Genomic DNA, 72089 nt, shown 5'->3' with positions numbered 1-72089 from the left:
TTTATGAAATCTAGCACGCAAAAAACTGTAATAACACCAGTCACCGCGCTTAAAAATAATTAATTGGATGTCAACCCATGAGACACATAAGCAGATCTTTTTTCTTAGTAAGTGAGTAAACATCCTCTTTAAACAATTGTTCACTTTGACAAGATTCCATTAACAGGCTGCGCTATACCTGTATGTGCAATTTGCAGTCAGGTTTAATCAGTCACATAAAGGAAATGAGTTCTGTTGATTGGCAGGTGAGTCAAAATAGTCCTGGCACCTTTAAGCTGCAGCACATACAAAACTCTAAGGAGCAATCGATAATAATAATTAATGGAAGACTGCCTCTCTCTCTTCACACTAACTTTCTTGCTGTCACTAAGAAGATTGGATATTTTTAGAGATCTCAATATTTGGTGCTTATATTTAACACTTTCCGGTACTTATTTTAGCTAGACTTTTGATTGTATTAAATCCAAGTTTTATCAGTGCTTTCCACATTTCACTAAAATGTAAATTTGGAGTAAAATAGAGTGCCGAAACAATGCAGAGCATTGGTGCTTCATCCCTGATTGGGTAGTTTTAGGGTCCTTTCATCCCCTGATTGGGTAGTTTTAGTGTCCTTTCATCCCTGATTGGGTAGTTTTAGTGTCCTTTCATCCCTGATTGGGTACTTTTAGTGTCCTTTCATCCCAGATTGGGTAGTTTTAGTGTCCTTTCATCCCAGATTGGGTAGTTTTAGTGTCCTTTCATCCCTGATTGGGTACTTTTAGTGTCCTTTCATCCCAGATTGGGTAGTTTTAGTGTCCTTTCATCCCTGATTGGGTAGTTTTAATGTTCTTTCATTCCAGATTGGGTAGTTTTAGTATTATTTTACAAAGAATGAACAAGTCCTCTATATCGCTATTTTGGTAAGTAAAATAACAGGGCCAGAATTGCTCAGCGCTTCTGGCAAACTCCCACTGCAACTCCAGTTGAAGTGGCCCCCTTTGTGAAGGAGCATCACTGGCACCCAGGACATTTTTCCGCAAGGGGGGACCTGGCACGTACCCCCTGAGCCAACCAGCTACCATCAGTGTCTCCAGGGTCTTTGATGGAGGGGCACCACAAATGCAGCTCCACACATCTGAAGGCCCTTCCCTGCAAAACCGCTCCTGACCCCATGAACTGCAATGGGGTCAGTGGCAGAGTTCCACAATGAGAGTGATCCCGACATCATTGCTGGGATTGTGCCCCCCTCCCCAACCCCCAGATTTTCCAGGACAACCTATTTATTTTAGAGAAAGCATCATTATCACAGATTTAACAAGAAAAATGTTGATTTAGCCAGAAAACAAATAGCCATGATTTTATTTTTCCTTATTTTGTGTATTTTGTTGGCATTATCAAAATATTCATCAACTTCAAAATGTTCCATTTAGGAGATTTATTGGTTTAAATATATAAAAACACTAAACATGTCTCAGTGTGGCACACACACCATTTCCCTGGGCTGGTTATGTAGTAATGTAATCACTGATTATAAATTTTTTTATTGAATTGCAACCACCGGAGGCAAGATTTGACAACTTCCAATCACTCAAATGGCACTGCTGACACTGCAGATTGATCACCAATCTTCTCCCTATTAAAGTCAGAGTGGGGAAGTACTCTCATGTGTTCCAGAATGAAATGAGAGGATATCATTCTACACTACAATAATCAAGTGGTCAGTCAGATGTTTTGTCAGTTTATACTTTATAAAGTCTTTGATAGTAATTGAAAGTTGTTTAATTCATGTAGATTTGAGCTACATCTTACATTTTGACCCTTATATGAATGCCTCAGTCGAGTCAACGTATTCAGACATGCACATCAAAATCGTGTGTTTACTAATGGATCACCCTTACTGTTGCACATAGATTTATATGGATTGGGCTCTGCCCTTCCCTTTTCATCCCCTCCATTCCCTTCTGCTTTTCGTGGTTGGTGCGCAGCGCAACATCATCAGAAGTGGAGATGAGGTTTGCTCCCAATAACACACATTGTGAAATAATATAGTTGATCGCCCGTAGCGTCACACAAAGACAAAAACATTTTCAAATTTGCCTCTCATGTAACTGTCTTTCAGCTTGTTTCCTGTTCTCGAATTTTTTCTGTTTCTGTGTTTGTCTTCAGCTCTTTCTGTTTTTGTTTATTTTTCTCTCTATTTCAATCATATTTGTCATATTGTGCTAGTTCAATATAATGGTACAATTTGATTGTTACATGAATGAATAAAATAAATCACTAACATAGGATGTTAACACACAATATGTAAATCACACATGTAACACTTAAGTTACTTTGACCTCACAATGGACTTTGGTAATCACTTCAAAAATCCTACATGAGGAAGGTTTGAACTTATTTTGAATTTTATACCCTCCTTAAACAGAATACAACGGGGCTTCACTGGGCTGGAAGATAGAGAGGCATGAAACTGAGGCTGAAACTATTGGGAGAGAGAGTTTAGGCCAAGCTTGTCCAGAATGGGAGAGAGTGGACAGAGGCTTTGGGGATCAGTTAATTGCTGGAACGGATGTACTTGTAAATATGTTAAACCACAGACAGGTGTGTATTGTTAACTACAGCTTGCCCTGGTGGTCTACAGCACAGCATGTGTCTTGGAAGCAAACTAAACAAATGACTTACTTTTCCTGTGTTTCACTAAACTTCCTGGGCCCTGGATTTCTGCAGGAGTTGTCCCAATTTCCTGCCATAACCTCAGCAGGAGATCACCAGTACTACAGGAGAAACTGCATAAATGATTATTTTCACCCAAGTTCTCTTGGGGTTCCTCCAATCTCTGACCAAAGTCACGGCAGGAGATCAGGAGGACCACTACGGAAATTCAGGGCCTCTTTGTCGATATTAACTTTCACGTGCAACACACCATCCAAGCACGGTAAAGAAGGGCTGTGTCAACAACAAAGGAAGGCCATGCAATCAAAGCCTGCTATGGACTAGAGACTAAAGGAATCCACTTTACAAGCCAACAGTAATGCACATACAGCTATCTGAGAAGCTCGAAAAATGAATATTGGCTCCTTTGTCACTTATGCAGCTTTGCCTGCTCTCAAATCTTGATTTATTTGTGGGCAACCAGTCGAATTTTCTCCTAGTCTTTCAATGCCCATGGTAACCACCAAAGTAAAATTCTTGAGAAATTTGTTCCAGTTGCTTCCAGCTGCACTCTGTTGTCCTGCCAGCGAATATACCAATGACCAGTGGTGATTATGTAGCTTCTTCAGTTTACGGTACATGTATTCATTAAGACATGCAAATGCCCTGTGATTCCATAAGTAAGTGACCCCTTCCCATTTACCCGATGTGTACATGTAAAGATATACCTAAGACATTGAGTACCAGATGTAAGTAAACTGTCAGTTATTCACTTGTGTGTACTGTAAAAGTATTCAGTGCTTTAAGAAATTCTAAACTATGTCATAATATTTGTGGAAATTGGTGAAAAATTATGCAAAGTCTGTGAACGTTCCAACTTGTTGACTCTTCTCTGCAGGTAAGTATCACTATTGAGCATAAACGCAGTGGGGTTAACATTCCATAGAGACTTGATTCACACCAGCATAGGAAAAAGGCTCTGATTCAGTTTCAGATGATCTCATTTCTAAATATTCATTTTCTGTACTTCCTATCCATGCATTAAATCCATTTCAGAGGCAATTTGTTGGCCAAATAACCAGGATTTCATTGAATCATGCACAGATGGTTAATCTTGTTTATTTAAAGGAGTATTGCCATCAGCTTTAAAGAAAAATCAAACAGCTCCAAAGAATTCTGATGAACTTTTAATATTCTTTTTCTGTATTTTTTTCTCTATTTCCGTCAAATGTATTAAATCTGTGTATTTTAATTAGTGAATGCTAATTGCATCATTAGAGGAAGTGGCTAGTAATCATTACTGTGACAGCAAGTATGAAGGAGCTGAATTAACATACGCACTAAGAAATTACAGGATCACTAAAGCTCTGAACTGATTTCAATGTAACTTTCTCAAATAATCACACCTCCCCCATAAACTTCCTAATGAGGTCATCACCACCCACTTTTCAAAGAAAAGTTTTTTTAAATCTACAGTTTCAAAGGGAAAAAATCACAGGACATTAAAGCTGATAAAAGTTGTGGTTTATAGTTTGTTGGAGCATCAATTTGTGGCACTGTGTAATGTAAATTTGTACCAAGGAACCTTCCATACCACTGAGTTCCTGATCTCAATTGTACCACCGTGTAGAGACCCTCAAGTAGATGCCAGGCAATTCCACTGTTCCTGTCTATTCCTAGTGGCTGCTTCAATCTGTTCCTAGTGGCTGGTTCAGTCTATTCCAGAAAACAGAAAGTAGGAAAAAAACGGGTCATTTTCAGCTTGGCAGGTTGTAACAAATGGGGTGCTGCAAGGACCAGTGCTTGGGCCTCAGCTGTTTACAATATATATCGATGACTTAGATGAGGGGACCGAGTGTAATGTACCAAGTTTGCTGACGATACAAAGTTAGATGGGAAAGAAAGCTGTGAGGAGGAAGCAAAGAGTCTGCAAAGGGATACAGACAGGTTAAGTGAGTGGGCGAGAAGGTGGCAGATGGAGTAGAATGTGGGGAAATGTGAAATAATCGACTTTGGTAGGAAGAATAGAAAAGCAGAATGTTTTTTAAAAGGTGAGAGAGTAAGAAATGTTGGTAGTCAGAAGGATTTGGGTGTCGTTGTACATGAATCACAAAGTTAACATGCAGGTACAGCAAGCAATTAGGAAGGCAAATGGTACATTTGCCTTTATTGCAGTGGGTTGGAGTATAAGAGTAAGAAGATCTTGATGCAATTATATAGTAGGCTCTGGTGAGACCACACCTGGAGTATTGTTTACAGTTTTGATCTACTTACCTAAGGAAGAATATACTTGCCTTAGAGGGGTGCAACGAAGGTTCACAGGATTGATTCCTGGGGTGAGAGAGTTGTCTTATGAGGAGAGATTGAGTAGAATGGGCCTATATTCTCTGGAGTTTAGAAGAATGAGAAGTGATCTCATTGAAAGGTATAAAATTCTTAGAGGGCTTGAAAGGGTAGATGCTGAGAGGCTGTTTCCCCTTGCTGGAGCATCTAGAACTAGAGGTCATAATCTCAAGATAAGGGGTCAGCCATTTAGGACCGAGATGAGAACAAATTTCTTCACTCAGAGAGTTGTGAATTCTCTATCCCAGAGGGCTGTGGATACTCAGTCGTTGAGTATATTCAAGGCTGAGATTGATGGATATTTGGACACTAAGGGAATCAAGGGATATGGGGATATAGCGGGAAAATGGAGTTGAGTTTGAAGATCAGCCATGATCTGATTAAATGGCGAAGCAGGTTAGTGGGGCCGTATGGCCTACTCCTGCTCCAAGTCTTATGTTTTTATGTTCTTATGTTCATAGTGGCTGGTTCACTCTATCCCTAGTGGCTGGTTCACTCTATCCCTAGTGGCTGGTTCAGAGAGACCACAGTGGTGCAATGCACTGGGGCTGCCAATGTGCTCTGTCACAAAATGGTGGAATGCAGTTCACAAATGTGATCGTCGCACTGGATGCTAGCCATGCACACACAGGATAAGCAGGAGAGTGAGGCTATTCTCATGCACCTCTTACAAGTGACTATGTTTGTTCACATTTTGGACTTTTTTTTAATCACCATGATTATATTTTCCTCAGTGGAGATAGTGCCTCGTATCAGCCTGACTCAGTTGATAGCTTCTCACCTCTGAGCCAGAAAATTTTAGTTCAAGCCAGACTCTAAGACTTAAGCACATAATCAAGGCTGACGCTCCAATTTGGTACTGAGGACGGCTAATTTTAGGATGAGATGCCAAACTGAGGTGCCATCTGCATTGGTGGTTTAGGTAGAATTAAAGATCCCATGGATCCCAAAAGTAGTAGTTATCCCAGTGTCCCAGCCAACATTCCTTCCTCAACCAAAGCCACCAAAACAAATTAACTGGACATTCATCTCATTCCTGTTTGTGGCATCTTGTTGTGTGCAAAATGGCCACCATATTTGCCTACATGACAGTCAATACATTTCAAAATAATTAAGGAAGGCAAGTTAATGCTAAAGCAAGAACTTTCATTTATATGGTGCCTATTACATCTTTTAGAAAAATCTCTAAGCAAATGCAATCGCTTTTGTTATGTTGGTGAATGTGGCAGCCGTTTTCCACAAATAGCAATGAGATAAATGACCAGTTAATCTGTTTTTGGTGGTGTTACTTGAGGGATAGATGTTGGCCAGGTCCCTTGGATAACTCCCAGCTCTTCTTTGATAGGCCTAAGGAACATTTAAAGTCCACCTGAACCACTGGTACAAGTAAGCGGGATATTGATTATTAGTTTAATGTATCATCTATGAAAGACAGCACTTCCAACAATGCAGCACTCCCTCAGAGCTGCACTGAAGTATTAAACAAGACTACTCGCAGGTGATAATTAACTTGCCCTCTTCCATTATTCCAAGAAAATCTGTGGACATAAGTGGGAATAACTGACCATGGAGATATGACAGCTGTTAGATTAGGACCTGATTAAATGAAATGTCCTCTCTGGAAATTCTGTTTACTAACTGGGAAGAGGGGGAAGGGGGAAGAAATAGGAATATATCCTTAGCCTTCTATCTCTGCAACAGCGTTTGGCATGGGCTGAATATAATAGAGCCCAGCCTGAGGCTTTAGCTTTAGCCCTGAAGATATCTGTCGATACACAAGCTGCACATAAATTAACATGGTAAGAAATAATCCATATGTAAAGTAGCTAACTCTGTATGAATTGGAAAGCACTGAACCAGAACTGTCAAAATCAGCAAAATGATAGCAGTGAAATTCATAACCAGCAAGACTGATGTAGATTAGATATCCTTTTAAACATATGGAATTGTGTTTAATGATTTGAGACATACATCAAAATAGTCTATATTTTTAAACTAAAAGCAGTGGCTTTCTCATGGAGTTGATCACAGTGAGTCAGAGGATACACTATATTATAATGTCAGATGCCAGAAGTTAAGGAAATGAGAGACAGAACTAGCATAGAACAGAGACCAAAATGTTGGAAGAGGAGACAGAGAAACAGAAATGGATAAAGAGGCAGAAATGGATAGAGGTGAAGGAAAGAAACAAAAATGGAGGAAGAATGGGGAGAGAAACACATACAGAAGTTGAAGAGGAAAGGAAGTGAATCAAGTAAAGGAGAGGAAATAATGAGAGAGAGAGAAAAGGGGAGAGATAAATTTACATGTATCCATATCCTTAGCTAAAGTGGCACAAGAATGAAAGATTTTTTCATGGGGCTTGGCTCAACAAAGTTTGAAAGCCACAGAATTAGATAGTTATTGTTGATATTTACTGGGTAATTTTCACCCCCAAGAACAGGTGAGTTGGGCGGTGGGTGGGTGGTAAAAATAGTTAGTTTTTAGGGCGGGACTGCATCCCAACTCCAACGTGCCCACTTCCGGGTTTAACCCAGGCGCGTTTGGATGAGCGCGCAAAGCGGAAACCCAGAAGTCCCATCGCCACCTAAAGCTGGCGGGTCGATATTTAAAGGGCCAATTCAGGTAGTTGAAACACTTTAGGTAATTTACTTTTTGTGGATTCTGCAACAGAAACGGATTTCAATACTCCTGAACGTGTCTCCCATGACTTCTGATACCGGCAATGAAAGAGGCGAGCTGCAGCCGAAGCTCATTTGGCCCTTTAAACCAGTGATCGACGCATCTCAATAAAAGGTGAGGTATTGTAGCTGGGCACTCAGTTCTCTCAGACAAACGTTTGACTGAGAGTTCTTTGTGTTTAGATTGAGATTTCTTTGTTGAGACTGAGAATTCTTATATTCAGACAAATTTACCTACATTTTGAAGCCCCTCAATAAAACAAGGCACAGTACATCTGAGGAGGAGGCACATCACCATTTGCGGCAGGCATGTCATGCAGTTCTGGGATCTGCAGGTGCACAAGACAGAGGTGCGCAATAAGAACCTGGAGAAGAGCAGAGAGGGGACCAACAGAGCGGGCGAGGTCCCAGGAGGCACTACCCACGTGAGAGGGTGTATAGGCAGACGCTGAGCTTCCTGGACCTCTCTGAGGAGCAGTGCCTAAGCAGACTCAGATTGAGTCGGCAGGTAGTCGCTGACATCTGCAGGCTCCTTCAGGAAGAGCTGCTCCCAGCTGGACCTGGTGGCAACGCATTGCCTGTCGCAGTTAAAGTCACCACTGCCCTCAATTTCTTCACCTCTGGATCCTTCCAGGACGCCACCGGTGACAGCTCCAGGGTCTCAGTCGTCTGCATAAAGTGTATAAGGCAGGTGACGGATGGCTTGTTTGCCAGGGCATCTGACTACGTCAACTTCTGTGTGTGAAAGATGTTAAAGTTCTCTCACAGCCATCTGCGGGTTGCCAGCCTCTCCATCTCCGACGGATAGGCTTGCAATGGTGTGACTGATCTCCATGGCCTCCTCCTCTGCAACTGTGAGCTGGACTATTTGTCATGGTCCACCTCAAGTTCTGCTCCTCTCCCTTGCATTTTGCGCTCTCTTCTCCAAGGGTAGAAAGAACAGACCTGTGAGTGATTGAAGGTGACGTATCCACCCTATGAATGCATTGCTTTGGGTGAAATTGATAATGCAAGAGATGCATCAGAGGGTGACTATCAGACAGATGCATCACATTGCATCAGGATTTGGGTTAGTAGCAGTGGTGGGTGCACAAATGGAGAGGTGAGGAAATGCATAGAAAGTGCAGGTTAGTAGAAGCTGAAACTTAAGTGGGTGCGAGGAGTGATGTGATGGTGTAGGCTTGCCAAGACAGAGTGAGAGGGGAGTGTTGCATTGCACAGGATGAGGGTGAATCAGCAAATGTGCTCAATTTTGCTGACCTGGTTAGAAACATAGAAACATAGAAACATAGAAAATAGAAGCAAGACTAGGCCATTCGGCCCTTCGGGCCCTGCTCCGCCATTCAAAATGATCATGGCTGATCGTCTAACTCAGTACCCTGTTCCCGCTTTTTCCCCATATCCCTTGATCCCTTTAGCATTAAGAAATATATCTATCTCCTTCTTGAATACATCTAATGACTTGGCCTCCACTGCCTTCTGTGGTGGAGAATTCCACAGGTTCACCACCCTCAGTGAAGAAATTTCTCCTCATCTCGGTTCTAAATGGCATCCCCGTATCCTGAGACTGTGACCCCTGGTTCTGGACTCCACAGCCATCGGGAACATCCTCCCTGCATCTAGTCAGTCTAGTCTTGTTAGAATTTTATATGTTTTGATGAGATCACCTCTCATTCTTCTAAACTCTGGTGAATATAGACCTATTTGACCCAATCTCTCCTCATACATCAGTCCTGCCATCCCAGGAATCAGTCTGGTAAACCTTCGTTGCATTCCCTCCATGGCAAGGACATCCTTCCTCAGATAAGGAGACCAAAACTGCACACAATTCTCCAGATGTGGTCTCACCAAGGCCCTGTACAACTGCAGTAAGATATCCTTGTTCCTGTACTCAAATCCTCATGCAATGAACACCAACATACCATTCGCCTTCCTAACTCCTTGCTGCACCTGAATGCTCGCTTTCAGTGACTGGTGCACAAGGACGCCCAGGTCTCGTTGTACCTCCCCTTTTCCCAATCTATCACCGTTCAGATAATAATCTGTCTTTCTGTTTTTACAACCAAAGTGGATAACCTCACATTTATCCACATTATACTGCATCTGCCATGTTCTTGCCCACTCACCCAACTTGTCTAAATCACATTGAAGCCTCTTTGCATCCTCTTCACAGCTCACATTCCACCCCAGCATTGTGTCGTCTGCAAACTTGGAAATGTTACATTTAGTTCCCTCATCCAAATCATTGATATATATTGTGAATAGTTGGGGCCCAAGCACTGATCCCTGCGGTACCCCACTAGTCACTGCCTGCCACCCGGAAAAAGACCCGTTTATTCCTACCCTCTGTTTCCTGTCTGTCAACAAATTCTCAATCCATGCCAGTATATTCCCCCCAATCCCATGTGCTTTAATTTTGCACACTAACCTCTTGTGTGGGACCTTATCAAAAGCCTTCTGAAAATCCAAATACACCACATCCACTGGTTGTCCCCTATCTAATCTACTAGTTACCTCCTAAAACATTCCATTAGATTTGTTAAGCATGATTTCCCTTTCATGAACCCATGCTGACTTTGTCCAATCCCGTTAATGCCTTCCAAATGTTTTGTTATCACATCTTTTATAATAGACTCCAGCATTTTCCCCACTACTAATGTTAGGCTAACTGATCTGTAATTCCCTGTTTTTTTCTCTCCCTCCTTTTTTAAATAGTGGGGTTACATTTGCCACCCTCCAATCTATAGAAACTGTTCCAGAGTCCATAGAATTTTGGAAGATGGCCACCAATGCATCCACTATTTCCAGGGCCACTTCCTTTAGTACTCTGGGATGTAGATTATCAGGCCCTGGGGATTTGTCAGCCGTTAGCCCCATTAATTTCCCTAGCACTATTTTTTGACTAATACTGATTTCCTTCAGTTCCTCCCTCTCACTAGACCCTTGGTTCCCTAACATTTCCAGGAGGTTATTTGTGTCCTCCTTTGTGAAGACAGAACCAAAGTATGTGTTTAATTGTTCTGCCATTTCTTTGTTCCCCATTATAATTTCCACCATTTCTGACTGTAAGGGACCTACATTTGTCTTCACTAATCTTTTTCTCTTGACATATTTATAGAAGCTTATACAGTCAGTTTCTATGTTCCCTGCTAGTTTACTCTCATACTCTATTTTTCCCCTCTTATTCAATCTCTTTGTTCTCCTTTGCTGAATTCTAAATTGCTCCCAATCCTCAGGCTTGCCGTTTTTTCTGACAATTTTATATGTCTCCTCTTTGGATCTAATTCTATCCATAATTTTTTTTGTAAGCCATGGTTGAGCCACCTTTCCTGTTTTATTTTTGCGCCAGACAGGAATGAATAATTGTTGTAATTCCTGCACACGTTCTTTAAATATTAGCCATTGCCTATCCCTTTTAGTAAAGTTCCCCAATCTATCCTAGCCAACTCACACCTCATACTTTCGTAATTTATTTTATTTAGATTCAGGACCCTATTTTCTGATTCGATTAGTTCACTCTCCATCTTAATGAGGAAGTCTATCATGTTATAGTCGCTCTTCCCTAAGGGACCCCGCACAACAAGATTGTTAATTAATCCTTTCTCTTTGCACAATACCCAGTCTAGGATCGCCTGTTCTCTAGTTGGTTCCTCAACATATTGGTCTAGAAAACCATCACGTACACACTCCAGGAATTCCTCTCCCAAAGTATTATTTCTAATTTGGTTTGACCAATCTATATGTCAACTAAAGTCACCCATGATTATAGTTGTACCCTTCTTGCATGTGTCTCTAATTTCCTGTTTAATGCCCTCCCATACATCTCCACTACTGTTCGGGGGCCTATAGACAACCCCCACCAATGTTTTCTGCCCCTTGGTGTTTCTTAGCTCCACCCATACAGATTCCACATCGTAATAATCCGAGCCAATATCCTTCCTCACTATTGCATTGATTTCCTCCTTTATTAACAACGCTACCCCACCTCCTTTCCCTTTTTGCCTGTCCTTCCTAAATATTGAATACCCCTGGATGTTCAGTTCCCATCCTTGGTCACCCTGCAGCCATGTCTCCGTAATCGCAACTATATGATACCCATTAATATCTATCTGCGCTGTTAATTCATCTACCTTGTTGCGAATGCTCCGCACATTAAGACACAATGCCTTTAGACTTTTTAAGATTGCTAGTCATCTTAGTTTTATTTTGCACTATGGCCCTATTTGTTTCTCGCCCTTGTTTTTTCTGCCTTCCACTATTGCTTCTGTCCTTTCTGCCTTTTGTTTCTATCCTTGTTTCCCCCTCCTCTTTCTTCCTGCTTAGGTTCCCATCCCCCTGCCATTCTAGTTTAAACCTTCCCCAACAGCACTAGCAAACACCCCCGTGAGGACATCGGTCCCAGTCCTGCTCGGGTGTAACCCGTCCCGCTTGTACAGGTCCCACCTTCCCCAGAACCGGGCCCAATGTCCCAAGAATCTAAATCCCTCCCTCCTACACCATCCCTGCAGCCACGCATTCATCTGGTCTATTCTCCTGATCCTTTGCTCACTAGCATGTGGCACTGGTAGCAATCCTGAGATCACTACCTTTGAGGTCCTGCTTTTTAATTTATCTCCTGACTCCTTAAATTCACCTTGCAGGACCTCATCCCTTTTTTTAACCTATGTCGTTGGTACCGATATGGACCACGAATACTGGCTGTTCACCCACCCTCTCCAGAATGCCCCGCAGCCGCTCCGTGACATCATTGACCCTAGCACCAGGGAGGCAACATACCATCCTGGAGTCACGTTTGCGGCCGCAGAAATGCCTATCTGTTTCCATTACAATTGAATCCCCTATCACTATAACCCTGCCACTCTTATTCCTCCCCTCCTGTGCAGCAGAGCCACCCGTGGTGCTTTCCCCTGATAAGCCATCTCCCCCAACAGTATCCAAAGCGGTATATCTGTTTGAGAGGGAGATGGCCCCAGAGAACTCCTGCTGTACCTGCCTAGTCCTTTTACTCTGCCTGGCGGTCACCCATTTCCTTTCTGCCTAGGTTAGGTCATTAAACTGCTTCCTGCACTGCAGCCAAGACCTGGGCACTGTGCTCCTGCTGCTCACCATTACTGCCACCTCCAGCCACGCCTTCTTGTTGACAGAACCGGGCTTATTCCTCCCATCGCTTAGGTAAATTACCTCCCTCCTGCTTCTCACTGCAGCCAGTAGTACATCTAGGGAGTCATCAGTAAATCTGGCCACTGCCTTTGCTCTCCTGGACTCCATTTCTCCTTTCTCCTTCAAAATCCATTCTTGGACTGGTCCTTTCAATGGTGGGCCTTAATTCGTGTCATTCGGGTGCGAATAGGCCCACGGTGCAGCTTGGAGACGCAAAACTCAGGAGAGAAGGTAATTGACAACAATCGAAATACGATTGCAGATTTAAACACGCTCACTTTGCTTCCAGGTTCCCCATGCGAAAATCTACCCACCCACTGACTTCCTGCCGCCATGCTGATGATACAAAAATTGGCCGTGCGGTTGATAGTGAGGAGGAAAGCTGTAGACTGCAGGAAGGTATCAATGGACTGGTCGGGTGGGCAGAAAAGTGGCAAATGGAATTCAGTCCGGAGAAGTTGTGAGGTAATGCATTTGGGGAGGGCAAACAAGGTAAGGGAATACACAATAAATGGGAGGATACTGAGAGGTGTAGAGGAAGTGAGGGACCTTGGAGTGCATGTCCACAGATCCCTGAAGGTATCAGGACAGGTAGAGAAGGTGGTTAAGAAGGCATACGGAATACTTTCCTTTATTAGCCGTGGCATAGAATATAAGAGCAGGGAGGTTATGCTACAACTGTATAAAACACTAGTTAGGCCACAGCTTGAGTACTGTGTACAGTTCTGGTCACCACATTACAGGAAGGATGTAATTGCACTAGAGAGGATACAGCAGAGATTTACGAGGGTGTTGCCAGGACTGGAGAATTTTAGCTATGAGGAAAGATTGGATAGGCTGGGGTTGTTTTCTTTAGAACAGAGGAAGCTGAGGGATGATTTAATTGAATTGTATAAAATTATGAGGGGACTAGATAGAGTAGATAGGAAGGACCTATTTCCCTTAGCAGAGAGGTCAATAACCAGGAGGCATAGATTTAAAGTGATTGGTAAAAGGATTGGAGCGGAAATGAGGAAAAATTTTTTCACCCAGAGGGTGGTGGGGGTCTGGAACTCACTGCCTGAAAGGGTGGTAGAGGCAGAAACCCTCAACTCATTTAAAAAGTACCTGGATCTGCACCTGAAGTGATGAAACCTACAAGGCCACAGACCAAGTGCTGGAAAGTGGGATTAGGCTGGGTGGCTCATTTTCGGCCAGCTCGGACACAATGGGCCGAATGGCTTCCTTCTGTGCAGTAAATTTTCTATGATTCTATGCCAAAATCATGGCCTTAACGTCAAGATAGTCATATTGCTTGATTGAGCCACAAGTGAAGGCTTAAAAATATAAAAACAAAGGCTCTGAATTTCCGCAGGGTATCGTGCAGTAACATTGATGGATGATCAGTGGAAACCCAGGAAAAACAGTGTAACTGGCCGTTTTTTGCTCTTTACACAGTTTCTCTGGGGGTACTGCTGGATCTCCTGCAGAAATTCCAGGTGAAAATATTTTTCTCAAGAACTATGAGGAAAGATTGGATAGGCTGGGGTTGTTCTCTTTGGAACAGAGGAGGCTGAGGGGCCTAGATAAAGTGGATAGGAAGGACCTATTGCCCTTAACAGACAGGTCAATAACCAGGGGGCAAAGATTTAAAGTAATTGGTAGAAGAATTAGAGGGGAGCTGAGGAAAAATGCTTTCATCCAGAGGGCGGTGGGGGTCTGGAACTCACTGCCTGAAAGGGTGGTAGGGGCAGAAACCCTCAACTCATTTAAAAAGTACCTGGATGTGCACCTGAAATGCCGTAACCTACAAGGCTACGGACCAAGTGCTAGAAAGTGGGATTAGGCTGGGTGGCTCATTTTCGGCTGGCACGGACACGATGGGCTGAATGGCCTCCTTCTGTGCCATAAATTTTCTACGATTCTATGATTCAGGGTTTTGCTGCATTGAAAGGAAGTCTCCCATTGTAGCCCTTCCCAAGGGATGAAATGTCCACACTTTAATTGTGCTCACCCTCCTTTGGCACCTCTGGTCTGCTTCTTATCTAAAAACATGCTCACAGCCACTTCAACTGTGCCTTCTCGGCAGCACCTCTTGCTTCTCAATACCACCACCAACTCCGCCACACGCCTGGTCTATATGAGAAAGAATAAACATTTTATTTTCAAATGTTTAATTTTTATGGGTGTCTTGCTTTCTAAATGTTACTTTCACTGCCAAATGTTCAGGTAGATGAAAAATTCAAGTTGGTGCATCAAACCAATTTGATTGGTCAGCCCTTGTTTCTTGCAAACAAATTATAGAATCATAGAAGTTTACAACATGGAAACAGGCCCTTCGGCCCAACATGTCCATGTCGCCCAGTTTATACTACTAAGCTAGTCCCAATTGCCTGCATTTGGCCCATATCCCTCTATACCCATCTTACCCATGTAACTGTCCAAATGCTTTTTAAAAGACAAAATTGTACCCGCCTCTACTACTGCCTCTGGCAGCTCGTTTCAGACACTCACCACCCTTTGAGTGAAAAAATTGCCCCTCTGGACCCTTTTGTATCTCTCCCCTCTCACCTTAAATCTATGCCCCCTCGTTATAGACTCCCCTACCTTTGGGAAAAGATTTTGACTATCTACCTTATCTATGCCCCTCATTATTTTATAGACTTCTATAAGATCACCCCTAAACCTCCTACTCTCCAGGGAAAAAAGTCTCAGTCTATCCAACCTCTCCCTATAAGTCAAACCATCAAGTCCCGGTAGCATCCTAGTAAATCTTTTCTGCACTCTTTCTAGTTTAATAATATCCTTTCTATAATAGGGTGACCAGAACTGTACACAATATTCCAAGTGTGGCCTTACTAATGTCTTGTACAACTTCAACAAGACATCCCAACTCCTGTATTCAATGTTCTGACCAATGAAACCAAGCATGCTGAATGCCTTCTTCACCACCCTATCCACCTGTGACTCCACTTTCAAGGAGCTATGAAGCTGTACTCCTAGATCTCTTTGTTCTATAACTCTCCCCAACGCCCAACCATTAACGGAGTAGGTCCTGGCCCGATTCGATCTACAAATTGAATCATTTGTTCCTCATTTGCACTTACCAACTGAATTGAACTGCTTTTGATTCATTCATTTTTGGTCAATTGGATATTTAATTGGTATTTTAACAGATAAATCTTCATTTCAGTCAATCGTTGGTTTTTGACCTGTGAATGCAATGGGCCCTGAAATTGCTCTGCCATGCAGGGCAGACTCCTGCTATAGCTCCAGCAGGAGTCCGGTGGAACAGCCACATACTCTGCCAGGAACCAGATGCACCAGTTCTCGGTCTTGCTCTGGAGTTTTCTCTCGACCTTGTAAGAGCTGGAACTAGGAACAGGGCCAGGAGTGGGGCTCCCTATGACCTTGGCCCGAAGGAGGTCGGTGCTTCTTCAGAGGCCAGTATTGCAATTGAGAAGAGGCATAGCGGCCTCCTCCACTGCAGATGTGGGGGTCACCTTGAAGGACAACACCAGGGAAACGGCCTGGACCCCCAAAGGTCTAAGAAGGTAAAAATGTGTTTCAATGTTTAATACAGCTCCCTTACTGGGGGCCAAAATGAGAGGATCTCCCACTGACCGCACATAGTCCAGCGGGTTCAGTGCCGGAGGTCACTAGTGGGCACAATCTGAATATAATTTCCAGGATCATGACCAAAGGATTTTCAGGCCCACATCTTTGAGAGGTGTGCTGGACACAAGACATTTAATTATACAGATAGATAAGTGACTGTCATGTCCATACAGTGATATTTGTCACCTCAGTGCTTCCTTGCCCAAGTTCCTGTGTATCTGTATTTATAAACTGCTTTATTGGGGGTTGCATGAATGAGGCAAAGAAATTCAATGCTCGGAAGAGTCAAGGAAAATCATTGGTTCATTTCCTGATCCAGGCTGGGTTATCTAACCCCAGCCAAGTTGGCATTGGTTACTACAATGTACTACAAAGCAGCCAGCTTGATTGGCACCCCACCCACCACCCTAAACATTCACTCCCTTCACCACCGGTGCACAGTGGCTGCAGTGTGTACCGTCCACAGGATGCACTGCAGCAACTCGCCAAGGCTTCTTCAACAGCACCTCCCAAACCTGCGACCTCTACCACCTAGAAGGACAAGAGCAGCAGGTACATGGGAACAACACCACCTGCACGTTCCCCTCCAAGTCACACACCATCCCGACTTGGAAATATATCGCCGTTCCTTCATCGTCGCTGGGTCAAAATCCTGGAACTCCCTTCCTAACAGCTCTGAGGGAGAACCTTCACCAGATGGACTGCAGTGGTTCAAGAAGGCGGCTCTCCACCACCTTCTCAAGGGCAATTAGGGATGGGCAATAAATGCCGGCCTCGCCAGCGACGCCCACATCCCACGAACGAATAAAAAAAAACATTCTTGGGCTAGGCAGGGACAGGAAAAATTAAATAAAAGCATGTTCATAGTTAATAATAAGTCATTGTTTTTTATAAAGAAACTGCTAGTGACGCTTGTTCTTTTGAGTTCAGCTTCTGAAACAGTCCAGCATATAATATATGCTCTTATGAGCACAGATATGCATCAATGGTATTACTACCACTTCAATTCATTTACAGTCAACTCATCCTATATTTATTGTGAATTGACTAAAACCTTTTTACTGGAGCGGATCCTGCTTCTGTAATACCTCACATTAATACATAATGAAAAACTGCAATGTATGCGATAAATTTTAGATTAGCTTTCCCATGTGACAATACAACCTGAGCAAACTTAGCTCACTAAACACAACCACCTTTAAAAGCCTCAATGAAAAATATCATACATTGATTTTAAATGTCCTTTTTGCTGTACCGACTCAATGCCAGTCCTATGTTGCAGCGCTGTAATGTAACATCACCAAAGGGCATGTGCACAAAAGGTTAACATTGAGTCCTATTTATATTCATCCCCAAACATCATAGTGCTGTAATTCCATGGGGTAAGGAGTGGAAACAGAAGAAATATAATCTTGTTATATATTATCCAAAAAGTTTGAGTAGTATTTCATCTCTGGAACTAGGGTTCAAATGCAGGGCAGACAGACGGGCTCTCTCTGCCAGATGTAAGGCCCCTAACTGATGGCACTTTTATTTATCAGAATGCTGTTGTGTACACTCTACAATGTAAATGACCTCGCCTCTATTTATTTGACAGATTTTCCTGGGCCTTGTGACCTGTCGTTGGAGTCTCATCCAAAGGTAAAAGCATGGAGCCAGATTCCCTCATTTATACCAATGGGAACCGTAGTCCTCAGGCTTCTAATGGGTCTTTATCAGGAACAGCATCATTCAATCGGTAAATTCGCAATGTGCTTTGGCACTGAAATATACAAACCAAAAAGTTCTCCGGTTCAACCTGTGATCTGTGTTGAGTTACCCAGTCTCAACCAGGGTAACAGTAGAAAATTGGAGCAAGAGTAGACCATTCGGCCCTTTGGGCCTGCTCCGCCATTCAAAATGATCATGGCTGATCGTAGGGTTGTTATGATAGATCTCAAAACCCCCAGCCTGAGAACAAAGGGAGAAGGAAATTAAACAGGGCTCCCACTCCTGATTGCTATCCAATGTGACACCACTTAACTGCATAATCCTGTTAATCAAATAGTTTCCTCAACATTCCCTGTTCAGGTCACTAAATCAAAGAGCCACAGGGCCGCTACCGTCAGTGGGATCATGTTCCAACATGAGTCGCCACCTTCAGAAGAATGCAGAGAATAAAATTAAAGAAAAAAAAATCAAAAATTTAAAATGGTGAAAGACAATAGCTCTCAAAATGTTAAAAATGGAACAACCCACATGTTTTCAGCAGTTAAGCACTTAATTCGACAGCACAAAGACATGCTGAACAAGACTCACTTACATTAACAGCTGATTGTGAGACAAAGCACAATGCAGATCAGTGATTACAATCTACAACACAACAGAATCTCATCAATTTTACAAGTGCAAGCACTGCTACTGATGTATTATTAGGCACTTCCTTTTTGTTGCTCATTAGGCAAATGGATGACAATGCTGGAAAACAGAACGCTTTCTACATCTGGCAAAGGCTCAGGAGCACTTACCTTCCCCCAACCAAACAGTAAAGTGGTCTAAATATGTTCCTACCAGAGTTTCTCCATGTGCCTCAGTATCGGTTTACTATAAAAGCTGTTTTTACATTCATTCAAATGAACAGTGAAGGTCTTTCAGTGTTTCAGATGTAAAGGTGTTTCAGATACATTACAAATGTGCACTCTGTATTCATTGGGTTAATGCTGACAATTCACTTGCATCTGCTATTCTGTGGCTCATTAAAGGATAATTAGATGAAGAAGGTCATTCAGCCCATTTTAGTTAATCCATCTAGAAAGAGCCTCTGCCCTGTGGAATCCAATTGTTTCTTATATAATTCCAGGGTTTTTGCCTCCACCATTCTACTCAGGAGTTCATTCTATGTATTGATCACTCTTCAATTTAACTTGCTGCTATAAATCCTAAATTTTCCTTTTTCTTGTTTGAATCCGTGTCCTTTTGTTCTAATCTCAGTTGTCCCAATTTAGTTGGAAGTAATTTTCTGTATTTACCCTTTCCATATCATTTAATATCCTATATACACCTCAATAAGATCACCTCTCAATCACCTCTTTTCAATGTTGAAAAGCCCAAGTTTCTCCAGTCTTTATTCATAACTCAAATGTTTAACACTAGAGGTCACCCTCATGGTTCTTCTCTGTATTGTCTCCAGCGTCTGAATATTTCCCCTATGTCTGGGTGACCAGAACTGAATACAATACTCAAGATATGGGCTGACCAGAGCACTATATAGTTTGACCATGACTTCCTCTGACCAGTTCTTTATTGCTTTGGTTATTTCATTCAGTATCTAGCTATGAGTGGAAGACCCTTCTCAGCACCTCTCCCCGCCCTGACATAATTCGTCTAATAAATATTGGTTGTTTTCTACCCTTCAACCAATTTCTTATCCATTCTCAAGATATACCCTGAATCCCCACAGCTTTAAGCTTCACCTTTAAGCTTCACCTTTAAGCCTTTCATGTGAAACTTCGTCAAATGATTTTTGGAAGTCTAGGTTTACCACTTGTACAGTCCTCTTGAGATATTGCTTCCTCAAAGAAGTCAAAGAGGTTGGTTAGGCAGGATCTTCCCCTTCTGAATATATGTTGTCTGTAGTTCCTAGGTTATTGTTGTATAGATAATCCCCAAGTTCACTCCTCATAATCAATTGCATTATTTGATAGGGTACTGAGGTAAAACTAATGGGTCTGTAGTTGCCTGTGTCTGCTTTGTTGCCCTTTTGAAAATAGGCTTATAATTATCAGTTTCTGATCTACTGGTATCTCCTAGTGTCCATAATGTTTGTTAATACCTCATAATTCTCCTGCATTACAACAGTGACTACACTTCAAAAGTACTTCATTGGCTGTAAAGCGCTTTGGGACGTCCTGAGGTCGTGAAAGATGCTATATAAATGCAAGTTCTTTCTTTTCCCCGAAATTAACGGCAGGACCTCAATATCATATTTTTGGTCTGTTTCCTGCCCGGCATCCGGCCAAATTCACAGCCTGGCCGGCCTGAGGAGGGCAAACCAGCGGCAGGAAGCCACAGCCAGGGACCCTCGGGGACGGTCTCTGGCAGGCGGGAGGGGGGACGGTCTGCCATCACAGCTGGGGGGGTTGTTGGTGGGGAAAGATTGTACATCAGGACCGAAGGGCGAGATCGCACGTCGGGGCCGAAGGGCGAGATCGCACGTCGGGGCCGAAGGGCGAGATCGCACGTCGGGGCCGAAGGGAGAGATCGCACGTCGGGGCCGAAGGGAGAGATCGCACGTCGGGGCCGAAGGGAGAGATCGCACGTCGGGGCCGAAGGGAGAGATCGCACGTCGGGGCCGAAGGGAGAGATCGCACGTCGGGGCCGAAGGGAGAGATCGCACGTCGGGGCCGAAGGGAGAGATCGCACGTCGGGGCCGAAGGGAGAGATCGCACGTCGGGGCCGAAGGGAGAGATCGCACGTCGGGGCCGAAGGGCGAGATCGCACGTCGGGGCCGAAGGGCGAGATCGTACGTCGGGGCCGAAGGGAGAGATCGCAACATCTGGACCGAAGGGCGAGATCGTACATCGGGACCGAAAGGTGAGATCGGCCATCGGGACCGAAGGGCGAGATCGTACATCGGGACCGAAGGGAGAGATCGTACATCGGGACCGAAAGGCGAGATCGGCCATCGGGACCGAAGGGCGAGATCGTACATCGGGACCGAAGGGAGAGATCGTACATCGGGACCGAAAGGCGAGATCGGCCATCGGGACCGAAGGGCGAGATCGTACATCGGGACCGAAGGGAGAGATCGTACATCGGGACCGAAAGGTGAGATCGGCCATCGGGACCGAAGGGAGAGATCGTACATCGGGACCCAAGGGCGAGATCGTACATCGGGACCGAAAGGTGAGATCGGCCATCGGGACCGAAGGGCGAGATCGGCCATCGGGACCGAAGGGAGAGATCGGCCATCGGGACCGAAAGGTGAGATCGGCCATCGGGACCGAAGGGAGAGATCGTACATCGGGACCGAAGGAAGAGATCGGCCATCGGGACCGAAGGGAGAGATCGTACATCGGGACCGAAGGGAGAGATCGTACATCGGGACCGAAAGGTGAAATCGGCCATCGGGACCCAAGGGCGAGATCGGCCATCGCAGCAGGGGGAGAAAGAGGCTGCGTTCGGCAGGGAGGAAGCTGAAGGATTCCTTGAGGGGCTGGGAGAAGCACTCCTGCTCCTCCTGGCCCACAAGGAGTCTGAGAAAGACTCCCGCCTCCCTTTCACTGCCGGGTTTCCCGACCCCCGGGAATTCCATGCAGCAGCAGTGAATTTTAAATCAGGCTCCCAATTGCCCTGTGGGAACCCGATTTAAATATGATAATGAAGTGCCCCTCCTCTCCACGGCGAGGCACACGGACGCTACGATATCCGTCGCCGTATTAAAGGCGGTGCCCGTGCGCTAGGCGTGATAGGGACGCATCCCCCTATTTAAGTATCTAACCCCCCCACCCTCTCACGACCCTCTTCCACCCATCGTGGGGGAGTTAATATCGAGGCCATTAATTCTGCTTAGGTTATCTCCAGTCATGGAGGGTATGTTGCTCATCTCTTCCCTATGAATACTTGGAGGAAGTAATCATTCAGAATACTAACTATCTCATGCTCTCTTCTACATTTTTATGGTTCTCACTTGAAGTACTGAAAGAATTCTTTCCATTCTGTTTTGCATCTGGAGCTGTGCTTTTTCCAGGTCTCTGCCCTTCTGACCACCCTTTTAACATGTTTCTACACATTCCCATAGACATTCCAGTGACCCCTTTCTCTTTCTCCCTGCGGGATTTGTAGAATTTGTTATTCCCCCTTATTTTACTTCTAACTACTTTGGTAATCCATTTAGGGTCACACTTGTTTAGTTAATGCTTGCTGATTCTACGTATATATTTGTCCTGCATTTTCAACAGTTATGCCTTTTCACGATTTTCCACTTATCTTCTACTTCCTTCCAAATCAATTTGTCTCAGCTGTTCCCTTATTTCATTGAAATGAGTCATTTTAAAGTTATATATCTTACTCCTGGTCCTTGCAATTTCTGAATCCCAGATAAATGTCACTGTCCCTCAAGTGTGCCACAGCTTTCATTTCTTGTATGTTGTCCTGGGCACTTAAGAATACTAGGACAAGATATGCCTTTGACTATCCTTAAAATAATAAAGCAACGTGTCAGCTCATAAGTAACATCAGTACATTAATTAATTCTTTATTATCTTGTTCTTACCTTTTTTGCTGTATCTGATTAGTTGTGGCTTGTTGCAGCTTTCTCCATCCTGTTGATGAGCTCCTTATCCATGTCAAGAAGTTGTATTCATTGATCAGTGAGTACTATCAAAACGTTTTTGCAACACCAGCGATGTGATGTGTTTGGTTAAAGAGTAATTGCCTTCGGGTAGGCCAGGCGTGTCAGTAGATTTGTTCCTGCACGTTGTACCAATTCCAGTGGACAGCACATTTGCCATTTGTAAAGTTTTCTTTTGTTGCCCTGAGCTCACTCTTTCAACTACAAACTCACTTTCCAGGTCAGCAATTGAATATGGAAGGATGGAGCAGACTCAAGGAATGGGCAGGGGATAATGCATCATTTATAACCATTGTACATAAATTCTCATGGTAGAAATTGTAATGGTTATGTTTTTTGATAAGACAGCAGAATTGTCAGTGTCAATACATTAATTCTTCTTCTCATCCTTTGACGTTAATAAATAATGCATATACTATGTTAAAATCAACTAAGCCACATTAAGCACTTCAGAAACACAATCACCAATGATTCAAGATGGTTATAATCATCAGTAACTTAATCTGAATGGTTCTGCATCGCAATCTATCTCCCTATTTAGCACGTAAACAGTAATATATTCTGCAATTAAACAGTTTTAAAATTGTACAGCAGTGGCAGGTTGCCAACACTATCCCCATTATATTTCAAAATAAACTTCTTACTGGAATTGCGCCTTTGCCCTTTCTGAAATTGCTTTTTGTAAAATCAATCATTTCTCTGTGAAGTCCCAGTTACTCATATCCATCTAGTTCTCCATTATCGCACCAACTGAGTCTGCCTTCCAAAATTAGATTGGTAATCACTGCAATACTGCTTTATCACTTTTGCAAGACAATGCAGCCTTTTTGCAGCTTGAAAGCTTATTTTGGTAATGAAGATAAAGTCATAAAAAAAAGGAGAGCAATATGTTTCAGTAACATCAACACTACAAAAACTATGCAGCTTCATTCAATTATTTCACTCGCCGCTTTTCAAACGGCTGTGGTTACACCTGGTACAATCTTTTTTTATTATTAAATTAGTTGACAATTAAATGAAACAAATGTTTGTTCACCGTGTGAACTTTATAATTGTTAGCTGCTCATTACACTGGCACTGAAGTGCAGAATTGTTTTTTTTTATTCGTTCATGGGATGTAGGCGTCGCTGGCGAGGCCAGCATTTATTGCCCATCCCTAATTGCCCTTGAGAAGGTGGTGGTGAGACGCCTTCTTGAACCGCTGCAGTCCGTGTGGTGACGGTTCTCCCACAGTGCTGTTAGGAAGGGAGTTCCAGGATTTTGACCCAGCGACGATGAAGGAACGGCGATATATTTCCAAGTCGGGATGGTGTGTGACTTGGAGGGGAACGTGCAGGTGGTGTTGTTCCCATGTACCTGCTGCTCTTGTCCTTCTAGGTGGTAGAGGTCGCAGGTTTGGGAGGTGCTGTTGAAGAAGCCTTGGCGAGTTGCTGCAGTGCATCCTGTGGACGGTACACACTGCAGCCACTGTGCACCGGTGGTGAAGGGAGTGAATGTTTAGGGTGGTGGATGGGGTGCCAATCAAGCGGGCTGCTTTGTCCTGGATGGTGTCGAGCTTCTTGAGTGCTGATGGAGCTGCACTCATCCAGGAAAGTTCATATCTCACCATAGAAATTTGTGAAACTAAATTCAATAAAATCTGATAATTTGTAAGCTGCCATTTTGTTGTAAAAACTCAATTGGTTCAGTAATGTCCTTCACAGGAGGGAACCTACTTGGTCTGATCTACAAGCCACTCTGTTGTAAATAATTGCTAGGAAAGAAGACACACCACCACCTTCACAGGGCAACTGGCTTTTAGGCAATAAATGCATTCTTGCAAGCTAGTGTCTGAGATCGAATAGAAAAAAATATAGCGCACTTCCCCCTCCCCCCACCCCCCCCCCCATGAGGTCCCGAGAGCTAACCTGTCAGACCTATTGAATCATGGTGGGAACAGCCAGGAAGCAGGCTGCAGAAGCGCTATTTAAAGGGATCCTCACCTCCATTAAGGTTAGTCTCTGGTTAGTCATCTTAGGTTGCTAGGGTCCTTCTGGGCCTTTTTTTGTCTGTTTTAGTTGCAGTGGCAGTGTTTACAAATTTCTCACAAGTTTTTTGGAGGTGCAGGGGTGTTTCTGCACTTTACATTAAGTATTATTATTTTTATGATGGATGTTCTGCTGGATGTACTGTTGGGAGTGGAGGATGAGGAGCAGCAGCACCAGCAAGGAAGAGTCCAAAGACCTGGAGATGGTGCTAGTAGAGGATGAAGGAGGGAAGGGCACAGGAGGCCCTACACCGTACACATATTCATGAACTGCATTTCCTACTTCAACTGGACTGAGGAGCAGTGTCTCCTTCACCAGAGAAGCTGTCACTAAGCTGTGTCACCTTTTGCAGTTCCAACTGGAGCTGCGCATCAGGGCATGGAAAGCACTGTGGCATTCCAGGCTGAAACAGGTGACAAAAGCAACATCACCCAGTTTGCTGTCCACTACTGCATCAGGGATGTGACGGAAGTGTTGTACTCCAAGAGGAATCAATTCATCTCCTTCTGCAAAGGAGGCAGGGAAACAACACGAAAGAGCTGTGGGTTTCTCCAGGATAACAGGCTTCCCACAGGTGCAAGGCATTATAGACTGCACGCACAGACTTAGGTGCACCATGTGAAGGCTCAGGGACCTATGCCAAATGGAAGGGACTCTATTCCCTGAACGTTCTGCTCGTGTGCGACAAGAGGCAGTGCATTATGCAGTTCTGTGCCCAGTTTCCTGGCAAGTCATGATGCCTTTATCCTGGGCCAATCCTCAGTAATGCCTCTCTTCCATCCAGACTATCGGGTGTCAGGCTGGCTGCTTGGGGACAAAGAGTCTCCCCTAACCACTCCTATCAGGAACCTGGGCACAGACACTGAGGAGCATTATAATCGGAGCCATGCCTCCACCAGAGTTCTCCTAGAGCAGACCAATCATCATTCTGAAGCAGGGGTTTTGCTGCTTGGACCATCCTGGAGGAGTTTTGTTATACAGCCCAGATAGAGTCTCGAAATTCATCATCATCTGCTGCATCCTCCAAAACTTTGCCCTGCAAAGGGGCCAACCCTTAGAGACACCCTTAGGGAGGAAGAAGTGCAGGAGCAGGAGTAGGAAGATCAGTAGGAAGTTCAGGATACGACTTATCCCATCAGCTGCAGGAGCTGCGAGGCAGCAAATCATCGAGCAGAGGTTCACTTGAATCATTCCTCCCCTCCTCAATGCACCACCAATCCCTCCTCCCATCTCACCAAGGTCCTTACACCTACCCCATGAATGCCCTCAAAATGTCGACCAATTACGTATCTATTTTAAATATTTTCACCGATTTATTTTCAGTACCAGCCTTTCCAGAGGAACTGTATCAAAGGCTTTACTGAAATGCAAGTACACCACATCCACTGCCTTACTCCTAACAAGCTCCTTTGTCACACCCTCATAGAAAACCAGTAAGTTAGATTGACGAGATTTCCCCTTCATGAACTCATATTGGCTATCTTGTATGATTTTATTTCTATCCAGATGCTCTATGATCTTATCTTCAATAAGGGTTTCAATAACTTTACCCATAATATTACAATAAATAAATTTACAGAAATTAATGCCAAAAAAACAGCACTTGATAGCACATTGACCGTACTTGGTAGCGGCACTTGTATGATACAATTTCTGGTGCAAGGCAGTGGCAGCAGCTTTTTAAAATAATGTCACGACTTACAGTATTATTATACATAGAATGATAGAATGATACTGCCTGGAAGAAAGCCATAATAAAAATGACTGCAAACTATATCTTAAATATTAAAGCAAAATATTACACAGGCGCAGATCACCCAGGAAGCGAAAGTCCAACTAAACAATGGAAAGTACAGCTGATTAATACAAATTGAGTCCCAAGCTTCCAATCCACAAATAGGGCTTTCAGAAAAAAGCACATAACAAAGATTTACAGCACTGTACAGACAACTCTTGGCCTATGATTCAGCATTCTATTCTGTATTATATCATTTTTATTGGTCTCAAGTTATAGTTGTTATTTTTACTTGTGATTTTTTTTAGCTGGAAGACTTTCTAGAAGCTCAAATAAACTTCACAACATTTTTAGAACGATTTGGTTAGTTTAACTTCATTTATTGGTTCAGTTCTCCTAACTGGTCATTCTGCATTGGTGGTTTTCATATGTCCTTAGAAATTAGGAACATAGGAACATTAGGAACAGGAGTAGGCCATTCAGCCCCTCAGGCCTGCTCCGCCATTCAATTAGATCATAGCTAATCTGTACCTCAACTCCACTTTCCTGCCTTTGCTCCATATCCCTTACCTAACACACATCTATCTATCTCAATCTTGAAACCTCCAATTGTCCGAGCATCCACAGGCTTTTGGGGGAAGAGAGTTCCAATTTGCCACTACCCTTTTTATGAAAAATTGGTTCCTGATTTTGTTCCTGAATGGCTTAATTTTAAGATATGAATCTTAAAAAAATAATTTTAAGGCTATTAGTTTTTCATTGATAGTTCTCAAATCACATTTGATTTGTATAATTCCAGCTCCTCCATTCTAATTAGTTGATATATTTCAATAAGAGTCAAGAAATTTGTATATGAGAAAGTATGATGGTGAAGTGTGACACTAGAGCAACCAGAATATGCATACTATGTATACTATTTTTAGTACAATATATGAAGACCTTCCATAGCATTGCACCTGGTAAATAAGATGATATGCTATTTCTTAATGACAGGAACATTGTATCTTGTAATGCACAAGGTATTATTCTGCTGGTAAGATGGAGTTGTATTTAAGCTAGCCCATCAACACCACAAAGTCTAATTGCTATAAATAAACAAAGCTTGGGATCATTCAGAATTTAATTGTTGTTTGATTCGGGAACTTTGCAAATTGCAACATACTTCTCAGTTTTAGGATGCAGCTCAGAAGCACCAAGCATTTTAAGATTATTTTCCATCTGTAACAAAGTGTGACATTTGGAGTATGACGTTTGCCTGTACTAAGGTATCAGCACTGCACTGAACCAGGCCTCAGAGTTTGCAAATTTGGTGGGCTGGGTCATTTGCATGGCCTGACAGTACCCTTGCCCCCTGGCAGAGTCTGGTGCTTGGAAATGGGAGTGGGAATACAAGTGTATCTGCAGGACTGGCTGCCAGCCTTGGGGTTTGCTGGTTGGTCTTGGAGAACAGCAACCACTAGGCCTCCAGCCCTGAATATCATAGGGAAGGCTGCAAAAAAAGAGCTACTTGCCTTGTCAGGCCTCCCTTGATTTGCCATCTGGCTGCCTCAGAGCCTCCAATATGTTGGTATTCAAGTGCAAGACCTAATGCTAGCTTCTTTGGGCATACTTCAAGAGCACCGTTCAATCACACACTGCAGAAAGTGAGACAGAAGGTGTCTTTTCCTACCTCACTTCAATGGCTTCCCTTCTCCCACGGCTGTTGTCGGTACAGGCCCACATCCACCTCTTTAGAGAAGCCTAGGAAATCCTGGGCCAATGTAAAGGAAGCAGAGGTCAAACATTACAGGTCTCTGCCCACTTTTCTTCCCTGTAGTGCGTGGGAAGTCAGTGTTCACTAGGTACTATGGGGAGGGATTTCAGGGCCATCATTTTTAATCTATTAAATATATATCACTGTTAAAGTTGTTTGAGTTTTTAAGTATGATGTATGAAACCAGAGCCAAGTCAAGAATAAAACTTTCAAATTGTGGTCAGAACTTAAATTCTATTTTGTTTTGTTTTCCATTAATGCAACTATTCAATGAGATATTATTGTGGGTAAGATATTACGGCCATTGACTATTTCAACAATGTACACACTACTTCAAAGGCCAATGCACAGCACACGGTAATATAAGCCCTTTTAGGTCTTAAAACAGCTAACATACATCATCGATTCACAAGGTTAAGACAATGAGAAAAGATTTCAGTCTGCTCCTAATTTCAAATTAGTAACACTTTAAGGTCTCTTAAACCAATAAAAAAAAATGTCTTCATTGATTTCCAATTTTAGACGTGTGTCTTCAGATACTGCAGAAAGTTTTCATTTTATTTCACTTAGCGTCTGCCAGATGCCTGCCAGTGCTCGTTTTCAAGCCTGTCACTAGGGAACAGCAGATTCCTGAGAACTGAGCTTCTTCACACTCTCTGCAAACCTGCAGAAATGTAATTAGTGTTTTGGCATCGAAGTTATAAAAATCCCTTCATCTGTGCAGTAGAAAAATATTTCAAAGGTGTGCATTAATGAAACAGACTTCTTTTTATGGTCTGTTGTCAAGACCAGGTACGAACAATTTTGTCAATTCAGATCCAAGTCAAATTATATAATTCAGTATGATACAGTACTTTTGTAGTATTTCTCTAATAATGTACTTTATTCAAAACCTCAAAAGAGGCCCCTCCCTACTGTAACCCAATAGTGTGTGGCATGTCTCTCTCCCAGTGCCATCACTCAGCATGATTGGTAAGCTCTTGCCAATTACTAATATTCTGAATCTAACGGCATTTTTATGCCATGCCCTACGTCAATTGGGAACTGAATTGAGATTGTTGGAACACATTTCAATTAACACCTTAAATCATCAGAGAGAAGAATCCCATTTTCCTGTGCATAAACAGAACCCCCGGTGTTAAGAGTCAATAACATAGCAGTATTCTAACACAGTCTCTTCGTCTGATCAATCAATGAATGTTCCTCTCTTAGCCTTGAGAACAAAAACAAGAGATAAATCATATTCAAGGGTTCAGGCTTGTCAAACAATGTGATACCCCAGTGTAATAACATTTAGAACTGAACCATTTCTCATTATAAATCTAAACCAGGTAGTTTGCTACATCATTCCCAATATGCCATCAGATGTCAACTGTTCAGGTCCATCATCTGTCAACACTGGAGTACTGCACAGAGCAGCAACAGGAAAATGCTTCCAAGATAATTTTGTAGACCACTTTTTTGTTGTTGTTTTGTTAACTGAGAAAATTAAATCCTTTGGGGCAGATTTTCGTCTTCACCGCCTGGGTGGTGATCTGGTGGAGCGGATCAGGCAGGTTCTATAAAGGGTGGACGATCCATTCTGCCAGGTTACTGAAGACAAAAATCTATCCCATTATCCGTGATTTTACATGGCTTCGTTGGAGGGGTAGAGCCAGGCGAGGGGAGGACGGGCATTAGAAAATTGCACACGCAGCCTAATTCCCAGCATCTTGCATTTTGCGATGAAGTAAAATGCCATCTTTATCCAAGCTGCACAGGTGACCAGAGCAAGCCTCATTAAACATGCAAAAACCATTTCAATTGGTCCTACACTGGATTCAATAGCTTTCTTACAGCCTGGTTGTCAATGTCGCCACTGGGTGCAAGTGTGTGGATGGCCTGAGCTGCAGAACTTGGCTTCTTAAAGGTATCTCTTTTATTGTCGTTTGGATAGTTTGAATTTTTTCACCTTGTTGTATTGTTTTATCTATATTTGCTGTAAGGATTTCGCAGAGATTCATGGATCTGGACGATAGTTCCGACAAAGAAAGCCACCTGATGCAGTAGTTTTGTGAATCAAAGTGATTCTTTATTTAGTGACTTAAACAGAACACGTAGCAAGCATGAAGCAACTCAATCAATACATGGATTGTTCTACCTGATAATACAAGTGGGGGTTTGCAACGATCCTTATTGAATGATTAAAAGAGCACATAAGCAGGCATGAAGCAAAGCGAGCAAGTAGCATATACAACCTTATGCACCAAAGCAGCCGTCTAGGTCTAGAAGTAGGGTGTCAATTGCTGCAGTAACAGGTGCGTCGTTGAGAGATGTGTCGAGTGATGTGTCAGGTTCTTCTCATCAAGATTTGTCTTTTCATCAAAGTTTAGAGACAAAGTGGTTTGGTCAAAGCTCAGAATCAAAGTCTTTTTGTCAAAGTTTAGAAGCAAAGTATCGAAGTGCTCATTGTTGGAGGAGCTCATACTGCAGTTGTTAACTCTTGAAACTTCTTCCAGCTTCTCCGACGTTGTCTGTTATCTTGACTGCTACGATGTCTTGTCTTTATATGCTTCTGTGCAAATAGGTGTGAACCAAGTTACGAGAAGGCCCAATTTGTCCATAGCATTAAGGTGGATGGCTGGTTGGACCACTCATGGACTGTATAAATCCCTTATATCCTCCCCTCTATGTGAAGCCAGGTGTCCTATCAGTTCTTCGTCCTTTGCAGTTGTTGTTGACATTGAGAACCTTCTGGAAGCTTCTCCTTATCAGTTGTTATTGAAAGTCACAGCCTGTTTACAGTTTCTGTGCTATATTGCTCCTGCAGTGTTAAACTGATGTCCAACTGTCCAGTTTAAACGGTCTGCGCTTCACTGTTTTGCAATTGTGCATTTATACAGTAATGTCCAGGCCAAGGTAACCTTTGCTTTCAAATGTACTATAAATGTACTATCCAAGTGAATGTCCAAATCCTTAAAGGGACTGGTTAACCCTTTATTTTGAATCACCCAGTAGTTCAAAAGAGTAAAATGGGGTTTGACCCAATGTCCAAAATCCTTACATTGCATTGGTGCATTTTTTAACTATTTAGCTCCATATATTTTTACATTGCATGACTTTGATTTCCAAATCTGTTCCTTACAGCACTCTTGTTTCCAGCTGCTATTTCACTTTCAAACACCAAAGTGAGTAGAATGGGAATTGCTTTATAGGTTGCAATAGTGTTCCTGAATTTGCAGGAGAAAGAATAGTTCTTTAGGGGATAGGAAAGGCAGATGCTACACTGCCTCATTCATTACACCTTACCTTAGGAGCCACATTGGATCACCCAGATAATTCTTTCTGGGCGTATCAGAGGAGATTTGTCTTCAGTGCCTCCACTTCAGAAAGAAGACTGCCATACACCTACGCTATCTTTTGGAGGCTGATCTGCAGATGATTTGCATCACAGAGATGGCTCTTCCCGCACGTGTTGTGAATTTTTACCTACAATGGACTATTTGTGGAATTCTTTCTCTTTGGGCACAGCACATACAGGAAATCATTTGACGGCATCTGACATATTGCGATAAGCCAGAGTACAGTAGCAGGAGTTCTCTGTTCAACACCTGGGTCATGCTACATTTACCCTAACAAAGTTGGTTACCACTAGCTGTTTCTGCAGGCTATAGACAATGCACATCCCAAACCAGATTTGGAGCGATGTATTCTATGATATTGCACAAAGAAATCAGGCATTCTAAAACCAACAGAAATAAGGGCTGCGTCAATGACTCCAAGACAGCACAAGAAAAGCATCTTCATTGTTTTTGGCATTTTGAGGAGCTTAGTAAACTTTGTAATTACTGTGGATCGACTATTTGTACTGAGTACTGTTCATTTATCTGTTAAATATTCAGCAAATTTGTCTAATGGCATACAGCCTGAGCCATGGTCTAATAGAGTGTATATTCTTCCACCAGGACATCATTTGATGACATGTGATACATTGCGGTAAGCCAGAGTACAGTAGCAGGAGTTCTCTGTTCGACACCTGGGTTATGCTACATTTACCTAGATATACAGGGTATGCTTATGGAACATAGGAACAGGAGTAGGCCTTTCAACCCCTCGAGCCTGTTTCACCATTCAATTAGACATAGCTGACCTGAATCTCAACTCCATCTACACGACTTGGTTCTGTAACCCTTAATACCCTTGCCTAACAAAATTCTATCAATCTCAGTTTTTAAATTTTCAATTGACCTAACCTCAAAAGCTTTTTGGGGGAGCGAGTTCCAGATTTCCATTACCCTTTGTGTGAAGATGTGCTGCCTGACATCACCCCGAACGGCCTAGCTCTAACTTTAAGGTTATGCCCCCTTGTTCTGGGCTCCGCCACCAGAGGAAATAGGTTCTCTATATCTATCCTATCAACTCCTATAATCCTTAAACACCTCAATTAGATCACCATTTAATTTTCTTAATAAGAGACATGAGAATTGCAAATAATACACCACTGTTCAAAAAAGGGGAGAGGGATAAACCCAGCAATTGCAGGCCACTCAGCCTAACTTCGGTGATGGGGAGACTTTTAGAGACAATAACCCAGGACTAAATTAATTGGCATCTGGAAAAGTATGGGCTAATAAATGAAAGTCTGCATGGATTTGTTAAAGGAAAATCATGTTTGACTAATTTCATTGAGTTCTTTGATGAAGTAACGGAAAGGGTTGATGAGGGTAGTGCTGTTGATGTTGTGTATATGGACTTCCAAAAGGCATTTGATAAGGTACCACATAATAGACTTGTAAGCAAAATTAAAGCCCATTGAATTAAAGGGACAGTGGCAGCATCGATACAAAATTGGCTAAGGGACAGAAAGCAGAGAGCAGAATGTTTTTCAGACTGAAGGGACGTATACAGTGGTGTTCCCCAGGGGTTGGTATTAGGACCATTATTCTTTTTGATATATATTAATGACCTGGATTTGGGTATACAGGGTATAATTTCAAAGTTTGCAGATGACACGAAACTCGGAAATGTAGTAAACAACGTGATGGATAGTAACAGACTTCAGGAGGACATAGACAGACTAGTGAAATGGGCAGATGAAATTTAGGGCAGAGAAGTGTGAAGTGATACATTTTGGTAGGAAGAATGAGGAGAGGCAATATAAACTAAATGGTACCATTTTAAAGGGGATACAGGAACAGAGACACCTCGGGGTGTATGTACACAAATCTTTGAAGGTGACTGGACAAGTTGAGAAGGCTGTTAAAAAAGCATATGGGATCCTGGGCTTTATTAATAGAGACATAGGGCTTGATTTTACACATAAATTGCGGGTGCGTTGGGGGTGGGGCGGCTGCGAAAATTGCAGAAATGCGGAGCGGGTTCAGAAGCCGGCTCCAACCCGAGTTCCCCACGGACGCACCTGTGTGCGCACAGGTGTCCCGAATCCGGAAGTCCAGCTGGCAATTAAAGCCAGCGGCATGATAGTTAAAGAGCCAAATATACTTCATTGAGGTACTTAAGGCACTTTACTTGTGACATATTAGGTAGTTAGAACGAATTTTAACTTACCTGGGCGCCTTTCCCACGGCTTCTGATTCATGTCTGGTTATCCACCGTGAAGGGCCAGATCAGGCAAAATGAAACAAAATAAATTAAATAAAAAACCATTACATGAAGTTAAAATACAAAATCAACCTACCTTTCCGCCCTGCTCCGATGTCCGATGTCCCCCTCTCTGATCTCCCCCTCTTCACCCCCCCGATGTCCCCCCCCGATCTTCCCCTCTCCCCCCGCCGATCTTCCACTCTCCCTCCAATCTTCCACTCTTCCCGCCCCCCGATCTTCCACTCTCCCCACTGCCCCCCCCACCGATCTTCCGTTCCAACGCCGGATGACGTCTCACTGTCTCTCTTTCTCTCCCCCCACCCCTCGCGTTGCAGCTCCTGTCGGCAGCCAGCCTGAACGTGTCAGAAACTGTAAGTTTTGTTTATCCGGGTTTGCCACGCGCACCTTCATCCCCACCCCCCCTCCCTGCTGCCAACCCGCCACCATTTCAAAATTGAGCCCCTAAAGTACAAAAGGAAAGAAATTATGCTAAATCTTTAGAAAATACTGGTTAGGCCTCAGGTGGAGTATTGTTTTCAATTCTGGGCACCACACTTTAGGAAGGATGTCAAGGCCTTAGAGAGGCTGCAGAAGAGATTTATTAGAATGGTACCAGGGATGAGGGACTTCAGTTATGTGGAGAGACTGGAGAATCTGGGGTTGTTCTCCATGGAGCAGAGAAGGTTAAGAGGAAATCTGATAGAGGTGTTCTATATCATGAACGGTTTTGACAGAGTAAATAAGGAGAAACTGTTCCCAGTGGCAGAAGGGTCGGTAACCAGATTTAAGGTGATTGGCAAAAAAACCAGAGGTGACATGAGGAAACATTTTTTTGCACAGAGCGTTATTATAATCTGGAATGCACTGCCTGAAAGGATGTTGGAAGCAGATTCAATAGTAACTTTGAAAAGGGAATTGGATAAATACTTGAAGGGAAAAAATTTACAGGCCTATGAGGAAAGAGCAGGGGAGTGGAACTAATTGGATAGCTCTTTCAAAGAACCGACGCAGGAATGATAGGCTGTGCTGTGACATACTACTATAAGAGACCTGTTTACAAGAGTGACCTGGTGACGCTGAACCCAAGAAAAATATTAAGATCTTCCAGGATCAGGCTGATTAACCTGTTGTTGACGATCTTCTGGCAGTATTCGCACTGCCACTGTGTTACCCACCTTAGGTGGGGGGAGGGAATTGGCCGCAGCACCTGCTGAAACGTAGCACGATCAGCTGACCCAACTGAAGGGGAATATGTTTTTTTTAACCTCCCACCTTTACCTCGTGCAATCAATCAGCCTGTAATCGATTGCATTAGGCAAGGCAGCTCTTTAATTTTTAACCCCCAGTCAGAAGGGTGGGAATTTTTTGTAAATGCAAACAATGCACTACTTCAGTCATTGCTTCTCACTTTCTAAGCTTTAGTGCAGCTCAAGCCAGGTGATGCGAGTTATCAAATCATCTGGAGTTTCTCTTAGAACGCAATATTTAAAGGTTTCAAAGGCATGTTCAATTTTGAATCTTTGAAATTATTCAGAATATCATTGTGAAGATGTTTGTAGACTCCATTACTTCTGCATTGTCCCTCCCTCTAAATGGCCCACATATATGCATGTGGGAAGTTATTACTTTCTTGTCCCTCCCCATGGGAAAACACCTTCACTGAGCAACATTAGCACCATCCCTGCATACAATAGAAATTGTAAACATATGTGGGACATCAAGGATAAAATCCACGTCCCACCATTCTATGCATGTTGGACTAATGATACCGTGCTCAGGCTGAGTGTATGAAATACTTAAGCATATTTGGAACTTTTTTTTAAAAGAACAAAATAGATCAAGTTTACATTCAATAATGTGCACATTGGTGTACCACCTAATAAGGAGCTACATGTATATTTTTGAACTCATAATTTAAATAGACAAGCCTGATTTCTCAGCAAGCCTTGATTTACTTTGCCAGTACCTAGCCTTAGGAAAACAATTGCTCTATAAGAGGTGAGATGGTACAAGGTGGGTGCAAGGTGACAAGAGGAGGAAAAGGAGAGAGGATCCAAAACCAGGACTCCAGCTGTTTGAAATCAACTCAGGAGATCTTTGCAAATGACATGGGTAACTCAAGGGTTTATTAGCAACTCCTCTGGAGAGAGTAAAAACACAGTTGCCAGGACTTATTCTGTACTGGCCATGATCTAGGTTGAATGTATGAGGGGGTAGGTAGGGTTGATTAACAACATCTCAGAGCTGGGGTTGTTTTGAGAGCCACTATTCTCAGTACTCTGAAGAGGGAGTCCAAATTCATTGAGATTTTTACAGTTCAAGTGGAGTGTATACTGGCAAATCATGTCATAGCACCACATGACTGAGATACACCAACACATAGCATAAAGATCAGTCACCAAACTCATTCTAGTATCAAAAAAAATCTGTAAAAGGAACCTCAAAATAGATGATTTAAGTCAGTAGTTTGTAATAGTATTCGGATTACAGCCATGATTGTGTTTGGACCTTGGGACATGTCCAAAATATATAAAAAGATTACCAACTCCTCCATAAGCTGTCCAATACTTACCAAGCACATTTGGATTCTGATGATGGAGGTGCACAAGAATGGGATATGTGCAAGTAGAATTTTAAGTGTGACCTTCACATAGTTGATTGGTCATTGATATTGTGTCAAAAGCACCATACTCTTTCTCCCACTGGACTTACTGGTATAGTCAGGCTCAGGATATTTTATATACTAGTCGATCTCGTGCTTCTATACAATTTGAATTTCTTAAATAACAAACATTAAAACAATGTAAATTTTTAAGAAATCCAAATCATTACTATAATTATTGTTTAAAGACTTCAAACTTAATAATTATGTGTTGAATACCACAGGAGATTGACTAGTATATAATATAATGCATGAACTCAAGGCCTGAGGGCATTACTGCATGTTCAAAATCACCCTCAAAATCTGCAAAATGTTCATTCTGTCCTTTTTCCCCTCTTTTTTGCTTGTAAATAGGATCCAAGGTAAGCATATTTTTTAATTGCATGTCTTTAATTGCATATTTATAGGCAACAAAAGAGAAGAGAGAAAGTGATGCAGAATACAAGTAGAAGTACAGGACTGATGTTTCCACATACATAAGGGTTAGAACATAGTCCAGCATTGTAGAATGCACTATTTGAAAGCTGAATGAGTTGTGCATGTTATAACAAGTTATGAAGCGTAATATGGTCCCCATTCCTTTAGCCTGCGTTCACTAGGTGTTCTAACATAGGATACTAAGACCAGATGAATGTTGCTTTTAGGAAGGCCAGGCTATAGTGCTATAATTGTTATTGGGGAAACTTTACTTGTGGAGTCACTTACACCAGCTAAGTCCTTTAGGTTGCAAAATCTAAATTGAGATATAACATTATTTAGGAGTTCCCTTAAAGAATATCCACATTTCAGGCCTCCATTTATTTTCTGCAGAAAATCAGACCCAGAGATGCATGCAGATTGCATGTGTGATGACAGCATGGCACATATATAATGCAATGTGTATCCTGAAATCACAAATGTGATGTGATGCATCTCTGATCTCCATTTCAGATTGGGAAACAAAAAGGTTTTTTTTGGAGAGGAAGGGGTTTGGCAAATTTGGTAGGAAAACAGTTTTTCGTGAACCTCCACCCAAAAAATGGGAATTTATGGTGAAAATTGGTAAAAACTATTTTAAAGATGCTTATCAATAATCCTGCTTGGTGGTGACCTGGTAATTTATGAGTTACAGTAGTGTTTTGGGTGAAGAGGATAGCAACAGCAAACCATTCTATCTGAGGCAAAGGAAATACTAACGATCGATAACATCCCACACGAAAGACTGTTACACAAGCTTAATGCCAAGGGTATCCTAGGATAAGGAATTGGCTGAGAGAGAGGAAACAGCAGGTACAAATTAGGTGAATAATGCCAGGGAAAATGTATTAAATGGCTGAAGGATCAGTCCTGATAGGGAACTAAAGAGGAAGCATGTGTGGCAAAAAAAACAATGGATACATGGAAATGATTTCAGGGATGTGATCTTGCCTTAGGGTTTGCAAGTTACAATTTGCTCTGACGATTTATGACTTTCAATCACTCTCAGCTATTCATTATTCTTCATGTAATATTATTGATCATATTATGTGACATGAATCCAGTGCATAATATTTCTTGATCAACTTTCTGCGATTGCATCAAGTCTATCAGTGTGGACGTCATCACTCATCAATGCATTCATCATTAGCATGCACAGTGAGAGCTGCTACTGATCAACAGAGCATAACCTCCCCATGATATTCACAGTATATGTATTATTAAAAATGGGTTCCTCAGCATGATTTCAAGACTGTATACACATCTCAGACACTCAAAATAGCAGTACCCCTACCTGGTATGGAATGATAAAGTAATTGATGCCTCCCAAACCAGCATCCAGAATACAAGTTATCACTAGAATTATGAGAGCTATTTGCTGGCAGACTTGTTGTGGATGTGAGCTGAGCAGCTCTTACTTATTTTTCAGAGCTGCCATAGTGCAGGTTCCTGGAGACTGTGAGTGAGCAGATTCAAAGTCAGATGACAGAGGAGACATTGAAATCACCTCCCTTTGCCCCTTGGCCTCGCAGTAATGTGAAGCTTTAATACAAAAGGCATAGGGAGTAAATTTAACCTAACCTCCTTGGTGGGCAGCTGGCAGGATCGAATCAGGCGCCTATTTTACAATCCGCCTAATTTTACTTTCCATCGAGCGGGGTGTTAAGTGGGCACCAGGTCCAATCCTTTCAGTTCCCCACCAGGTGGGTTGAAAAGGTAGTTAGCATCTATTCTTCATCCAATACAATATGCCAAAACCCATTCTTTGTATCCGTAACCATGAATAGTTTTACTCTGTCTAATTCAGGAAGAACATCAGCTATGATTTGAAATGGGTAGTGATTATGTTCAAGGCCAGTCTCAATCAATGCCCAGGCGCACTTTATCATTCCCTTTCTTTACCATCACCACTGAAGAGACTCAGTGGGATAGATCTTGATTTTGTGCGATAGTGTTAAATTATGAGGACATGTGGCCTAGACTTGTCATTTATTCCCTTGAGTATAGATGATGAAGGGGTGATCTAATTATAGTGTTTAAGATGATTAAAGAAGTTGATAGGATAAATAGAGAGAAGCTATTTCCTCTGGTGGGGAAGTCCAGAGTCCTTTAAATTAGAGCTAAGTCTTCCAGGGGTGATGTCAGGAAGTGATGTCAGGAAGTACTTCTTCCAATGAACCTGTGGAATTCTCTACCACAGAAGGCAGTGGAGGCCAAGTCATTAGATGTATTCAAGAAGGAGATAGATATATTTCTTAATGCTAAAGGGATCAAGGGATATGGGGAAAAAGCGGGAACAGAGTACTGAGTTAGACGATCAGCCATGATCATTTTGAATGGTGGAGCAGGCCCGAAGGGCCGAATGGCCTACTCTTGCTCCTATTTTCTATGTTTCTATGTTTCTTCACACAAAGGGTAGTGGAAATCTGGAACTCTCTCCCCCAAAAAGCTGTTGGGGGTAGGTCAATTGAAAATTTCAAAACTGAAATTGATAGATTTTTGTTAGGCAAGGGCATTAAGGGTTAAGGAACCAAGTCAGGTGATGAAGTTAAGATACAGACCAGCCATCATCTAATAGAATGGCAGAACAGGCACGAGGGGCTGAATGGCCTACTCCTGTTCCTATGTTCCTATTTTCTGTTGGCCCTCTTAGAAGACAGATGTTAGGCTCCTTGGGCTCAGAATATCGGGAATAATTTCGGCCTTAAAGACATAGGGGAAGTTCCAGTCAAAGTCCCATAAGAAAGCCAGATTTTTGTTTTTTGCAGGAAATGGGCCAGGATGCATATCTGGCCACCTTCTAATAACTTGGAGTAAATGTTTAACTTATGCGGTGGCAGAAACTGTGATTTGCATGTTGATGGTCTTCAGTTTAATTTGAAGGTTCCAAACCCTGTGAATGAGATTGTACTGCTGTGCAATAGCTGGGATGGCTGGAGCACCCCAAGCAGCACTCTGGGTACTTCTGCAGCCCACCTTGCAGGGAGCTAGTAAGAGGCGACATCATTGTGCCAAGCAGTAGGTGGAAGAACAGGGAAAACAAATGTGGTATGGGAATGGTTAGACTGTGAGGCTTCTCTTTTTATTCCAGGTGACAAAGAGCAAGAGTATGGTCAATGGGGCGAGGGAGTTTCCTACTCTGTAGCAGAGAAAAATTTCTTAATGGTTCAAGAGAGGCCCAGGCGAATAACTTCAGTAGCTGTCATGGGGGCTTCTGTTTGTTTCCTTTCATCTGCCTCCAAATAAGCCATATCACAAAAGGGAGTGGGGCACAGTACTAAACACTGCCTCCATTACTGAGTGCAAAAGACTAACAAGATTCTGCATCAAATCCTGAAGCAGCAAAACCATTATTTTTTCAATAAGTCAAAATTAAAGACCTAGCTTGGCCACACCAGCCTGTCCCTTAAGATTGACTCAGGAATGAGCAGCACCAGACTTTTATGGGGGCAGATTGCCCTGAATTGCACCTGTTGCCACTAAAGCAAATATTGGTACAGAGCCCTCTGACATTCACTTGCATGAAATTTACATTGCTGCACCCTCTTCTGATGTAGTTGCGTGCAGACACCAGAAAAGCCATAGATGAGTTTGTATGCAGTGCTATTCAGAAGCAAAGGATTAGCATCCATGTTTCTTCTACATTGCACCTATTTTTCAAGCACTATTTGGGATCAGGGAAGAGGAAAATTGGCCCTATAATTTATTTTCCTATTGGTCTTCTACAGATCCAAAAATTTCAAGCAAGAGAATAAGATCGATATTCGAGTCCCAACCAACTTCATCTACAATTTGTAGCTGCTGTTGACTTTTGCTGTGATTTCTGACCTTTGGACACTTGGCTAAAAAATGGTTCTATTCTCCCCGTGTATTACACTTCGACCACCAAACACGATAGGCTTAGTTTGTATTCTGACATGGCATTTTCCACAGTATTTGCAGTCTATTTCAGGAGCTTTCCAAAATTTACTGTAGGTTTCATTAATCTCTTCAAAAAACAAAGCTCTATCTTCCTAAAAACAACCTTTACATCAGTCCTGACTTCATCTATCTCAAATTGAAGATCATCAAGTATTTTTAGTACCTTTCTGCCATTACAGGTAATTCTGGTAGTACTTCTTCTGACATCTTTGGTTGCTTAATGAGATATAATGTAATCTTATAATTGTCCCAAATTTAGCTACCGCCTCTAGCTTTGCTGGAAAATGGACATGTTTTAATAGTAGATTCACAGAACTGTACATTGGCTGCACTCCCAATACTTAACATTTTAATTTTCCATTTTAAGTGACTTTGCCTTACACAGAGTAAGATACAGTCCAAGAAAAGCAGTATAGGATCTGTATTTTACCAGTTTAGAGTACTCAGCTGAAAAACTCATGAAGCAGTAAGAAGTTGGCTTTCCTGGCATCAAATGTTCTTTTTTGCTTTTTATGTATCTCCTCTTAAAATATTCTGATAGCTTCAGAATGATTTACTTCCAATTCCAACACCACGTAACATTCATTATTATATTCAGTTGGCAGCAAACTAGGAAAGACTTCAGAGCTTCAATATGTGCAGGCAAGGATCTTCTTCCCTCCCTCTGCAATTTCTGGATGGAATTTGGGCAGGCATATTGAAATGTTATTCAAATGACTGCAATACATCATCTGACATATTTTTCATCATTTGGCCCATATCAACACTGAATGCAAGGGATGCCTAGAATGTCAAAGTTTTACTGGTAACCTGGATGCCGCCGGCAATGCTGCATTTCTGAGGCTTGCCATAGCAAGTTTCCACCACCACTGCTGGCAGACCCCTAGACAGAGGCCGGGATCTCCACCAAAAATAATTAAATGACCCTGAGGCTGCAAAATCGCCTGGTGTCAGGAGCAAATTCTTTGTGGCAAATTCTTTGTACTCGGCCACATCAAAAATGCACTCCATTTCTACAAAAGCAATAGTCTGTAGTATTTCACTAGACTACGTGCATCTATCATTCGTACAAATATGTCTGGATGAGAAGGAACAGCCAGGAAATTTTCGTACAAAGTCGCACCAATATTCATACACCCCCAATGTAGGGGAGACCACACTGTGAACAGTGACTATAAATTGGAGGGAGTATGTCTCACATGGAAGGGAATTTTCCAGTGGAAGGACTGCCAAAGGGATCATGAACAAGGGCATCATGAAAGGAACAATCCCTTCTGGAAAGCAGAGAAGGGAGGGGAGGAGAAAAAGTGTTTGGTGGTGAGATCACGTCGTAGGCACTGGAAATGGTGGAAGATGATCTGGCAAATGTGCAGGCTAGTGGGATGGGAAATAAAAACAAGGGGGACCTGTCACTGTTGTGAGAAGGAGAGGTGGTGAGAGTAGAGGCACAGAAAGCAGAACAGACATTGTCATGGACGTTAGCTAAGGAAGAAGGAAACTTTGGTGCAAAAAGTTGAATCATCAGTGCATATCTGATTGAGATAGAAAAACTGGGAGAAATTAATGGAGTCTTTACAGGAAACAGGGTAGAAAAAAGCATAATCCAAGTAGTTTGTAGGAGTCTTTAGGTTTGTAATCGATGCTTTTTTACTGCATCACTGGGATGATCTTTGTACATCATCCACTAGTTCTTACTCCTTTCTAACCTTTTAAAAAATCTGGTTGCAGGCCTTTAAGTCTATTAACTGCATCTGACAGGAATTAGCATTCCCAACTCTTGACTTTTTCTGTTGTAACCTTCTCTCCACCTTCATTTGGTTCAGCCCTATAAACATAATTCCCTATCTTCCAATTTCAGGTTCTGATGAAAGGTTTGCCCACAAAATGTTAACCTATCCTTTCTATTTTCCAATACCAATGGACCTGCTGCGTGCTTCCAGCATTTTCTGTTTTATTCGAAATGTATTAATTAACAACAACAACTTGCATTTATATAGCACCTGTAATGTAGAAAGAAGCATCCTAAGGTGCTTCATAGAGGTGTAATGAAAAAAAAAATTCACTTGACAGCTTCACGGAAACTGCCTTAGGGTAGGGGACTGTTGACTTTAAATTAATGAAGTCAGATGAACAGCCAAGACCTACGCTGCTGTGTGCAAGTATGAGAGCAGTATTCAAACTTTGGACAGGGTTGGTCTTAATGGAGATATGAAAGTTAAGGCTTGAAATGGCTATGAGCAATATTATCATATTAATGCATAATGCATTTATATCAAGTTCCTCTCTCCTCTATTTTAACATTACCCACATAAAATACGTGGGTTAATCCAGTGGTAGGAGAGTCAGGAACCAGAGGGCACAGATTTATGGTAATTGGCAAAAGAACCAGAGGCAGCATGAGGAAAAATGATTTTACGCAGAGAGTTGCTATGATCTGTAATGCACTGGCTGAAAGGGTGGTGGAATCAAATTCAATAATAATTTTCAAAAGGGAATTGGATAAATACTTGAAGGGGAAAAATTTACAGGGCTATGGGGAAAGAGCATTGAAGTGGGATAATTGGATAGCTCTTTCAAAGAGCTGGCACAGGCACGATGGGCCAAATGGCCTCCTTCTGTGCTGTATCATTGTATGATTCTATGAATGCCTCCATCAAAATAGTGAAGAAAGGAGTTTGATAGGTATGTATTAAGCATCGGTAATTTCCAACTTCAGTCTCTAAGATTCAACTGAAAATTCATCATTTGAAGAGGGAAGAAGTCTCAGAGGAACAGTAACAGCTGAGGAAACTGGTCAGGTAAGCATTTCAAATTATATATTTAAAAGAAGAATTGTTCAACACCATTTCCTCTAATTAGCCTTTATCATGCCACTTCGATTTTTGAATTGCAATATTCATCCTAATTGTTCAGTGCACTCATCAGTTATTTTTCTCATTGGTGTGTGCAATGCTTTGTCAGTAAAGCCTGGGATGATTCCCCGCTAAGCTGCCTCTCTCTATGCATTGTTGTTTCTGTAACAGTTTCATGAGTTAAAGGAGAATCATAGTCTGGAAGGAAGAGGAGAAAGGAACTGGTAATCTGATGCTGAATCTATATTACAGTACTGCACCTGAGGCAGTGCTGTCATATGAAAAGTCAGAGCTAGTGGCTGAACTTATATAGAGTAGCCCAGTAGGTGATTTTGTCCCTTGCTGTCAGAAATCCAGTGCCAGTGGCAAACACAAGTTGTTAATTTTGAAGTTGCGTCCTCTTGTTCTATGCTCACATCCAAATTAAATAATATGCTTGAATCTACGTTATCCATTTCCTGCATTTGTTAATGGCTATCTTCTTTTTAGCTGTCCATTTCAAGTCATTTAGATGCATCTGATGATCTTCAGTATCTTTTGCATTATATATTTTTCTCAGACAGTTTTTGTCCAAGGTTTCTCAATGTCCAGTTAGTGCAGGCTTACAGCTTTGCGTACTTGTAATTGGCTCTTTCTCTGTGAGAAATTGCTTCACTGAAGCATTAAGTTCATGCCCCCTCAAATGTGGTTTCTTTTTAAGAGTCTTTTCTTTATCATTTTTTGTGCATGGTAGTAACGTTGGAGTCATTAAGGATGGCTTGTTTCCACCGTGTTAGGTTGATTAATTTGTGTAGTTTTGACCTACAGCTGATTTGGTGACTTAACTCACAATCAATACAGCTGTAAAATGTGCTCTAGCATCTTGTCAGTAAATAGAGGAAATTACCCATGATTTTCTACCAAAATACTTTCAACTACAAGGCTACATCCAGGACAATCTTGCATTTTTCAGCATCCCTTGCAAACATCTAAAGTATATGAAAAATTGTGATTTCTTGTAAAATAGAAGATGGATAAAAACTGAAATTCAGTACAGTTCTTCACTTTGAACAGATACAGCTGCTTGGTCAGTTATAGGCAAGAGAGTTTATAACTTGCCAGCAAACAGAATGTAATTTGTTACCCTCATGAGATGAGAAGGTTTACAAATTCAAAATGGAGGCTTTCCTCTTAATGGGAGCAGCCATTCACTACTTTTAAGACATTCTTACCAGGCCACTTTGCTGGCTAAAATACAAAGGAAAAACTAGAAATACTATCATAAAAGATTTCATAAAAGGGAAATTGTCTTTGTGAAAAAGTAATTGACAGAGTATTTATTTTTTGGTGGGAAGGTGAAGAGTCATGTCCTTTTTGCATGCCATCACTTACAAATAATGACCTGCTGCATTTCAATATGATTAACATTATTGCATTGAAAAAATGGTTTGCTGAACAGTTTTTTCCCACAAAGATGTGTGTGACAGTGATTTACTGGGCAGGATTTTCTGCTTCTGCACTCACTGTGATTATTTCCCCCTTCATTAAAGTGATTGGCCAGAGGTCACGTGCTGGCAAGTGCAGGAGCAGGAAACCCAATACACTATGTCCAAATAATTATCCTGGACTCTTCTGTGGAAAGAAAAAAGAAACTCAAAACTCCTGGGGGTAGAGTTTCTGCTTGTTTACAAGAACACAAAGAACAGAAGAAATAGGAGCAGGAGTAGGCCCTACGGCCCCTCGAGTCTGCTCTGCCTTTCAATAAGATCAAGGCTAATCTTTGGCCTCAAATAAACTTTCCCCCATATCTCTTGATTCCCCTGGAGTCCAAAAATCTCTCTATCTCAGCCTTGAATATACTCAATGATTCAGCATCCACAGCCCTCTAGGGTAGAGAATTCCAAATATTCACAACCCTCTGAGTGAAGAAATTCCTCCTCATCTCAGTCTTAAATGGCCGACCCCTTATCCTGCGACTATGCTCCCAAATTCTAGACTCGCCAGCCAGGAGAAACAGCCTCTCAGCATCTACCCTATCAAGCCCCCTCAGAATCTTATATGTTTCAATGAGATCACCTCTCATTCTTCTAAACTTTAATAGGCCCATTCTACTTAATCTCTCCTCATAGGACCATCCTCTCATCCCAGGAATCAATCAATCATGCCAGTAATATCAACGCAATCCGGACGAAATCGTCTGAACCAGCGCAAAAGATCAGGGAATTTTGAGTTCCCTGATCACTCACGTTCGCGTTTTCCACATATTTTTACGCTGTTTTAAAATTCATTTTGCCCGCAAAACTGGCCACGCCCCCAGGTCCAAATTGCAAGATTCTGCCGATTGCGCTGGTTCGGGAAGGCTCTTCAAATTGAATTCATTTTCTTAGGCGCACGGATACTTGTAGGTACGTTTTAAAAGGTTTTCATATCAAAAAATATTTAATTTACTAAGAAACTGGCTAGTGTACACCAATGAAACTATTAAATGATGCAGTATGGTTTTTTAAAGTCATTTTCAGTGATTTTAAATCAGGTTACTCACAGGTGGAAGACTGGACACTTATTAAAAATGCTTATTTTTGGTGATAGACCCATTTTCAGCTGTACTAATAAAACTGCACTAGATTACCACTCTTACATACATCAGGGAATACTTCTTAATGGAAAAAAGAAAAAACAAAACGATTACGTTCTATTACACTGCCCGATTGCGCTGGTTCATGGAAGATTTTAGGTTTGTGATTATGCAAATGAATTTTATCTGAAACTTGAACTGTAACCTAATCAACGCAATTTCGAGCACATTTTGAAACTCTACCTCTAGAATTCATGAAATGCTAACAAGACAGGATATATGAATAAAAGAGCTTACCACAGCAGTTAAAGAGGTGGTGTACTGTCTTAAAGGGGTGGTGTTGCTTCAGTTGAGGTGAAGGGGTTCAGGTAGGCTTAGTTCCTTCATTGCTTTCTAGTCAGCACGTGTTGGCCACCAGCAGTAAATGGCACATCATTTTGGAGATATTCAGATTCAGGAGGTTGTGCATCTATGATGCTAAAGACATAAGTGAAAAAGTTGATCAAGTCAGAACAACAGCCTATTGATATCACATGGATTGTGTGTGACAGGTAGAGAGGTTGCATATGGCTCCTCTCTCTCACTGGGGTCGATTTTTACTCCTGGGCAGGAATGCAGCCTAGCGAACAGCTGGCCCATCTGGGAACAGGATCAGGGAGGCTCGGAAGATTTTAACAGCCGGACCTCATTATCGTGCTGCTTGCCAACTTCCTGACCAAAAGGCCCGGGAAATCGGCAGGAAGTGGCTGCCCAGCCATTAAAATCGGATGCCTCAGAGGCTATTGCCGAGGACGCGTGGGACTGGTCTCGGGACAAGGTAAGTGGATCAGAGGGCTCAGGAAGGGGTATCGTAATCTAGGTAGGGGTGGTAAGTCCAGAGGAGAGAAGGCGCGGACACGATGGGCCGAAGGGCCTCTATCCGTGCTGTATAACTCTATGACTCTATGACTCTATGACTAAGGCCTAAGGTTTCCTTGTAGCCCACAAGGAAATTTATAAAAAATTTTAAAGACTTACCTTACTGGACATCTTCTGGCCCTGCCTCCCCTGCTCAGGCTCTAAAAATAGCCATCGGGCCCCGATGTCATCATTGGAACCGAATCTGCATACTTAAAGAAGAACCCCATCGGCTTCTGGCATGCGCCTTCTCCGCCTACAATTCAAAATAGCAGCCAGCCAGATCGGGGCAATAATACACTGGGTAAGTCCCTCGTTCCATTTTAATTGCTCCCCTGCCCGTTTTCTGTCGGGAGTTAAAGCCGATCCCACTGTCTCTTTGCAGAAAGGTGATCAAAAACATGCAGCTAATCAGACATTTCAGAGCTGTCAGGCTCCTCTATGCAGCAAAATGAAGGGATAAATCAGGTCACTGCCTGAGGACAGCTCTAAGCAAAGCTTTCTTTCCATTGTCATTCGTCAGTCTAAGCATCAATCTTAAGCCTCAATTTTAGCCTAACCATAGCAAAAGTGTATGATATCTTTATCACTGAGGTCATAGGTCTGAGTGTCTCTGAGGAAGCTGTCGCAACATCTAGGCCTTGACGTGTGGAACGTGCTTGTCATTCCTCAGTTTGGTCATTGGTGTTCTTGGGAGAAAATCATTAAAAAACACTCGGCAAGATCTCTTCTGATTGAGGGAACATCTTCAACTAAATTCATTCACCAAGCAAAATAGGAATCAACCTTTCTGTTCATCTATGGAACAGACTTTATTGGAGGTTGGCAACTTATTTCATGAGAATTTTGTTCTATCACCTAAATCTAATCCAGCCCAGACTAATGGGGTGAAAGTCTTCTTTCTTTGTCAGGAAATACGATCATTCGAAAATGATGGACAGGAAAATAGCAACTGGTCCATCCAGCCTGTCCTATATAGTTGTGATACATCACGATACAGACACTCCCCACCCACCCGGAGCCACATAATCTCCCGGGAGAGGTGGAAAACCAAATAAAAATCCAGAGGGAAAATAATCTGGAAAATTCCTTTCCAACCCCTTTAGGCGACTGGAACTAGTCCAGGCGATCACATTGACCCTAATTTATATTACCGGACATCCACCTCTTGTACAAAGTAATCTCCACCCCAGCCAGAAAAAGGTCCAGTTCTCTCTTGAAGGAATACAATGAATCAATGTTCATCTCACGAGCCGGCAACCTGGTCCACTGGTCCACTAATCTCTGGGAAAAGAAGAACCGCCCAATGTCCAACCTAGTTCTGCCCTTACATAACTTGTAAGTGTAACCCTGGTCCTCCCTAACCTAAATGAATTTAGAATCTGAAGAAACGGGTCACTAATTGACTTCTTACTCCTCAGTGAATCTCGCAATTCCTCGCCTTTGCCTTGACCACCTGCTTAATTGGCTTTCTCCAAGAGCAATTAGTAAAACTTTAGAAAATACACTGTTTCTCGGGATCTTAATATTTGCCCTTTTTTCTGCACCATTAGACTAGAGGGAAAATTTTGTGAGGCTTACACCACCGGCAGAGCCTTGCACACAGCTAGCACACATTCAAAAATCACAGGTACACCGCCCATGATTTTCAGATATACACAGTCTGTGTGCAGCGGCCTTACAAATCTTACCCTCATAGCAGTCCTGCAGGTGCCCAATGTCAAAAAGTGACTTTTTGAAAAAATTCTATGTGACTTTGTGCATCTGTGTTCTCTCATTTCGGGTTGGCAGGTTGTAACTAGAGGGGTGCCGCAAGGATTAGTGCTTGGGCCTCAGCTATTTACAATATATATCAATGACTTAGATGAGGGAACCGAGTGTAATGTATCCAAGTTTGTTGACGATACAAAGCTAGGTGGGAAAGTAAGCTGTGAGGAGCAAAGGGGCTGCAAAGGGATATAGACAGGTTAAGTGGGTGGGCGAGAAGGTGGCAGATGGAGTATAATATGGGGAAATGTGAAATTATCCACTTTGGTAGGAAGAATAGAAAAGCAGAATATTTTTTAAAAGGTGAGAGACTAAGGTTGGTATTCAGAGGGATTTGGGTGTCCTTGTACATGAATCACAGAAAGTTAACATGCAGGTACAGCAAGCAATTAGGAAGGCAAATGGTAAGTTAGCCTTTATTGTAAAGGGGTTGGAGTATAAGAGTAAAGAGGTCTTGCTGCAATTATATAGGGTTCTGGTGAGACCACACCTGGAGTACTGTGTACAGTTTTGGTCCCCTTACCTAAGAAGGATAGACTTGCCTTAGGTTCACTAGATTGATTCCAGGGATGAGAGGGTTGTCCTATGAGGAGAGATTGAGTAAAATGAGCCTATATTCTCATGAGTTTCAAAGAATGAGGGTGATCTCATTGAAATGTACAAAATTATTTGAGGGCTTGACAAGATAAATGCTGAGAGACTATTTCCCCTGGCTGGAGAGTAGAACTAGGGGGTCATAGTCTCCAGATAAGGGGTCGGCCATTTAGGACCGAGATGAGGAAAAATGTATTCACTCTGAGGGTTGTGAATCTTTGGAATTCGCTACCCCAGAGGGCTGTGGATGCTCAGTCGTTGAGTATATTCAAGATTGAGATCAATAGATTTTTGGGCCCTAAGGGAATCAGGGATATGGGGATAGGGCGGGAAAGTGGAGTTGAGGTAGAAGATCAGCCATGATCTTGTTGAATGGCGGAGCAGGCTCTAGAGGCCGTTTAGCCTACTCCTGCTCCTATTTCTTATGTTCTTATAATAGGTGAGAAGAATTGATTCTGAGCAATAAACATCACTTCATCCATTGACACAGCCAAGCACCCCTATCTCAGACATAGCAAGGTCCAACAGGAAAGTTCTGCTGCATTCTCCTGATCCAGTATTCCACCCCAACTCTCTGCAAAAGAGGTTCTGAAAAAAATACTACTGTGCATTTCACATGACTTAAAGTGTCAAAAGGCCATAATACTTTTTGTTATTAATCCACCACTTGCTTCCCTCCCCTCTTTCTCCACTCGACAACTTTGATTGCTTGTTAAACTAGTTCCGCCAGCACCAGTTAGCCTCCGATATCTCAGCCGTGGCTATTCTTCATCTGTGAGCCCAGATGGTGAGTGTCAACAGGCAATTTGAATACATGGGGCATCACAGCTGAGCCCAATCCTGCCCTTAGCCAATATACACATTTTCCAGCAGGAGTCACTGGATAGGGATCAGGACTGGGAAACCTGACTGATTTTCCCCTCCCTAACCTAGGGACACTGATGCTAATTATATGGGGGGAAAAGTTTGATGGGGCCGTTTTTGGACGCGGGTAGTGCAATGTGCTAGTACCCTGCATCCAATGGCCCCTGCGCAGGCAGGACTCAAGTTTGGACCCACTCCTGGAGCACTTATCTGCAATCAGCATTCCTTTCCGGGCCTTGCATGTGGAATCAATGCAATTTGCACTTTCCACCACCAGAGGGAGCGCAATCTCTTAAAGGGAGGATGTTTCTCAGAAATCACTTAAAGGTAGCTGGTATCAGTTATTTGCTGAAAATAACAGTCTACTGTCTGCACGGAGTCTGAATAGAGATCAGACATCGCACATGTAAAACACAGATGCAGGTCCCATCCCTATGTTTATACACTGATGAGTTATGTTAAAATATTGATTAAAGGTTGCGCACTACTAAATCTCACATCCTCAAATCTGCACACCAGACCTCACCAATCTGCCGATCTGAGTTGGTACCAGGCCTATATCTGCAGCGGGTAGGGGGGGGGGGCGTCAAGAGACCCTCCAGACATATACTCAAAAGGCAGTGGGAGGCAGCGGGGGACGAAGTCAATGCCAGGCGCACAGCATCATGAACATAGATGCAGTGCAGGAAGAAGTTCAATGCTTTGACATGAGTGGTCAAGGTGAGCGAGGTCAACTGTTAAGTGGCGTCTCCAACCAACTGCACCACACACTACAACCCCCAACCCCCATATACCAATAAACTCTTTCCATCAGTACTCAACTCTTCTAATCAGATGCTTCCTTTCACCCTTACACATTACCACTGTTTCAAGCCACCCACCCACAACTCACAGGCCACACACACTGGCAGCTATTCAACCATGGCAGGCACATCACCCAGACACACGCAGGAGAAGAAAGTGCATATCAAGAGGCAGCAAGTGGCCGTGGCATTTAGCCCCTTGAGCCTGTTCCACCATTCAATGAGATCATGGTGGACCTGTGACCTAACTCTATATATCTGCCTTAGCCCCATATCCCTTAATACCCTTGGTTCACAGAAATCTATCAATCTCAGATTTAACTTTCACAAGTGAGCCAGCATCAACTGCTGTCTGCAGCAGAGCGTTCCAAATGTCTCACACCCTTTGCATGTAGAAACATTTCCTAACTTCACTCCTGCATGTCCTGGCTCTAAATGTTTGGCTATGTCCCCACATCCTAGTATTGAAGCCTAGGAGACCTCCAAAAACAGTTACAAATGTCCCGGCAGCCAGGAGCAATAATCCAGCCACTAACCTGTAAATCCTGCATGGTCCCTTTAAATAGGGCTAGTGGGGGGGTCCTCCAGGCACTCTAAGACGCATTCAGATGGTCAGGGTTAAGAATGTGCGTTGAGTTGAGCGTTAAGTCCCAAAATGGTGTCTATCACTTTAAATCAGCGTTGCACACTGAATGAAGTCATTTTCTCCCTACTTTACATGATTCCAGCATTCGTAATCTGCGCCTGTGCTAACTCCTATACCAAGATGGCATCTGACGCACGTCACGCAGGAAACGTGCATTCACAGCCAAGACACCATCCTGGATGTCGGAGAGGCCGTATAGTGCCGAAACAACGGGTGCTACACGGCCCAATTTAGCGCCCATAGTTCCCACTCCCTCCCATGCTGAGATCAGCTAACTCAGAACAGACCAGGGACACAGCAAAGGCTATGGACCCCAATAATATTCCAGCTGCTCTACAGAATTGGCCATTCCCCTAGACTAGCTGTTCCCATACAGTTACAACACTGGCAACTACCTGACAATGTGGAAAATTGCACAGTTATGTCCTGTCTAAAAAAAAAGCAGGACAAATCCAATTCAGCCAATTACCTCCCTATCAGCCTGCTCCCAATCATCAGTAAAGTCATGGAAGGAGTTGTCAACAGTGCTATCAAGCAGCACTTACTCACCAATAATCTGCTCACTGTGGCTCAGTTTGGGTTCCACCAGGACCACTCATCTCCAGGCCTTATTACAGCCTTGGTCCAAACACGGTCACAAGAACTGAATTTCAGAGGTGAGGTGCAAGTGACTGCTCTTGATATTAAGATTGCATTTGACTGAGTGTGGCACCAAGGACCCCTAATAAAACTGAAGTTCATGAAGATCAGGGGGAAATCTCTTCAGTGGCTCGAGTCAGACCTGGCATAAAGGAAGATGGTGGTGATTGTTGGAGACCAATCATCTCAATCCCAGGATATTGCTGCAGAAGTTCTTCAGGGCAGCGTTCTAGGCCCAACTATATTCAGCTGTTTCATCAATAACCATCCCTCCATCCTAAGGTTAGAAGTGGGTCTGTTCCCTGATGATTGCAGCATTCAGCTCCATTTGCAATTCCTCAGATAATGAAGCAGTCCGTGCCCGCATGCAGCAAGACCTGGACAACATCCAAGCTTGGGCTGCTAAGTGGCAAGTAATATTTGCATCACACAAGTGCCAGGCAATGACCATCTCTAACAAAAGAAAGTCTAACCAACTCCCCATGACATTCAATGGCATTACTATCGCCGAGTGCCCCACCATGAACATCCTGGGGGTCACCATTGACCCGAAACTCAACTGGACCAGCCACATAAATATTGTGGCTACTACAGCAGGTCAGAGGCTGCACATTCTGTGGTGAATGGCTCACCTCCTGACTCCCCAAAGCCTCTCAACCATTTACAAGGCACAAGTCAGAAGTATGATGGAATACTCTCTACTTACCTGGATGGGTGCAGTTGTAACAATACTCAAGATGCTCGACACCATCCAAGACAAAGCAGTCGCTAGATCAGCACTTCATCCGCTAGCCTAAACATCCACTTGCTCCACGGCTGGCACACCACGGCTGCAGTGTGCACTCTCTACAGGGTGCACTGCAGCAACGCACCAAGGCTTCTTCGGCAGCACGTCCCAAACCCACAACCTCCACCATCTAGAATGGCAGCAGGTGTATGAGAACACCATCACCTCCAAGTTTCCCTCCAAGTCACACATATATCCTAACTTGGACATATATCGACGTTTCTTCATCATTGCTGGGTCACAATCTTGGAACTCTCTATCCGACGGCATTGTGGGAGCAACTTCACCACATGGATTGTAGCGTTTCAAGAATAAGGCTCAACACCCTCTCCTTAGGGCAACTAGGGATGGGCAATAAATGCCGGCTTATCAGCAAAGCCCACATTCCGAGAATTATTTTTTTTTAAACTGGCACCTTTCTGGTCTGTATGGGTTAGCTATAAGCACACCTTCTGCCTCACTTTCCCCCACATAAGAGGATTTGAGAATAGGGTTGCCATCTCTGGTTGGATGTATTCCTGAAGGGTTAATCAGGTGACATTCAATTATGTAACACTTGCCCACTGTTTGCAAATGTTATTGCATTTACCTTAGTTGAGTGTCTCAGTATAAATAACCAATATACCAATAACCAAATAGTATATTTCAACTTATTGTTTTGTAGGATACAAAGATTTCAGTGACATGAATTGCAACATAGTTTATAAATCGAAGCAAGAATGCAAAAGAATAGAAAGATTTAAGGATAAGTAATGTTTAAACAAGAACTACTCCTGCGATATTTCTACAGTATTGACCACAATGAGAAACACCAATAAATTCCACTGATTCTACAAAAACTTCATCGATATAAGTAACTAACAACCCAAGTATTTGTGCAAGTTGATGGCTTTTTTCAATACACAGCAAGTTATAAAAATAACAAATAAAACCAAAACAAGCCTAATACAATTCACAGGCTCCAACACTCCACCGTGGAAATCCAACATCACAGAGGTGAGGCTCAGTCCTCAGGGAGAAGAACCAAAGCTCCTGACTCCTGTCATGAAGCACATTATAAAACAGCACACAGTACAGGCCAACATGAACTGCCCCTCTCCCACCAGCCGGGTTGGTCCGTCCAGGGGCTGTGGCTTCTCTCCCTCATTCCCTCCTTCAGTCGCTCGAGACCGGGTCACATTCAAAGGACATTTCAATTAGATCAAGGCTGATCTTTACCTCAACTCCATTTACCTGCTTTTGATTCATGTCCCTTGATACTTTTACCTAATAAAAATCTGTCGATCTCAGTCTTGACAATTGAAATTTTTTACTTCGACAGATTTTTATTAGGAAAGGTAACCAAGGGAGATAGATCAAAGACGGGTAAATGGAGTTGAGATACAGATCATCCTTGATCTAACTAAATGGTGGAACAGACTCGAGGGGCTGAGTAGCATACTCCTGTTCCTATGACACATCATCTGCTTCCTCTCACTCTGCTCTTACCAATTCAAATGTCAATCTCAATCCCGAATCTCGCAGGCTGCTTAGTGGACAGAGTGGAAATTCTCAGAATTGAAAGCAGGCAGGAGTTTTGCTCTTTAGGGAAACATAACTTCATAAAGTATTATCGGGTCAGGTATTGAAATACTTAGGCTAACTAGAATCAGGAATTGCAAAATATTCTTATAAACCAAAAAGTCTGCATGTAACATGCTGGCCATTTCTCATATCTGCACACCTGCATTTCTTAAAATGGCAGCTGAGGTGGCCAAGTACTTGCCTCACAATAAAAAAAACACTTGGTCATGAATATCCTTTAAGCATAGCTAAACTGCCACCTGCTGGCTGGTTGTTTTAATGCCAGCTAATATACGTGTGTAATGGGTGTTTAATGTACATTCACAACCCATGCAGTCGGTTGCTGCTGTACTTTAAATAGTCTATTGATTTGGATATTGACATAGTGTACAGCAGCACCTCTGAATAGGTCAATAGTGTTAGCATTTGATGGGGATCAAATGAAAGCATTGGTAAATTGAATTATTGGACTCGATGCTGCTGAAGAAGAGAGAGTTCTTGAAATCCCCTGCATTCGTTTCTTGGAGCCTCAAAGGCCATGACAGAATTTTCTCTCTCCGTCTTACCCATAATTGAGCATCTGCAATGTCAGCCCCATGAGATGTCATAGAATAATGCGAAAAAAGGATGTCGAAGATCAGTGAAAAGCAACCAACAGCTGGTGAAATAACCTGACCAGATTTGCAATGTATAAAACCAGGACACACCTGCCATCTGTTAAAGGGGTATGGGACTCCCTGCAACCTCTTAATGGAGACACCGAGCAAAACCTATAATCTGTTAATGACGTAACTGAACACGTACACAACCTGTTAATGGGGATACAGGACACCAGGAAACTGTCATCAAAGATACAGGGAACAACCTACAACTATTGGTGGAGATCCCATTACATGTCTGCAATCTGTTAATGCAAGGACGTTTAATGTAGGCTTGTTTATTAGGTTTGTTTACGGGGACAATGTCCTGCAACAACAACAACTTGCATTTATATAGCACATTTAACCTAGTAAAACGTCCCAAGGCGCTTCAAGGGAAAGTTATCAGACAAAGTTTAACAACAAAATCTCTTCAAAAACAACAAAAATCTCTTCCTTCCTCATATTTGAAGATCATATTGGAGATATTAACATATTGATGATATTAACATTGAAGGTAGCCAAAGCACAGCAAAACCACTTAAGAGAGAACAATCTATTACATTTTTCCCTTTTTTTAACCAAACTGTCAAACCCAGACATTAAGTTATCTTGAAGTGGATAAGTATGACAAGGTCAGAGCTATCCAAATCAGGCTGTCTCATTATGTCAGTTTGCTTTATTGTTCTAATTTAAATTTTATCATATTTTTCACCCAGTCCGATGACTCTAAGTCCCAACTTAGCTTAACATGGCTTGGATGCAGAGTGAAGCTCTTTGTACTTTGCCCCAACAATGGGGAAAAGATTGTGGGGGGCATCATGTCGCAGGGCTGAGTGGGGTCCAATCGCAGGTTGGGGGAGACGGTCGGCAGATCGCAGGGAGGGAAGCAGGCTGGTTTGGGGGGCTGAGGGGAAAGCGCTCCTGCTCCTCCAGGCCCACAAGAAGTGCTGGAAAGTCACTTGCATGCTGGATTCAGCTGTGCTCGCCTCCCTTCTGCTGCCGGGCTTCCCAAGCCCTGGGAAACTTGGCCTGCAGGTTTTAAAAGTAAAACTGTGGTTAAATTTGAGGCCCACAGCCTGATTAAAATATTTAAATGATTGCCCCGCCTCTGGAGAGCAGGTAAGTCGCCCGCCCCCCAACCCGCCTCTGTTAAAAGGACACGTTGCAGGCGGGATGGGGGTCAGGTTTCAGACTTTTGAATTTTTAACCCTTCTCCTGGCCATCCTAGGGGGTTAAAACTCCCCCCATGATCTCTCTACAGTCCAGGGCAGGCCTCAGTTGTATGCTTCACCTTCATGGTCACCATAACTCTTTGCAAGACAGAATTGTAAAACAAGCACAAGCCAGTTATTTAAGGCACAAGAAAGAAGATTATTCATTTGGTTTGCAGCACCAGTCACACTGTGCTACGAGTCATTCAAGTATTTGGCACTGTGCGTATTTTTAACATTGCACCTTCTCAGGCCTGTCACATCAAGCTCCAAAAAGAGAAAATGCTGGAAGCACACCACAGATTCCGACTGATGTGCTGAGAGAAAAATTAATGTTTCAGGTTCAGACGCTTCTTCGGAGCTGAAAAATAAGAGGCCGACAGGCTTATTAATGCTTATTAATAAAAAGGGAGGAGGGGTAAATATGTAGAAAAAAACACAGACAAACCATGTAACAGATCGTATCAGTCAAGCAACAGAAACATTAAAACATTTAATAAACAAGGAGAGTATATATAGCAAAGGAAGTGGGAGGCCTGGGGAAATGCAAGATAATGGGAACAATTGGAGAGATGGAAATCATGGAAAACTTGGAGGTCAAGTATGAAATTAAAACAAGTTTAAAAAAGTAGCTGAAGTCTGAAGCTCCTAAGGTCAGGGTTCAGACCTAGGAGAAAGATGAGAAATTGTTCTTAAAGCTTGTGTTGAGTTTGTTTGGAACAGTGTAAGAAGCCAATGACAAGGAGGTCAGAGTGGAGATGGGATGGGGTGGGGGGGAGGGGAGAGTTAACATGGCGAGCTACAGGTAGCTTAAGATTGCATTGGAAGATAAAATGGAGGTGTTTGGCAAAGCAGTCACCTAACCTGTTTTTCGTCTCCCCAATGTGGAGGAGACTACCCTGTGAGCAGTGTCTGTACCCGAACGGTTAACTTGTCTTTCTTTCTCCACAGATTCTGACTGACCTGCTGTGTGTTTCCAGCATTTTCTGTTTTTATTTCAGATTTACAGAATCAGCAGGATTTGCTTTTTATTCATCAGGCTCCACTTTTGGTTCAGAATATCATAAAAGGTATTCTTGCTTGTTACCATGCCAGTAATTTGCTGATCCACAAAACAGCCCATTGCTATAAAATCTTAATTGGACAAATTTTCACATGGCTGCATATGGCTTAACTTTAAACTGTTCGCTCTCGAAATCTTTTCTCAGGGTGCACAGAGACTGTGCCTTGCTCACACAATTAGACATCACAAGCAAGAATATCAATAACCTTGCATAAAGAGCAAAGCATGACTAAAATATCACTCTTCCTGCACATTTACACATCTGAGACAAAATTGGCATTGCTGTTACAAGTACAGAACTTAAATGTCATATTTGTGCATTTACATATAGTTTAGGATTATAGTCACTCGTGCTCAGGCCCAACGGCTGAACAATGTGCTAACCCACTGCACCAGCCACCTCTCCCCTCTATAGTTAAATAATATTTTAAAAAGGACACTCCTTGCTGATGGCTAGGTACCTGATCACAGCTATGTTTCTGAGTCTGAGCGCTGAGATATGACATTTCAACTGCAAGCCTTGGCTTCGCACCACCAACTCTGCTGCTCCATTCAACTCATGTCTGTTCTAATGGAAGGGGTGGTCAATCCTTGTCAGTCCAGTTGCATGTATTTGCCCAGTTTTCCTGGCAGAACTGGAGAGGTGGTTGGTCTCGGGAGCGTGACGTCTGTATCCAATTGCTGCCTGTGATATGTTTTATTTTTTATCTTGCGGTACAGTAAGGGGGAAAGGGGAGTGCATGTCATATTACCTGCCAATCTCTGGAGAGTCGCATGCAAACAAGCGACTGGCTTGGCTGATGTCAGAATTTTAAGACCTTTAAAACCATATTGAGAAAGAAGCTCAAATATGTATTCCGATCACTCCATCGCCATGGAAACAGGTATCCAGAGTAGAGTGTGGATTTTTTTTAAAAATTTTGAAACTCCTTTTATGCAATCACAGCCCTGACGTTTCTCTGCACTTTCCTTCTATTAAGAGTACATCTCCTCCCATGCCTGATATATTTATGCATCTGTGACCCAAACTACACATAACATGCTCATGTATCATGTGGTCAGATCCACTTACTGTATCAACATTGTATCGCACCAACAGTCATGGACACAGCTCCCTACTGTGTGCACTCTGCTATGGAAAAGAAAAAACAGAGGGCTGAACCAAAGCTCAAAGAACCCTTCACACTTTCAGCTGACCCTCAACAGAACAAGCACAGGAAGAGATAAGGATTCTTCTGGCTGTGACAACATTGGCCTCATCATGTCACGAACATGCCAGAATTTATAAAACGATGCCTCAATGGGAAACAGAGTGATTATATTTTAAACGCAGCTGCTGCCACCTACTAATGATTTCACTTGTGTTTTTTTTTGTGCTGAATAGACTCCCTGGAGAATACATGACAAAAGCAAATGGCCAAAAAAAAAGTGAGTAACATTTTAAGGGGGCTCTTCCTGCCAAGGAAAAGAATGGGAAGTGAATTCTCAGCAGTTTGGCCGAGGAATATATTGATTGCATCCAAACCAACACATGCAACATGAAAAAAACAGAGACTTTTATTCTTCACAGCTCAGCTCTGTGTTGACACTTGACATATCCAAGGTGAGAAAAGTTAGAGTTTAGACAGAGGAGTTAAAAATGTATGGGCACAAGACTGTGTGGGCCAGGGAGTAAGAACACTATCCCTTTCACCTCTCTACCCTAGGAGAAATGAGTTTGGGACAGATTCAAACCAGCTCCTAGTGAGTGTGAATGCACGGCACAATTAATTAATTGATTGACTCATAATTAATTGACACATTTAATAATCTTGCTCAGAAAGGTCATAGGATGGCTAGTGTGATAAATGAAACCCATGTCACTGGTGCAGCAGAGGATGTCTTTATGAAGTTGGACATTAAGCTACATTGTTGGGGCAGACGTATGGAAGCTTTATTTTGGTTCTGTTCTGGCTATACCTGACTTGGGAATGTGCAATACTAACAATGGTTGCTTCAAGTGGAAATGTGTTCCATTCCCCAGCATGGACATCCCTTACCATGATGCACACAAAATTTCAGCCAATTTTTTAAATAGAGATTCATAAGTGATGCAATGCATTAGAGCACGAATGAATACCAATGCAAGAGGGAGGGAAGTAAGTCTGGTTCCCCTAGCCATTGATTTCCCAGTTCCATCTATTTGCTTTGCAGAGAGACTGAGGGTCAATCAGCTACATTGTCACATGAAGGAGGAAAGATTCACTGGAGAATCATTAGTCAGCTATGCGTTTCCTAGTGACCAGCTGGAGAGTAGAACTGGGAATAGGTCACTCACTCACCCTGTCTGCTGCCTCCTAGGGAAACCTGCACAGAAGAAAATGAGGTGAAAAAGAGAGATTTCACACCCTCATTAATAACTACAGACTATGAGTAACGACAATTGCAGTATTATAGCTGAGTATGTAGGTATCTCAGAATCTATTCATTATTCTGCAAGGACTGCTATTGATTATATTCTATATTGGTTTTATTTTCATGAAGGTGCGATAGCATTGGATAGATCCGTGGCTGCATCTGGGAAGTAAGCTGGGGTGGTGTCATCAAGGATAGTTGCTGTGTTCTCTAAAAGACTTGTAGGAAGAGAGGACCTGACCGGATGTGAGACAGTGTTGCATTGTATTGCAGCCTGTTCCAATTAATTGACGATCTGTTTTTAAACAGAAACAATGGCCCCAAGATTCCCAGTCCCACGATCCATTGCCGGAAGTGCAACAGGGTGGGAATTCTGCTTGCCGAATGGCCCTGATGATGACCCCACCAGAAATCGTCAGGTCATGTAGGAGAACATGAATGAAAAAATTTCAATCAATTTAATTTTCAGCTCCTCATTAGATGGTTGGGTTAGGTAATGACACAATGCACCCTATGAAACATATAGCTATCTGCCCCAACATCTTCTTCCTAAGTATTATGAGTGAATGATGTCACTGAGGTCGCAGGTATATGGCTTGGTTCTGTCTAAAGGGATTTAAAAAATAGTGCCCTCAAACAATGAAGTTGTTCAACCAAATCTGGCATGTTAAAAAATTCAAATAATTGAACATCTTATCATAGCAATTGATGGTTCCAGTGTTCATTTAAATATTTGACTGGCAGTCCTGCTAAAACTGATTAAGATTGCAGTCTCACTAGCCGTCACACACGCAAATACAGTTTATAAGGAGCAGCTTCGATGCATTGTGACGCAGAATGAAAGAATATGGGTTTCGATCCCTGATCCCCACACAGTGGGGTCCTGATTTCAGCCAAGCAATTGGGAGAATTGTGGAAGAGGGAAGTGCTGATCCGGGTTCTGCTGTTTATTTTAAGGGAAGGAGAAATTGGAAGACCAGTTGGTCATTTCAATCCCCACTCCCATGTCGCAGTCCTTGAAGAACTATTTAAAGAATTATTTGGCAGAAAAAATAAGAGAAAGTCCTCTGCCCCACCCTCTTAGTCAGTGATAGGACAGGGGAGAAAACATAGAATAAATTACAAAGAAAAAGCTTTCTTTATTTTCTTTCTCTGAAAATCAGATATTCCATGTAGTGAAAAGGCTTCAAAAATTCTTAAACACTAAGAACGGAAGTCAGTTGGTCGATCTGCCAATCTCAAGGGTTTGCAATAAACTAATCTGTGAACAAACCACAGGAAAATATTTTTCACTCCTTGTTCAGAACACAAAAAGAACATTGCCTAGAACCTTAGTTAGACCACACTTGGAATATTGTGCACAGTTCTCGTCTCCATATTATACAAAACATATGGAGGGTGCAAAAAAAGATTCACAAGAATGATACCAGAACTGAGAGGATATCCATGTCAGGAAAGGCGGAACAGGCTGGGGCTCTTTTCTCTAGAAAAGAGAAGGCTGAGGGGTGACCTGATAGAGGTCTTTAAGATAAGGATAGGGTTTGATAGGATAGACGTAGAAGGACTAGAGGTCATAAATATAAAATAGTCGCTAATAAATCCAAAAGGGAATTCAGGAGAAACATCTTTACCCAAAGAGTGGTAAGAATGTGGAATGTGCTACCACAAGGAGTAGTTGAGGCAAATAGCATAGATACATTTAAGGGGAAGCTAGATTTTCTTTTTATTCATTCATGGGATGGGGACATCACTTGCAAGGCCAGCATTTGTTGCCCATCCCTAATTGCCCTTGAGAAGGTGGTGGTGAACCACCTTCTTGAACCGCTGCAGTCCGTGTGGTGACGGTTCTCTCACAGTGCTGTCAAGTAGAGAGTTCCAGGATTTTGACCCAGTGACAATGAAGGAACGGCGATATATTTCCAAGTCAGGATGGTGCGTGACTTGGAGGGGAACGTGCAGGTGGTGTTGTTCCCATGTGCCTGCTGCCCTTGTTCTTCTAGGTGGTAGAGGCCGTGGGTTTGAGAGGTGCTGTCGAAGAAGCCTTGGCGAGTTGCTGCAGTGCATCTTGTAGATGGTACACACTGCAGCCAAGGTGCACCGGTGGTGAAGGGGATGAATGTTTAAGGTGGTGGATGGGGTGCTAATCAAGCGGGCTGCTTTGTCCTGAATGGTGTCAAGCTTCTTGATGTTGATAGAGCTGCATTCATTCAGGCAAGTGGAGAGTATTCCATCACACTCCTGACTTATGCCTTGTAGATGGTGGAAAGGCTTTGGGGAGTCAGGAGGTGAGTCACTCGCCACAGAATACCCAGGCTCTGACCTGTTCTTGCAGCTACAGTATTTATGTGGCTGGTCCAGTTAAGTTTCTGGTCAATGGTGACCCCCAGGATGTTGATGGTGGGGGATTTGGCGATGGTAATGCCGTTGAATGTCAAGGGGAGGTGGTTAGATGCTCTCTTGTTGGAGATGGTCATTGCCTGTCACTTGTCTGGCACGAATGTTACTTGCCACTTATCAGCCCAAGCCTGGATGCTGCCCAGGTCTTGCTGCATGCGGGCACGGACTGCTTCATTATCTGATAAGTACATAAGGGAGAAAGGAATAGAAAGGTATCCAGATAGTGTTAGATGAAGTAGGGAGGGAGGAGGCTCATGTGGAGCATAAACACCGGCATAGACCAGTTGGGCCGAATGGCCGGTTTCTGTGCTGCAGTTTCATTGTAACTCGATGTAACATCGAATTTATATGTAAATTCAGAAACATTTGAAGTTCATGTTTCAAAACTAAACTGGGAAATTCCCAAATGTTGACTGGCATCTAGGTCGGATAAATATGCTAATTCGAAATCCTGAGGAGTATACATGAACAAAGGGTCAACATAGTTTGAGGGGAGCATTGATTCTTTTAACTAGATATCAGCTTGACTCAGTTAGTATCACTCTTGCCTCTGAATCAGAAGGCATGGATTCAAGCTTGAGCACATAATTTAGGCTGACACCTCAGTGCAGTATTGAGGGAGTGCTGCATTGTCGGAGGTGCCATCCTTCAGACGAGATGAGATGTTAAACTGTGGTCCTGTCTGCTTGTTCAGGTGGACATCAAAGATCCCATTGCACTATTTGAAGAAGAGCGGGGAGTTCTCCTGGTGTCCTGGCAACATTCCTCCACCACCAAACAGATTAATTAATTCATTTGCTGTTTGTGGGATCTTGTTGTACACAATTGGCTGCTGCATTTGACTACGTGACAATGGTGACTGCACTTCATCACTTAAAAGCACTTCGGGACATTCTGAAGGTACGATAAGGCACTATATGAGTGCAATTTTTTTGTTTGGCCTAGAATTTCCAAACTACTGAGCAGTTAAGGCAACAGCGCCCTTTTTATTCCATACTTGCTATCTTCTGAAACCTTCCCTACTATAAACAGGATGATTTGAGGAGGTGGCAGAAATAGATACTCGATTCAGCCAATAAATTCGACATTCTATTCCATAGAAAGGATATGGCAGAGGATATTATTGAAACTGTGGCTCTGCTCTCAAAATTATTTTGGGTAGCTGCATCATCCTATTACTCTTGACGCCACTACCTTAACTTCCGATATGGATGTACAACTGTGAGATAAATTTCAACACCAACAGACAAGCTAACAAACCCTGTGAGCCACCGTAGCCCAATGGGCACACTGCGCCATCATGACTGACAGTAGTCACCCAGATATGACAACAGTTCTTCTACCACACACAGTCCCCTACTATACAAATATACTCACCAATGGAATGTAACAGTATCACTTGCAGCTAAACAATGGTGAATGTTTTCTCGGGATTGCACAGTGGAAAAAGATATGCCATGGCAACAACGTGCTGGCCGCTATCGCCTGGTACAAAAGCAGTTTTGTAATGATATGTGAATATGGAGCTTCAGCAGCTTGACCAGACCATACACCAATTGCAACTTCATTGTAGTTGTAGTTGGGTCATATTTTTTGAGGAGGTAACAAGGAAGGCCGATGAGGGTAGTGCGTTTGATGTAGTCTACATGGATTTTAGCAAGGCTTTTTACAAGGTCCCACAAGACAGACTGGTTAGAAAAGCAAAAGCCCATGGTATCCAAGGGAAAGTGGCAAGTTGGATCCAAAATTGGCTCAATGGCAGGAAGCAAAGGGAAATGGACGACGGGTGTTTTTGTGACTGGAAGGCTGTTTCCAGTGGGGTTCCGCAGGGCTCAGTACTAGGTCCCTTACTTTTTGTGGTATATATTAATGATTTAGATCTAAATGTAAGGGGCATGATTAGGAAGTTTGCAGATGATGCAAAAATTGGCCATGTGGTTGATAGTGAGGAGGAAAGCTGTAGACTGCAGGAAGATATCAATGGACTGGTCAGGTGGGCAGAAAAGTGGCAAATGGAATTCAATCCGGAGAAGCGTGAGGTAATGCGTTTGGGGAAGGCAAACAAGGCAAGGGAATACACAATAAATGGGAGGATACTGAGAGGTGTAGAGGAACAAAGAGACTTGGAGTGCATGTCCATAGATCCCTGAAGGTAGCAGGACAGGTGGATAAGGTGGTTAAAAAGGCATAAAGGATACTTCCCTTTATTAGCCAAGGCATAGAATATAAGAGCAGGGAGGTTTGCTAAAACTGCGTAAAACATTAGTTAGGCCACAGCTTGAGTACTGCGTACAGTTCTGGGCACCACATTACAGGAAAGATGTGATTGCACTAGAGAGGAGATTTATGAAGATGTTGCCAGGACTGGAGAATTTTAGCTATGAGGAAAGATTGGATAGGCTGGGGTTGTTTTCATTGGAACAAAGGAGGCTGAGGGGTGATTTAATTGAGGTACATAAAATTATGAAGGGGGGGGGCTAGATAGAGTGGATAGGGAGGACCTATTTCCCTTAGCAGAGGGGTCAGTGACCAGGGGCATAGATTTAAATTAATTGGTAGAAGGATTATAGAGGAGCTGAGGAGAAATTCACCCAGGGGGTGGTAGGGGTCTGGACCTCACTGCCTGAAAGGGTGGTAGAGGCAGAAACGCTCAACTCATTTAAAAAGTACTTGGATGTGCACTTGAAGTGCCGTAACCTACAGGGCTACGGACCAAGTGCTGAAAAGTGGGATTAAGCTGGATAGCTCTTTTTTGGCAGGCACAGACTCAATGGGCCGAATGGCCTCCTTCGTTGCTGTAACTTCTATGATTCTATGATGATTCTATTATCATAGCATCTTTTCTACCTGCCATGTCAAGTAATCAAGGCATTGTCAGAATAAAGATTTGTGCTTGTAATTTATGATATGGAGAGTTCCTAATTTCAGCCATGGTTGTCTAGTGAGAACTGTATATCTGACCAATGGTTATTCTGGTGTGGAAAGAGTGAAAGTTGTAATATATTTCCTAGATATCTATTGCAAATTTGTGTCAAATCACGAGTGTTTAAATGGGAGAGTGCATCCAGCCACTGTCAGCCTAATGGTGATCATTCACCTGATCCCTGGTGTTTTGAATTCAATCATCCTCCTTGAGAGTTGAATTGGGAACCCATGTTCAATCCTTTCCAGTTACATGCACATAGATAGTGTCCCTGCTGCTCCTGTGCTGGACCAAGCTGGACTTATGCATGTTTATACTTTAAAACCTACACATTCTGCAAGAAATAACAGCATAAGGTGTAAGATATTGTAACGTCACCTACACAAGGTGTACTGAACCCTGATATATAATCATATAACAGCAGGCGACTTATTACTGTGAGATGCACTATTAAACCTGAACACAGAAGAAATTCTAGGGCACCTTATAATTTGCTAACTGCTAAGGTTATCTTCATTAATTTATCCATTGATAAATTGCATTTTCGGATCCTTATAATGGTCAGTGATGAATCGCACCATAAGTTACTGTAGCACAGTCTGGCCCATTACTTCCTGTCAGCTGACACTTGTTCTAAAAACTGCTATGAATGATGAAGGGCTCATGTCGTTATTCTTTGCCATTTACCAGATAAATCATCCCAGGAAATCTTCAATTATTTCAAACTGAATGGGCACGATTTTAAAATGCCGGTGGGATGTCAGTGGCGGAGGCGGTGGGGGGGGGGGCGGGGGGTCAGTGGGCAAGTGGCAAACCCGACTAATAAAAATTTACTGTTCCCCACATGATTGCAACTTAATTGGTGCCACTTAACCTTGTTTCCGGGTTTGCTGTCAGCTGGAGCGTCTGGATTTAAAGAGCCATTGCTCAAATGGATTTTGCTGGAGCAAAGAGCAAGAAGACCCAATGGAGCAGCACAGGGGCAAGGCTGCTCCAAGATTCAGTTTTGCCTCACTTCAGCTGCTACTGGCCGGGGTGAGGAAGAGGAGGGAATTATTTTACCCGGCTGACAGGAGGAAGCGGCCTGCCTGGCTCGAGGTGGCAGAGGAGGTCACCAGCAGCAGCAACATATCCCGTACCTGGGTCCAGTGCAGGAAGTGTTTCAATGACCTAACTAGGTCAGCAAAAGTCAGTACACTTACTGATTCTCCTGCATTCCGTGTTCCACATCAACCCCCCCACCCCCCCAACTCATTCTGCACTGCCAAGACTACTCCATCACATCACTCCTCACACCCACTTAATGCTCATCCTCAACTTACCTACACTTCCTGAGCACTTCCTCACCTCCCCATTTGTGACCCCACCACTACCACTCACTCCAATCCTGATCCAATATGATGTCTCTGTCTTTTACTCACGCTCTGATGCACCTCTATCACGGTCAGCCTCATCCAAAGCAATGCATTCATCGGTTGGCCACTTCACCATCATTCACTCACACGTCTGTACTTTCTCCCCTTCTAGGAAAAGAGAGCGCAAAATGCATGTGAGAGGTCGAGGACTGGAGAGGGGCCTCCACAATTAGTGGTCCTCACAGACGTGGAGGAGGAGGCCCTGGAGATCAGCCGCACCCTCGAGTGCCTGTCCGTCGGGGACGCCGAGACTGGCACCCAACAAACGGCTGGTGACACAACTTTAACATTCATCACACAGAACATGAATTGATGTTAACAATGATTGGCATGCTGAACACCTCAGTATGCTCATCGCCACATGACACATCTGTGATGATGCTTAATATTGCCTTCTGTTCTCTTACAGGCTCCGCAGTGACAGCAGAGGGCGATTCCTCAGAGGTCCTGCCTTCTATACCTCCTCCTCTTCCTGCTCCTCCTCAATGTGGATGGTAGGTGTGGATGGTGGATGAAGGCATGGGGCCTCCTCAACCGGTACCCCTCTCTGTTGTACCATGTTCTGCAGGACACAACTCACTACTGTAATGTGATCCACTCTCGCTGATGCATATTGAAGTGCTCCCCCAGAACAATCAAGGCACTGAAATCGCATCTTCAGCAGCCCTATCGCATGTTCAATTACAGACCTGGTGGCAATGTGGTCGTCGGATGTTGTTGTATCAACACTGTTGCTCTGTGATGGGGTTCCTCAAAGGTGTCATCAGCCACGTGTGCAGGGTGTATCCCTTGTCCCCGAGGAACTAGCCCTTAAAGATGTTCAGTGCGTGGACGAGGCCCGGGATATTGAATTCCCTCACAATGAATGAATCGTGGCAGCTGCCAGAGAATCTAGTGCACACGTGAAGAAATCTTTTGCAGTGGTCACAAACGAGCTGAGCATTGGTGGAGTGATACCCCTTTCTGTTGATGAACAGTCCTGGCTCGTGTGGAGGTGCTCGGATTGCTATATGCGTGCAATCGATTGCACCCTGTACATGCGGGAAGCCAACCACAGAGTGGAATCCCATTGCCCTCTCCATCTGACTGAGGTTGTCCATGGGCAAGTTGACGTATTGTGAGGCTCTCTGAAACAATCCGTCGGTGACCTGCCTTATGCACTTGTGTGCAGACAACTGAGAGACCCCGATGCGTCCCCTGTGGCATAATGGAATGACCCGGAGACGAAGAAGTTGAGGGCAGTGGTCACTTTAACAGCGACAGGTAATGATATGCCACCATGCTCAGCCTGGAGCAGCTCGGCATGAAGGAGGCTGCAGATGTCTGCGAGCACCTGGCCAATCACTCTCAGCTTCCGTATGCACTGCTCCTCAGAGAGGTCCAGGAAGCTGAGCCTCGGTCTGTAGACCCTCTGACGAGGGTAGTGCCATCTGCGAAGTCGCTCCCGATGTTTTCCCCATATGCTCTTGTGCAGGTGCCTGTGGCGTAGCACTGTGTTGTGAAGCTCCAAGTGGTGGAAGTGCACGCCGTGCACGGCGAGGATGGTGATGTTGCTCGTCCTCGGATGTAGCCATTGCGCTCCCCCATCCTCATCATGTCAGTTTGAGGGGGTCCGAAAAGTTGGTAAGTATGTGTAAACAGAACAATTCTGTGGAAACCAAGAATTTTCAGTCTAAACTCAAAGATCTCCCAGTCAAAATTTTGTCTGAGACAACTGAGTGCCCTCCTGCAATAACTCACCTTTTATCCCCATCTCTCAAACAGGCATTTAAATGTCCAAATGGCTGCCAGCTGAATTACAACTCATTCTCCATGGCGTGTTTCACACAGAATGGGAAACACGCTGAGGCAGCGTTGAAATTGCTTGCCTTCACTCTTAATTAGCTTTAATTGCCGGCGGGACTTCTGGGTTCGGGAATGGCACACACACCCAGATAACTCTGGGTCGTGCGCTTTCTTCGCCGTGTTGGGGCCTGGGTTTCTGCCCGCTCCTGGACATCTCAATTTTCTTCCCCCCACCGCCCCCACGCACCCACAGTTCCGTTTTAAAATCAAGCCCAATATGTGCTTTAAATAAAATCAACAAGAAAATAATAGGAACAATGTTACTCCAGTGAAGCTGGACAAATTGCTGGTAGAGAGAGAATACACTCTGAGACACAGGAGTTAATGGAAAGTTTTCCTGTCACATTTTCACCTGGTAGCTTCTTCTCCCAGTGCCAATGACTTTTTATTGCCACTCTCTACTCCACAGTATCAACAACACTAATGATCACTAACTCTTGCTAACATACAGTAATGATCTACACAGGACTAGTCTCAATACTGTCACCTGCTAAACTAACTTTCATAATAGGCTGTCTCCAGAAATTTAAGTTATTTATATGCTCATCTATTACACAATTACAGCCTTCTCCATTAAACCTTAAGACTAAAAAGCTAATTCACAACATTGCACAATACCTACATTCCTCCATATCCAATTACTGTTCATATAATTACAATATTGCTCATAATTGCAACTTCAACACATTACCATCAATTAGATTTTATACACACATGTGAGATAGATTACAGTCCACTACAATATGTAGAGTTGTGTTGATTTTTTTTGTATGTAACCCCTGTAATCTTTGTGTACCTAGCATTTTCCCAGCCAGAAACATGATAGAGGACTGGGAGCAGGTTTCTAGGCAATACTATTCTATAACTCTCACCATTCCCTTTCATTGTCACAAGCTCCCACTGAAAGAAATGCCAGTGTGTCTATCTGGAATAGTGGTGTCACTATATGCAGCCATAAAATATACGACAAGAACATAGCTGTGGAGATGTATGATGAATTACTTTTGCCTAATTAGAAGCAGTTTAATGAATTATAACAGGCCGACTAGATGAACGCTTGACTTCCAACAATCAGGTATATTTTATTTACCAGTAAGGGAGGGAATGTAAATTGGCTGAATTCTCTCAGACACCCCCAAAATGCTTAAAACATACAATGATCCATAGCTTAAGCTGGGCCTCCGATTAATTTTGTGCTCACACGGCTGGCTGTATATAATGAAGAAGCCATTCCAAGCCTCATATTAAGTTCATTTAGTATGATGCCAAGTGTAATGATGCATGTGTTATGCTTCATTAAAACAATCAATTGATCCACTACTTGTAATTTATTTACACCTTTAAATTTATTACAAATCTTTCTGAGGGGAAGGATTTATGATCCTTGTGATAGTACTTCTCCCTATTTGATCTGCTGCCTTCATCAATCAGTGCAGCAAGAATGCACTCTGGTTTTAATGTAACTAATTTCTGTTAACTGATCTGGTACTTCTGAAGTTTGCTTTTCCATATTTTTAATGCCCCTTCTTATTGAAAGAGCGTTCATTCATAACCAGGCTCCTGCGCACTAATATGCCTGACTGGCTTGCTAAGAAGAGTCGCACTAGCATCAGGATTATGCCAGGCCCAGGGTATCTATAGACTAATGACAGAAAATAGCAATTTGCAAACCTTTCTATCGCAGCTATTTAATCATTTGTTCAGTGATTCAGTTTAAACAGAAATTGGAAAACACTTAACAAAACAGACATAAGCTTAGAAATTACTGTTGGTGTAAAATCTCACATCAGTGATAATACAGTCAAATGGAGCAGTAAATTCAGGAGTGTGACAGAGCACACCTTTCCTGATTGGCCTACATATTGTTCCACATTGATGATCAGGAAAGGTGGCTTCTGCACTAACATGCTCAATGCAGGCATTAGGCTAATTAAGGCAGTTAATGCTGGCATAATTGCCGGTTACTTCAGGGACGAACAATATTGCAGAACTTTCACATTACATTCCTGCCCACCCCCTCCCCACATAACTCAAACATCAGAGCTAAGCCAGTATCGCAGCAGTGAAGACATACATTCCAACCATTCGTGTTTCACACAGACATCAGCATTTTGCGGGCCCAGGAAGTGTATGCGGCAGCTAACGGACCAGACTGGAGCCCTCCTCGCCTCAATGCTGCGAATGGAAGGGATCCTGGAACCTGTACAATGTAGGTGGGATTTCTCATAAGAGACATCCGGGATTACTGCCATTAGTGGGAGGAGCAGCGTTAAGGAGAGAGGAATCCAGACCATTAGTTGTCAGTCACAGTTAGGAGTGGGACTGGGGCATAAGGGGCTGGATGGAAATAAAAGTGGCAATGGATGGCAGTGATGGTCACAATGATATTTTGGCAGTTGATTGACCTTGTTTATTTAGTGTGTGGTTTTTTTCCAGATGAAATGTGGGTGGGGTGGGGTTGTGGCACACCATGTTTGTGACCAGGTATGCTCTGCCACGGAGCTCATGCTGTTTTTTACATGCTGAGTTCTCAATTGTAACCAGCCATAAGACGGAATATGGCAATTGGAGTCCAGGTGCTTCCGAGAAAATGTGGGCTGATTAAGTGGTGAACAATATTAGGCCACTCTAGTGGTTAGTTATTGCACAATACTGGCAAATGGGTAGTGGAGAATATATTATGGTTAGGCAAGAATATTTTATTTAAATATTGTGGTTAGATCAAAATTTCTGTACAATAGGAGTGAGTTGGAAGTGCTTTGGTCCATTAGAATTTATCGTAGGAGTGAATGGGAAAGGGTTTCATATATTTGGATTTTACGTAACAGGAGTAAATATGAAGTTTGTTTGTTCACATTTCAAACAATAGGGTTATATATGAAATGGTTTGGTGCATTAGAATTTTATACAATAACCTGAACTCATGTACATTAGGAATCTGGTTGAAACGTCCCCAAGCTCATTTCACTTCACTTTACTTAGAACTTTAATAGCCACCAGAAACAGGAAATTTTTAAGCCCTTTGTCTGGGCTTGATTCAAGCAGAGGTAATAAAGGTAAAAGGAGATTGTATTATTCCACTTAGTCTTCTTGAAATAGTTTTACTGCTTTAACACTTTCTTACTTAAACTTTGGACTCCTATGCGCTAACAGTGAGCACGCAGACCTCGTCTCAAATCCTGGGATTGAGATAGTTGGGCAGATGGGTCGTGCCTGTTAGTATGCTTCAGAGGCACCTGCCCTTATCCACCAGTGGATGTTGAAGTGACCAACTGCTGCTCCGATGGAGGGATCACGAGGCCAAGGAAGATCCAAAAGAATTTTTAATTCTGGGATCAATTACCTTTGTCCTGT

General features: G+C 42.9%; 1 long non-coding RNA gene across 1 annotated transcript; it reads right to left on the bottom strand.

Annotated features, from left to right (window-relative positions):
• Window positions 1-30363: 30363 nt before the first annotated feature.
• Window positions 30364-47433, bottom strand: LOC137332084 (uncharacterized). The gene is made up of 4 exons (XR_010965571.1): window positions 47304-47433; window positions 46584-46763; window positions 33806-33838; window positions 30364-31467 (listed from the first exon to the last, which is right to left on the bottom strand). It is a non-coding gene; the product is annotated as an uncharacterized lncRNA (long non-coding RNA).
• Between the last annotated feature and the right edge of the window lie 24656 nt (window positions 47434-72089).

This window comes from Heptranchias perlo, chromosome 14 (genome assembly GCF_035084215.1).
Source record: "Heptranchias perlo isolate sHepPer1 chromosome 14, sHepPer1.hap1, whole genome shotgun sequence".
In the NCBI taxonomy this organism is placed as follows: Eukaryota; Metazoa; Chordata; class Chondrichthyes; order Hexanchiformes; family Hexanchidae; genus Heptranchias; species Heptranchias perlo.
The sequence above is the reverse complement of the archived record's forward strand: the minus strand, read 5'-3'. Positions and strand labels throughout refer to the sequence as shown.